General features: G+C 32.4%; 3 protein-coding genes and 2 long non-coding RNA genes across 6 annotated transcripts; 1 reads left to right on the forward strand and 4 right to left on the reverse strand.

The window, feature by feature from the left end:
- Positions 1 to 9,773: 9,773 nt before the first annotated feature.
- On the reverse strand, positions 9,774 to 12,997 carry LOC120082553 (mitogen-activated protein kinase homolog NTF6). Its single transcript, XM_039037775.2, has 6 exons — positions 12,659 to 12,997; positions 12,338 to 12,467; positions 11,534 to 11,671; positions 10,978 to 11,310; positions 10,627 to 10,810; positions 9,774 to 10,524 (listed from the first exon to the last, which is right to left on the reverse strand). The coding sequence occupies exons 1-6, from the start codon at positions 12,817 to 12,819 to the stop codon at positions 10,355 to 10,357; spliced, it is 1,116 nt and encodes a 371-aa protein (XP_038893703.1). The 5' UTR covers positions 12,820 to 12,997; the 3' UTR covers positions 9,774 to 10,354.
- A 7,889-nt stretch (positions 12,998 to 20,886) lies between these two features.
- LOC120083924 (cytochrome b6-f complex iron-sulfur subunit, chloroplastic-like) lies at positions 20,887 to 22,617 on the reverse strand. Its single transcript, XM_090316693.1, has 4 exons — positions 22,574 to 22,617; positions 21,664 to 21,781; positions 21,127 to 21,309; positions 20,887 to 20,988 (listed from the first exon to the last, which is right to left on the reverse strand). Exons 1-4 carry the CDS (start codon positions 22,615 to 22,617, stop codon positions 20,887 to 20,889), a joined length of 447 nt encoding a protein of 148 aa, XP_090172819.1.
- An 8,404-nt stretch (positions 22,618 to 31,021) lies between these two features.
- Positions 31,022 to 36,756, reverse strand: LOC120082471 (DHBP synthase RibB-like alpha/beta domain-containing protein). Of its 2 annotated transcripts, XM_039037654.2 has the most exons (6): positions 36,250 to 36,727; positions 35,931 to 36,162; positions 33,261 to 33,436; positions 32,382 to 32,397; positions 32,095 to 32,289; positions 31,022 to 31,294 (listed from the first exon to the last, which is right to left on the reverse strand). In XM_039037654.2, the coding sequence occupies exons 1-6, from the start codon at positions 36,326 to 36,328 to the stop codon at positions 31,228 to 31,230; spliced, it is 765 nt and encodes a 254-aa protein (XP_038893582.1). In that variant the 5' UTR covers positions 36,329 to 36,727; the 3' UTR covers positions 31,022 to 31,227. The 2 variants fall into 2 exon arrangements, with proteins under 2 accessions (XP_038893582.1, XP_038893581.1); XM_039037653.2 differs by having other exon boundaries at positions 32,095 to 32,386; positions 36,250 to 36,756.
- Positions 36,757 to 39,607: 2,851 nt separating this feature from the next.
- Positions 39,608 to 44,178, forward strand: LOC150034370 (uncharacterized). The gene is made up of 2 exons (XR_016531073.1): positions 39,608 to 39,730; positions 43,799 to 44,178. It is a non-coding gene; the product is annotated as an uncharacterized LOC150034370 (long non-coding RNA).
- Positions 40,814 to 41,864, reverse strand: LOC150034371 (uncharacterized). The gene is made up of 2 exons (XR_016531553.1): positions 41,703 to 41,864; positions 40,814 to 40,986 (listed from the first exon to the last, which is right to left on the reverse strand). It is a non-coding gene; the product is annotated as an uncharacterized LOC150034371 (long non-coding RNA).
- Positions 44,179 to 72,089: the final 27,911 nt, after the last annotated feature.

Here is a 72,089-nt window from a genome sequence, read left to right on the forward strand (position 1 = left end):
TAACGGTTGGGTCAAAAGTTGTTTTATCCCTGAGATTACATCTTGTTCCTTAAGTCCCATTGATCCTCTAATGAACAATTGGTTTGTGATCCAATCACTAAACCGAGTCCCTCTTGGGCCAATGAGAGGGTTGAACCCCTTGTTCAAGACCCAAAGTCAGCACTTAAGGGAACAACCTCTCTACTACCCTAAAAGCGGTAGGAGTGAATTTTGTCTTACACCCTATGTCCCCAACTATCTACCCGGTCTTACCCCCAAAATGGGAGGTTTATTGACTCGAAGTTGTTGAGCCAACCATCACCCATGCAAATCTAAGAATAATCCCGAATAAACAGGAGTTCATAGTTAGCTCAGAATTAAGGTTAAGTTACCTAGGTCATCGTTTTGAAATAGTCAGTCTTAAACATTAAACAACGTTATAAAGTAAGAGTGACTTAATTTTTAGTCTGATCTTATGCAAACTCATTGCATAGGACGTCCCTGCTCCTCATGTCAATACATGAATGAATTAGGATCACTTCGTTTATAGCATTTTATAACAAATTGTAATAACTACAGAGTGGAGAGCATCCAATAGTATTACCAGAATAAGGTACCCAACCTTATTTGTATACTATAGACCGTTTTAGCTATTTACTAAACTTGATCCACACTTATGTCTTCACATAAAGTTTTATGTACTCAAATAATAGACATGGATCTTTAGTTTATTGGATTAAGACTTTATAAGTGCAATTCACATATTCAACAACATTTTTATTGAATAAACACCAATTATCTTCTTTATTGATAATAGAATATGTTTACATTACAAACTGTGAGTTTTAGGACATACAACCCAATATATATATGGTAATTTGAAATTCATTGTATATTTCACATACGAATATAAAAAAATTAGGTCATCAAGTTGAATTCAATTGGACAATAAAATATTGACTATACAATTGTTTAGTCTAACCTATAGGATCGTTTAGTCTAAAAGACGATCGTATACCAATGACTTCCCGATCTAATATATTTAATTCCACGAACCTGAATATTTACCTACATGATCGTTTAGTCATATCTAAACGATTTTTTAGTCTATCCTAAATGATTGTTTACAAATATCCAAACGATCACATATGTACACGATTCGGTTACATGTCATTTATCCTCGATAGACCCGTGCTTGGTGTTATCAATGTTTACCTACATGGTTTTTTATTATGTCCTCTGCCACTGCATCTTATGCACCTATGAATCTGTCGTGGCTCATCTTCAACAGAAGGTATTCGAACGGTCTGACGTCGACCAACACTTATTATCTTCCATGGTGGCAAAATTTTCGAAGATGTTAAAGTCCGACCATCACCTCCATTCTTGCCTATGACCAACTAGGTAAATCGATTCTGTGTATGCAACAAGTACACATTCAACAGTAAACCACTTTGAGCATAGAGTTTGAACATTTATGTTTCGTGGTGTAGCATCAACAATTGCATGCGAACAAGGAATCTCTAAACAGTTGAATTTTATGCAACTACATATACGTGCATGAAGATCCACTAACCCACCCCCCCCCCCCAAAAAAAAAAAAAAAAATTCTATCATCTACATTGATTACATGCATGATCGGGAAAACACAGTACATTCTGGAATTCAATTCTTCAGCCTTCAGAATATCAAATGTATAACCAGAAACTATGTTTGTGCATGCTATTACATTTTTCCAACGAATGTAGAACCAACCTTGTAGTCACTCACATATATGCTCCAACAGTTTTGTGATGGGGAGTTCTCAAGCAACCTTTAGTATTGCATTAAAGCATTCTACTATGTTTTTGGACATCTTGTCATACTTACATTGGACTTGATAAACTCTTGTCCACCATTGTACCCAATTTCTTCAAGATATCTCATCACATCAGGATATTGTTGAAGGTTGGCTCAATAAATTTTAAAATCGGACAAAATCAGACATCTTATATGCTTTGGCCACAAGATAGAAATGTGGGATTATATCATTGTTTTTTAATTGGGTCATCAAGTTATTCCACATGTGATACATGCATAGCGCATGAAATGCCTCAGGAAATACAAATGTGATTGCTTTTCTAAATGAGATATGATGGTCAGATATAATGACTAGTTCCGGAATTTCTCCGATCGCAACCTTTATATTAGTCATGAACCAGCTCCAAGATGCATCATTTTCACTGTCCATGATATTAAATACAATTGGGTAGATGTTGTTATCATTGATGTACATTGCTATTAACAACATACCTTTGTATTTTTTATACAAATGGGTCCCATCAACCACAATAACGGGACAAATGCAGTTCAAGAATCCCCTAATGCACAGTCTTAATGCTATAGAGACATATTTAAAGTATCGATCATCTTCTATTTCAACCTTAAACAAAATACCTAGACTTGCAAGTTTAAGTGCTTCACCGAATGCTTTAACAAAGGCATATGATCCTTCTGGCGATCCCCATGCATATACCAATGCATATTCCCATGCATAGTAAGCCCATGCGTAGCTTATATTCACTTCATAGTCTCTTTGGACGCTTCATTTATATCCCTTGGGCAATATGATCGATCGACTTGTTCGTATTTGGACTTGATTAAATATCTAATAACCCAACTCTTAGCCTGTCGATGATTGTCACTTTTTATTTCATGCGCATGTATGTACACGTGAATACTTCATAACCTTAAAGGTCCTACCAATATTTTTGCACGGACATGCTACTTACATTCCTCCACTAAACACCGCACGATTAATAAGCTCTTTGTTGACTTCTTTACACGGTAGTCAAAATTATTCTTATTATAAACATTGACAATTTAACAGATAAATCATACTTGGAAAAGAAAATATGACCAATCTTTATATCCTCATCATTTAGACAGTCGTGAGGTACTGAGATAAGTGCATCATAAGATGGGCCATAAGATTCTCTAAGTACATCTATGAATGGTTGGATATGAACACTTGGCTGTATTGGATCTGAAGGCATTCGCATTGGCGAGACCAAAGCAGGTGGGGTTGGAACATGAATAAAAGGTGTTGGAACTGGTTATGGACCTAGAGGTTGTCCGTATCCATAGTCAGTATGAGTCTGTAAGGTGCATCTCATTTGGATATTATGACCTATCTAAGTTTCACTTTCATCATCTCTCAAGTTACATGGCTCGACGTTCTCATCTAGTGAAGACATAGTGGGAATGTTATATCTTGATGTAGTTAGAATGTTAAAATTCTGATTAGTTGGAATAGTTGAAATGGTTCGATTGCCCTGATGGTACATTATGAATATCTTGCGGTGTGACTGATACAAACAGAGGCATCTGGAATGCATGCCTTCTAAAAGAAAACTAAGGTCTTCATCATCAACTATATCTTTGGACCAATAAATTGTAACAACATTCGATGTATATATCAAATCTATCCAGATCGATATTTAATCATTGGTGTAGAAGACTCGCTAGTTTACTACACAATATATCGTGTCTAATCTTTAAATCTTTCATGTGACCACCAACATAGTTACTTTCAATCTGGTCCCACTCCCCACCATACCGTACAAAGATGCGAAGTAACGTCATTAATATGCAGTACACCAACTATAATAATCAATCAAACCTTAAATTATAGAAACGAAAATGTGTGTGGTAAATGATCGCCTACAAAAGGGTATATGATCATATAACATGAGGTACACGATCATATATCACCACATATATAATTGTATATACAATGGTATAAGATCTAATATTTAATAATACATGATCATGTATGTTGTGGTACATGATCGTGTACTTCATGATATACAATCGCAAATACAATGGTACACGATCGAAAAAATAATAGTGAACGAACTGCTAAAACTTTCGATAAACACTTACAATACTCGTTTTTGGGTATATAAAATGATATTTTTGAAGAATGTTTGCTGTAGACCCACAAAATAAATTGAATGGAGTTGAAAGCGATCTGTGTTCAACTGAAAGTGATAGTGTTCAAGTGAAGCTGAAAAGTTGAAAATGATATTCCATTACTTGTCCCATGGTTAAGATCCAATAACATTGAAATCTAATGGTATAATATTGGTTGAGAATAAATAGTTGGATTTAATTATTGTGGGTTATTTTATGGTTGGAAGGGAAGATCAAAGGATTAAGAAGAGTAAAAGGAGAGGGAGTAGTATTTAAAATCGGGGGCAAAATCAGTATTTCATGTGTGGAAAAGGTCAATGAAAACAAAGTTTTTAGAAATAGGTCATCCATGAAAAAGTTTTTGGTTTTTGGGTTATTTTGTAAAATTTTTCACATTTTAATTTGGGCAAATATCAATTTATAGTACTGAACTTTGGGAGTTATATCAATTTAAATCCTAAACTAATAGTTGTATCAATTTAAATCGTGAATTTTACATGTAATATCAATTTAAACCCCAAACTAATAATTGTATTGATTTAAATCCTGAACTTTCATAAGTATATCAATTTAAACCCTAAACTTTCATAAGTGTACAAAAAAAAATATAATGAAAGGTTTAAATTGATACATTTATGAAATCTTAAGGTTTAAATTGATACACTTATGAAAGTTCATAGTTTAACTTGATACAATTATTAGTTTGGGATCAACCATCATAAGTTGGCCTAGTACCACCTATCTAGGGTTTAATATCCTACGGATTTCCTTGACACCCAAATCTATTTCTTCGAGGTATGCACTAGATAACTGGTAATGGCTATGATGTTTGGATCCTTAGAATGAGGATCTTATAGGGATCTTTTTCTTCCTCAGGATGCGGTTGATATCCCAATCAGTCTATTGTCCTAAGGTGACGAGATCTTTTGCACTTTTATAAAAGAAGGCATTTTTCCATTAAAAGTGCTTATCACTTGGGGGTTAGGTTGAGTGGATTGTCTAATCCGTCTTCATCTAACTCTATGGAGCTTTTTAAGACTTGGAAGGTTTTGTAGGGATCTAGAAACATTGCTCTTGAAGAATACACTCTATAGGAATTAATGCTAATTCTCAGTGTCCTTTTTACAGTGTCCATGCAAAATCTACTAGTCACATCATGTGGGAATGTGAGTTTTCTCGATCTATTTGGGATTTGTTCATGCCTTCTTATGTTGGGTTGTTTGATGTTGACAGGGGTTAAATGTCCCTTTTAGATTACTAAAACCTATGGAGAGGTTCGAGTTCTAGGAGGAGATCGATCGCATGTTGATTTTCTTGTGGTGTTTGTGGAGCTTTCGAAATGAGATTTGTTTCATGAAATGGCTACCTAATATTGATTCCCTTAAAAGGTTGATTAAGAAGCATTTAGCTGAGTTGGACAAGTTTTATGGCACATTGGCACCCCTTAATGTTCCTGCCCTTACCAGTTCTTATTATCATATTCGCGAGTATCCCTCGACGATTGGTTGTTGGAAACTCAATGTGGATGCGGCTTGGTCGTACTAGGAGGGTATAGGAGGTCTTGGTAATTGGATTGTTCGTGATTATGAAGGTTTTTTGCTCTTGAGTGGTTGCAAATATCGTTGGAGGAGGAGTGATATTATCCTACTGGAAGCTTAGGCCATTTTGGAGGTCTAAAAGTGATCAGTCAGGAATGGAGGGGGTCTAGCCCTTCACTAAAGGTTGACTCTGATTCGTTAGAGGTTATCAATCTCATTATCGGGGTGGATTCTTCTTTGTCTGAAATTCAGGTTTTTGTAAAGGACATCATTTTTTTGTGAAGCTCTATTAATGCTTTGCATTTTTATCATGTTCCCCAAGAGGTAAACAGAGTTGCTCATACTTTTAAGGGCTTTAAGAACCTTTCAGAGTCATTCGTACTTTTCCCATCATTCTTGATGAAGAAGTTAGGTTGTAAGTTCTATTTTATCATTGTTAACAAAAAAAATTCAATCATGTCTCTCAATTTTATGATAGGTTTTTAATTGAAAATATATTTGAATGCATCTCCACATATATCGTCACGTGGCAAACTTTTAGTTTTCTTAAAAAATATATTTTTAATAGTGTTTTTCTTTTGTGGTTAAACAAATGTATAGAGATGAGTGTAGTCCAAGTATTACCTTTTAATTATGTAGGTCTCGTTTGATAACTATTTGGTTTTTTGTTTTTTGTTTTTAAAAATTAAGTCTATAAACACTTCTTGCACCTCCAATTTCTTCCTTTGTTATCTACTTTTTACTAAGGGTTTAAAAAATGAAGCCAAATTTTGAAAACTAAAAAAGTATCTTTTAAAATCTTGTTTTTGTTTTTGGAATCTGAATAAGAATTCAACCATTGTATTTAAGAAAAATGTAAATCATTGTAAGAAATAGAGAGGAAATAGACTTAATTTTACAAAAACAAAAACAAAAAATAAAATGTACCAAACATGGTTGTAGTTGTTTCAAAAGTTTTATTTTAATATTTTCCTTCCCACTAAAATGGAGACAAAATTGTGGTGTGGCAATCAAGGATTAAAATATCAATGTCGATATCAATATCGAGATTTCAATTTTACAAATATATCGATGGATATGTGATAAAATATTGATATCGACGTATATTTATGTAAGTCACAAAAATATAAAATTTGTTTCGATTAATAATTAAGTTGTTTTTACTCCAAAACTAAGTTATGGATATTGTTATTAGTAGCATATTCATAATGGACAAAATAGAAGATATTTTTATATTTTACGAGCATGTATAAAAGATGTTGGAGATGTCCATGGATATTTAATATCAATACTGAACCCTTCAATTTACGAACATATCGGTGGATATATCGACATATTCACAGATATTTTCATCCTTGGTGGCAATTAGTTGAATAATAGAAGTTGCACGTGAGCATATACTTGACCTGACTAGTGAGATTTAAAAAATGTTGAAGGGTTTTAGAAATGGTTTCAGTTAGAGGAGGAAACGAAATTAGAAGATAAAGTATTAGATGACATATTAAAGTAAATAAGGGCCTGTTTGGCAAGCAATCTGAAAACAAAAATTTAAAAATAAGGGGTTCAATAAAAACAAAGTTGTATTTCATGTTTTCAAATATGTGTTTGGTAATAAATTCAGAAATTAAGTTTCAATTTAAACAAAATTTCAAAATTGATTGAAAATATATTTAGTTATTCACTAAATACTAGGTTGAATATAAATCATTATTAATTAATTTATGAACTTGTTTTATGTTAAAGTTTTTGTATAATTATTATTTCGTAATATCATATAATGAATATAATATATTACATATTTTAAATTTAACAAAAATAATTGTGTTTATAACATGAAGTATAATTGTTATTGTTTTTATTATTTTTAATATGATTATTCATCTTTAAATTTCAAATTCAAATCTGGATACACTATAAACATAAAAAGTTGTTTTTTTAGAATTTGTACTGTTTAGATCATATAATCTAGAAATATTTTAAAAAACAAAATCCAAACTACCAATCAAATACATATTCATTCAACTCCGTAAATTTGAAAAACATCAAGCAAAATCTAACATGCCCTAATTAATTTAGGAGAAAAGTCATGAACTCGTGGAAATTAACTTTATTGATTTTGGAAAGTCAATCTCTGAAAAAAAGAAAAAGTCAAGTAAGATATTTATAGGTAAAAATAAATCATTTATGAGTGAGATTAGTAGAAATCATGAATCAATAGAACATAAGATAATAACAAAAGAAACAAATGACTAGCTAATAAAAAAGACAATTTTCATCTTTAAAAGTAATAGATTTATCAAGAAATAAATGGTGTCTAGTGTTTGTTTGTCTTTGGTTTCTTTCTTTGATATCAAAATGTATTAGTAATAGTCTAAATATCTAAATAAAGTAGATAAGTTAATGGGTATATCAATGATATTGCTGATATACTTCATAGTCAGTGTATATGAAAATTAACTTCAAAATAATGTATTCGTCACTTTTTTTGGGATTGTTCTTTAAAAAAATTGAGTTATGAAGTCTAGAGAATTGTGAACTCGTTGTGCCAACAGTGTAAGAAATTAAAATATAAAATTGATATTTTAAGTAGTGGAACCTACAAACTCGTTGAACCAAATAAAGAACGGAGTTTACAATCCCTTACTTTCTCACTTCTACTTCTCAACTCATTGGTCAAACATACCCTAAACATTAGGGCCAACTGGAATAATAGTCAACTCTAAACATCACAACTCAAAAATATAGCTAATCCCACTATTTTTTTATTTTTTATTTTTTGAAAAAAGGACTAAACACACTTTCTAACGGGATAATTGAATTCCATTGGGACGAAAATACATTAAGAAAAGTTCTGCATTTTTCCACATATAAAAAAATAGTACATCCAACGTAGATAAACATAACAACCAGAGAAAAAATCTACAACTTTAAACTTGTTTCCAATTTTTTTTTTAATAAAAAAATAAAAATTTAGTTAAGTAATAATCAAAAATAAAATTATGAATTAACAAAATTAAGCCACTAAAATTACATAGAATAGAATATTTTAAAAAATCACCAAAGATAAGTTGTCATATTTGGAAATACGTCCTGATAAGTAGCGCTAATTAAAACAATGACCTGGGATAAATAATATATAGATCGTATTTGTATATAAAAGTCTAAATAAGTAGTATATATTGGAAAATACACCTAAAAGTCAAAAAATTATTTTAAATTACAAAATTGCTAAAAATATTTACAAATAATAGTAAAATATCACAATTTATCTGTAATAATTTATTATTATTTATAAATATTTTAATTTATTTTTCTATATTTGAAAATAGTCCTACAAAAGTCTAAGTAGTATATCTATAAATTGAAAAATATGTTAAAAGCAGTATATATTGTAAAATACAAAAAAGAAACAGAGAAAAAACGTAAATACTAATGGATTAAAAAATAAGTAAAAAGGGAAATAAAATTAATTACACACATATCATCATTTAGTGAATATTTCACCCCAAACCCTTGATTTCCCCACGTATGCCTTTAGTTTGAAAACCTTACTACAACAAAAAATCGTTTTCGGTAACAAAATTTTTAACAATGATCATTAGTAAAAAAGTAACTTGTAGCGACGAGCTAAAAAAATGTCAGAAATTTCTATTATGAACAACACAAATTAAAAAAATGTCTCTAAAAGATTATACAACACGCCAAAGATGCCACTAACATTAATAACTTTAAGCAACATATGTTATATGCATAGTGTTCACTAAAAGTAAATTCTTTATTTCCATAAAATTAAGCTATTTTTTCTTTATTTCGCTCCCTATCTCGCAACAGTTCCCCATCCTCCAAAAACCCTTGCCGATCTGTGTCACTCGCCATCGTCACTCCTTCGACATCTCTCTTATCCGACCTACGTGCTAAAGGGTCATTAATGCTCAAGCCATGATGGGATGACAAATGAGATGATTGTAGTCAATCAAACAAAGGGGAAAGTAGTGTAATTTATTTCTTCATTGCTTTTTTTTTCCCCTTAATGTTATGGTTTATGTCTTGGTCGATTAACAAGAATTCAAAAAAATAAAAGTTTATGAATCAAAGTTGAGAAGAAAGAAGTTGGAATGAGAGAAGAGGAATAATAATAAAGATAGAGAGGAGAGAGATGTATGGTACAAAATTAATTACTTAACCAAATTTGTATTTTTGCCCCTACCGAATTACATGAGAACACTCAACTTTTCTAATTTGAATGATACTATGCATAAATCAACTGAAAAATCTACTATATTTGTAGTCAAAACAAAGACATACAATAAAAATTTCGTTTCTTATAAACACACTTTCAAGAAATTGAAATTTCTTAAAGCGATTCTTATTGAAGTCCACACTAACAATTACAAAATCACCCTCTGCATGTTGGTAACAGTAATTCCATTGTCAACATGAACTCACAATCTCAAAAACAAAACTGTATGTTTTGGTATTAAACACTAGCAACAATACCAGGAAGAGCAGCAAACCATTACATTGTATATCTGTTTTTTTCTCTTCCTGTAGGAGTCACAAATTTCACTTCCTAGTGTAATAAAAAAAACATAGGCAAAAGAACTCGATCCAAACGGCGAGGAAGATGCGGCACCTTTTTATGTCACACCGGCCTTCACTGGATGCAGGATTCCAGAAGAAGGTGAATATAGAACGCTTTCAACCCCTGATAAATGAACCTTTTCCATGATTATATACAAGAACTATTTGTTTCCAGTTATGTTGCCAACTTGCCAGCCGCTGACACGACATCAATTCACACTACTATACTCGCTTAATCTTCGTAACGAGATCAACTCTTCCATCAAGACCCAATAAACTGAGGAGGAACAAAATGTTTGAAACTAAATGTGATTTGGATTGAACTTAAGAGACTCCCTCCATATAAGTTCTTTTATGTCTTCTTCATCCAAGGATGCCTGTTCGAAATCGAAGTTGAAAGGAGAAGGGCAGGTTGGTTCTTCATTGATTTCATGAAGACTTACTATATATGGGTGATTCATTGCCTCCTCAACTTGGAAACACGATAGAAATACATCTCAGATCATGAAAATGTAGGAGAGGGGGAAAAGAGGTTCTTTAAGTAATGTTATAGATGCAAAGGTAGGTGCATTACCAGTTATTCTCTTGCTTGGATCAAAGAGCAGCATCCTCTCTGCAAGATCAACTGCCAGTGGAGGAAGATCTGGGAACTTTTCGGTCAGCGGTTGTTTTGGGAAATGGGGAAGTTGCTTAACATACTTCCTTGCATTATCACTTCTAAGAAACCCGAGATCTGAATCATCTGGTGAACCTAGCAACTGCTTTTCAGGTAGTGATAAAGAAATAATTCCATTAAAAAACATCACAATTAAGAATTCAGGTTGTTTATGAAAATAATCATTGTAAAAAAACAATGAGATCACCTCAGTGCCACATGCATAATTTTAAACAGCACGAAGAGACTTGGAAGCCAGTGATTAATTACCTCAATTATAAGCCCCAATTGCTGCACATAGTCTTTACCAGGGAACAGGGGCTCCCTCCTAAGAATTTCCATGAGAATACATCCAACGGACCAAATATCTATCGCTGCAGTGTATTCAGAAGTGTTGAGTAGTAGCTCAGGGGCTCGATACCATCGCGTTACAACATATTCTGTCATGAAATCTGTCTCTGATGTTGTTCTTGCTAACCCAAAGTCACAAATCTTGAGGTCACAATTTGCATTAAGAAGCAGGTTGCTTGGTTTTAGATCTCGGTGCAAGACATTTGCAGAGTGTAAATACTTCAAACCTCGCAATAATTGGTATAAGAAATACTGTCCAAACAATAAACAGATACCACTTTAACAGGCTTAACGAGAGACAGGTCCTCTAACCAAACACAAAAATCATTCAAACTGTTTCGGATTGTTGCTCCAACAAATTTATACTCCAAATGAAACTTTGTCATAAAATATTACAGCAGACTTCGCTAATATCTCACTCGAATGTAAGAGTTTCCAAGTAAACATCAGTGATAGCATGATAAGTATCCCTTACCTGACAGTGATCGTCTGTCAAAGCCTGGGAAGAGCGAATGATCTGGTGCAGGTCAGTGTCCATTAATTCATACACAATATACACATCATTGAATTTCTCCTTCTCTGGTGGAGGAATTATATCTTTGATTTTTATAATCTGATAAGAGGGAAAAAGAGATCATTATCCTTCAATGATAAAATAATATGTCCCCCAGTAACACTCTCCCGAGGATTATATCAGCGATAAACTTCACAACCATCCTTTCATCAAACACTAAGGCTCCATTTGAAATCTATTTGGTTTTGGATTTTTAGTTTTTGAAAATCAAACTTATAAACACATTTTATGTATTTTTCTATCAATATTTTAAAAAAACTAGGCCAAGTTCTAAAAACTAAAAAAAATAGTCTTTTAAAAACTTGTTGGCTAAGAATTCAGCTTTTTTACTTAAGAAAATAGGCTTAATTTTAAAAAACTAGAGGGTTACCAAGCTAGGCCTAAAAAAATCTGTTCATGACATAACAAAAAAAAAAAAAAAAAAAAGTACAGCTGAAGTAGAAACAAGGCTTTCAAACTTTAGAATTCAACAATAAGCTTCACAGGATAACAGCAAAAAAGTTTTTCCCCCTTTAAAATTAATAATCCACACGTTTTACCTCATTAGTTCAACTCAAATTCTACACAAATATCCAGCAGTCATTAAGAAATTTAATCATAACAATAAATGGATATTAAGTATTGCAAAATCTACATCGAAATGAAGAAATTTAAACAAAACAAATCAAGGTGAGCATGTAACAGAGAAGCATTTTAGACAAATACATTGTCATGATCCATATGGCATAGGAGTTTAATCTCACGAAGCGTCCTCTTGGCATCAATCCTATTATCAAAAGCATTCCCAATCTTCTTTATCGCTACCTCTTCTTTCGTCTCAGAATTGGTCGTACAACTGAACAAGCAAATCATAAAAATCTTAGCAGATAACAAAGCAAGCATCAAGATAGAGAAAATGGGCATAATTGAAATAACCATTCAACAAGGGAATCTAGACATATTATCAAAAAATCAAAGAAAGCCCAAATCAAAATACTTATAACAAGAACTGAAACCCCAAAAATCAGCAGCAGAACAGATAATTACCAAACAATGCCGTAAGCACCGCGTCCAACAGGTTGAATTGAAGGGGAGTACTTGGCAGAGATCTCAAAGAAGTTGCCGAGAACATTGTAGAGTAAGTATTTGGAGTCGTAAGTGGGAATGCCTTTGATATCCATAGCGGAAGAAGAAGAATCATTCTCCATTTTCTTGTTGTTGGGTCTGAAAAAGGGTGAAGAAGGAAGAAGTGAAGGTTTTCAGTGATAATGGCGAAAGAGAGAAAGAGAGAGAGCGTTAAAAAGAAGGGTTTGGTTTGGAATTGATGGAAGAAGAAGGAGAAAAAGCGTCGCCATCTCATCTGGAATTTTACTTTCCGCGTCTTTCATCTTTTGAAACTTTGAAATTTGAATATTCATTCTTCACTTTTTTAATTTTTAATTTTTAATTTTTTTTTTGAGGTTTTTATTAGTCAAGTGAATAGAACAAAGAAAATAAATTTGTGAATGGTTTTTGTTTTCTACCAATATTGGAAAATTGAATTGATAATATTCAATTTTGATTTTTTTTTTTTTTTTTTTGGAGATATTATGGCTTGAGATTTGTGATTGGGTTTTAAATTTGGAAATGAAGACGAAAATTTGAAAATCAAGGTTATATACATTATTCTCATTTATTTATTTTTAAAGTTTTGTGTCTTCCAAATCTAAGTCAAGTTTTTAAAATTCAAGGCATTGTTGGATAATATTTTTATTTTTTAAAATTTATATTTGTTTCTTTTCAATTTTATTACCATAGTATTCACTTCTTTTTTTTAAAGTATTTGCATAAATAGCAAAACTAGGCAAAATATTTGTAAATATAACAAATTTTATAAAATATTGAAGAAATAGCAAATTGATTTTCTTGTTATATTTAAATTTCTCGTAATCCAATTTTACTTTTATCATAGTCTATCAGTGGTAGATTGATATTCACATGCGATATCTATCTATCACTAATAGACTTTAATATCTACCTAAGGTTTATCGTCAATAGATTGACATCACATGTGAATATCATGTCATTGATAGACTATGATATTTTTCTTGTCATTTTATATAGAAATATCATTTTATCAGTGATTATTTTTATCTTCTTAATAATTGACTTGTCATGTAGATATATCACCGATAGAAATTATCATTGATTTGTCATGTAAATGAATGTGAATGAACTTACCTCCAATTGAGTTATAACAATGTGTTTACGAGAAGGTTAACAAAAAAAAATATTTATTTCTCTTTTCGAATTAAGTTTAGGAAAAAGAAAATAGGTTAACTATAAGTGACACGGAAGATGCATTTGCAAGGATTTGGACTCACCTCAGCCATGAACTAGGTCAAGGCCAAGGCGAAAGATTGGCCAATAGCCCAATTACCTCCTTTCCTAGGGACCCAATTGATCTTGGGTTGAGTTTTTAGGTATGTACACTGTCTTTGTCAAACTCGAATCTATTGAGTTCTCTTTTACTCCAATCTTATCTTCGGTGTTGTTTTCTATTTCTAGGATTATTTCTTTATTCCAAAGTCACTCATAACAACACCAACTCCAAAACATCAATTGTTCAAACATCTACACCTGAACTGATAAAAAAAATAAATCTAAACACATGAGAATGAAAAGAAAGAAACAATAAATTTACACATATAAACTTCAAATAATCATAGTACATTTTATGGATGATGGTTAGTATTCGGAAAGGGAAAAAAATAACTCTTATACAAGCATCTTAATCATACCATAATTTTATTTTTTATTTTTATTGATGTTAGTTTTCCTAATCTAGGTTCATATATGCACCTTTGTCTACACATGGCTAAAATTGAAGTTTTTAAATGGATTTTTTTTTTAAATTCTACTAGAATATTGATTATAAGTCATCTTAATTTGACCATAGACAATTGTTATTATATGTGTTGTTTTGTTCACATATTTATGAACTTGATGGTGAAAGATGAACTAGGAGTGATTGAAGTATTCGATAATGTTATTAAGTCATTATTGATAGCAACACCAAAAAGATTAGAAAAATTTAAGGAAATTGGTTGTTAGTTGAATATTCTTATGGAATATAAAAGTTAGGACTTGGCTATTATACTTGACTAAAATTCTACCTATTTTAATCTAATAATTCGTTGACTTATAAAACTTTTTCTTTTCCTCGATTTAAAACCTCGAAAGGGAAAAATGCGAGAGAAAGATTAGGATTTGTCTGGTAGATAATTTAGATTTTATTACGATTTTAGATTAACTAGAGTTCAGGAAATATACATTTGGGGGTGTGTTTTCTAAACCTATTTTAGAATTTTGTTATTCAAATATTAAAAATTCTAAAAATTACATTTTTTTAATGTTTTCAATTTACCTAGGTTTTGAATTTTAAATTTTAAAATGTAAAATTATATTAAAATACGATGAAAACTTCAATAAAGATAGTATTCCAAGTTATAAATCCAAACATTTTGTTTAGAAGAAATGCATTTATTTCACCACTAAGGGTAAATCAACAAAATCATTTAGGGGTCGTTTGGTTTAAGGTTTTATAAATGTCTCTTAATAAAGGATGTCTAAGAATATGATACCTAGGAATAAGATATCTAGGAATCAAAGTTTGGTTGTGCATGGGTGATAACTTGTAGAAATACAAGTTATTGTATCTCTTTCATGTAAAAAAATAAGAAAAAGGCATGAAGCTTCAACATTATTTACCAAAGAATTTATACAAAAAATGGAGTATGCGGTCACACATTCTCAATATCAAACATATCTAAAGTTCAAATTGAAATTGCTATCTTTGTGCAGAATACCCTTCAGAACAACAAGATGAACGCACGATCGCATAAGCCAAGTACCCATTGACACGATCAAGCAAGAACTAACAGAAGAGCAGATGATCGCATAGCTATAAGAGGCATGACATGACATGGATGGTGGGAGTCAAATCACAGGCTACGTTGGTAACCGACAAGAGAACTTTGATGAAGATTCAATGAACCCCTGACATGTTGTAGACGGCACAACATGATATGGAATTTAATGCGCCCCATCAATGCAATCATGAGAAAGATAATAATAAAAAAAAAAAAAGCATCCTTGAACACCTATAAATACCTATGCAATTTTCATGCAAGTAGTGGGAGACGAGAGAAAATTTTTAGAGGAAACTCTGGTAAAAAACCTTCCTATTTAATGTTCTAAGTGAAGTAGTTAATAAAAGAGCCGTAGGGAGCAAGACATTATAAACCACGGCTTGATTCTATACTCCTTTCTTCCTCTTTGTGTATTTGCATTGTACTTTCTATATTGACAAATTCAAACTTTGCAATATGAATACATGTTCATCTTATCTTTTGTCCATCTTTTCCATCAATATCATGCTTAACTAAATTGTCAAATGGGTTGAGAAGTGTGCAATTGACACTACTAAACAGCAAGAGAATCATGCGATCAACTTGTCTTATGCATGCTTATATGACTTACTTGATTCAATTGAGAGATTGTTCGAAGTAAATTTAATCTAAGTTTGAAAGACCTTAAATTTGAATCTCATAAAACAAGAGAAGATGTTTCTTAAAAATAAGTATATCCACTGCACATTGCACTCATCGCATGCATCTTAGAAATAAGATAATGTGGCTAGATACACTGAGAAGAGCTGAACGTAACATTGAGTGCATCGCTTGATCGCATAATCCACTTAGTTGTTTAGAAAGTATTAGTGATAATTTTTCTCAACCCTATCATTGTATATCTGTCAATAAATTCATATTGTTTCATTTAGACATAATTTCCATCGCATAATACTTAGATTTAAAATAACTCATTCACTCAACCATTTTGAACATTTCAATTTGCACTACGATCATATTTTTAGTTTTACCGCACATTAGCAAACAATCCCTACGTTCGACCCTAGACTCACCAGGACTCTAGTTGAATTTGTACTTGGATTCAACTAGATAAAACTAAGTGTTAAACCGCATAAATCTTATCAATTCATCGCATGTTACTAATACATCAATGGGAAATGCTATTAGAATTTTATGAACAAAAATTATGTTTGTATTTAATTTAAAAAATTAAGCATGGAAATCTTATATAATTTTAATAGATTAATTCATTAAGCAATAAATATCATTCAATATATTGATAAAAATTAATTAATTAAGAATCAATAATAATTTTAATAATAAATATTTAAAAATTAAGTAATTTATAATTAAGATTAACCACTAAGGAATGTCATATTATTTATAATCTAATACTTAATCATTTTTATAATTAATTAAGTTCAACATGAATAGTTTCGAATTTAATTAAATAATCTAAGAAAATGTATTTTAATAAACAATATATTATATAAAAAATAAAAATGAGATAAAAATATGATATATTAATAGAGAATACTTAAAAAAAAATTATAAGTGTGATATGTTGATAATGAAGAAGTAATATAAATTAATCACAGGATTATAAATAATCAATAATGATTATATGTTCGTTCGTAGAGAATGATCAAATTAAAATTAGTCTCAATAAATAATTGATTGATTATTAAAAAATAAAATAATAAAATATTATTATTGAAATATGAATTTTTTAGTAACTAAATTTAACTAATCTTAGTTTACTAATTAAATATATTTAAGATATTGTTAGTTAATTAATTAATATATATATATTTTTTAAAAAAGTAATTGCATTCAAATTTTATTGTAAAAGTAAGTTAAGTAAATATTTTAATAGATTATTGTTGATTTATTGAAATAAATATTCATATTAATTTTGTTAAACTAGTATCAACGAATTAATTATATTCCAAATAAAATTATATATAAAATAAACAGAAAATTCCAGAAAACCCTTATGATTTTACACTTTCCATACAAAGTGTTTGATTTTACATAGGCCTCTCCAAACCTCTGTCATCTAATTATTACTGGGAGTTGCATCAGTAATTTTTGAATTGATAAAAAGTTTTGTATCCACTTGTAATTGAATGGGTGCCTTTCCTGTCATAATGTCAAATGAGTTGATCTTCAATATTAAGTAGGAATGCTTCTCATAATATCAACATCTTCCTTCACAAAAGCTTTATTTAGTAGCAAACACAAAATTTCCCAGTAGATTTTCTTGTGGTTAGGAGTAGAAGCCTACCAAAATCTTGCAAAAAAGCTTGATATAAAATGAGAATATTTGACCAACACTTTTAATCAGAATTTCTTTACCAACAATTGAAAACATCTCTTGCTTCCAGCCTTGAAAAACTTTGCAAACCTTTTCAGAAAACTCTGATGGGAGACCTAAATAAGAACCCAAATTAGCAACATGATTTACACCAAACAACATGCTAAGAAAACCTCCATGGTCTTCATTTATGTTTGTAGTAAACAAAATGGCTAATTTTGAAACATTTATACACTTCACAGAGGCTTGGTCAGATTTCTTAAGTTTAGTAATTCTAACTCATTAGCCTTATAAAAAGAAGGCTATCATCTATGTATAAAATGTGAGATATCGAGGAGATAAACCAGTAAACAAATGGAGGACTTCATTCACTGACTCCTTGATCGCCATTTGAATGATCAAAATAAGGTCACTAGAAGAAATTCGGGCTTTAATGTCAGTTTTAAACCGACATTAAAGATAGTGTTATTAAAGCTCTTTAATGTCGGTTTCGACATTAAAGGGCCTCAATAACACAGCCTTCAAGGTCGGTTGTAACTGACATTGAAGACCTTCAGTGAAATTTCCAACCGACATTAAAGCCTGTGTTTTTTTTTTAATTCCTAACCGACATTGAAGTCCGAATCTGTCCGTTTTTTTTTTAATTTCGTTGTCGAATCCATTTTTTTGGTCAAAAAGTATAACATGACACATCATCATCGAACGTTGTGGCTATGACATATTATTCATGTATGGATTGTAAATATATTACATTTAATCCACAAATTCTGCTATAAAATTATAATTTAAAAGGCCGTACAATAATTCAGGCCTTGAAAACACAAATTACAAGTAATACAAACATTATAATTTTTCAAACACTATGAGTTTACTGTCCCTCTCCACTTGGTAAGTATGGATCCCTTCATAATTCTTCTTGAACAGACAGACCCCTCCAGCTTCAGTAGTGTCTAGTTATAGGCATCTTTGTCTGACCACTGTTGTTCAAAGGATCACAAACAAAAAAGGTTTAAGACAAAGGATTGAAAGTGAAAATATGATAAGAATTTATATTCAACTAACCTTGTTTATTGGGAATGAGCATAAATGGTACATTCAAGGCAAAATTCTTGTAGTGATTGTGTTGGATCTAGAGTTCCCCAAGAAAAAGCATAAAGAGGTTGTGATACCAAATCTTTACTCCTTTGTTGCACCTGCAAAATAAGAAAACTGAATAGTTCAATAAATGAGAGAATCTTCAAAGAAACACACTCCCAAAAATATTTCACAACCACTTGTTCTCAACAGAACTATCAGAATTCCCAAAAAATGAATATTCAAGAACACATACATCAATAAGCAAATTTAGCTCACAACGTACTTTAAATCTCAAAAGTTGTAACAAAAACTACTATAGTGCATGAATAACCCACGAACTACCATAATGCAATCCACAAAATCAAGCACTTTGAATCACATCTAAACTACAAATAATAGTACCCATGAGTCATAAACGGGTGTTACATTCTAATCCAATATGGTCCAAAGAGAAATAAGCACACCATAACTTCTCAAACAGGAATTTCCATATCATTAGTCACTTGAAAATACTTAGAAATTGTGCTTAAAACTGCAAGCATTCAAAAATGCATTTACCATGAACAATTTTTACGTGAATTCCTTGTTGTTGCAAGAAATCCATCTCCTCCCCACCCCTTCCAAACACCTAAAAAATATACAAACAACACCATTAAAAGTATATGGTAGAGGAAGAGATTGAGAGAATACAAATGTGAGGTAACTTCAATCAACATGAAGGCTTGAATTTTTATTGCATGTTATCCATTAGGATCTTTTATTAAAGTTGGCCCCCCTTCCATAAACCGAAATGTAACCATGAGAAAAAAAACTACACCACCAATGAAGAAAATGATATTGCTTCTTCAAATGCCACCAAAAAAGGTTAAAACAGCAAATAGAACAAGCATTGATAGTAAACAACTATCAATGCTTGTTGCTATGGGAATTCCACCCAACATCCGTACGCCTCTTCTATGGGAATGCCACCCTTCAATGATTATTTATGTTAATATGAAGTTGAATCTTTTGACGTCCCAAAATTCAGGTCAAATACTCGTTGACTTATTCTACAACCATAAACGAGTTGATGGTACATTGATAAGAATAATTTAGAGAGGAGATTGTACCACTAACCCAAAATTGGGGTCTAAAATGAAATTTGCCCCACCTTTTAAAATGTTAATTTTTGACCTTTTGCTTGCATCATCGACAGAATTTACCGAAATGAGACCTTATTGTGTTCGCATGTTGGGATCTCAACTCTAGACTCATTCTTTACTCTTGCTACTCATTCCTTTACTTTCAATTTTGTAACTTTGTTATTCACTTTCTTTTAATACAAAGAGTGAAGCAAAAAGCAAGAGCTAAGAAAAAAGAGCAAGAGCAAGAGCAAGAACGAGTTGTAAGAGAAACTAAAGAGAGAGTGAAGTGAGAAAACCTAAACCCTAAGGAATGTGTAGCAAATAGTGAGAGTGAGACCACAATCTGCGTGCACAATGGTTCGTTTTGGTATTTTCGTGGTAATATGATGTAGGCAACAGATCAAGAAAACTTAAGTAAAAGTGGGGCATATTCTATTTTGGGCCCAAATTTTGGGTCAAAAACCCTAATTTAGACACCCACTTAAATGGAAAGAGTATTAAAAGTTAAAACATATATAAGGTAGAAACAAAAAGAAGAGTAATCCTGATACTTGAAGTCTATTAACAATGCATATGAACTATAACACTATTATTTGCAGCAGCTAGCTAATCCACCCTGAATCCAAGTAGTGAATACAAGATGAAGAGAAAGTAGAACAATAGAGAATGGTACTTAATATCAAAGCTTATCAATACAAAGCCTAGGATTCAATTGTCTTATATCTTATATATTTCATCCAACAAAACCAAGATATACAAAGAGGAGAAAACTGAGAGGAGATGGAAGAAAAAAATTGCTTCAAATTAAAGAGATGGATATAAAGAGATGTTACATGAGAAGGAGGCTTAAGCCCACCATGGATTCTTGCCAGTTCTAAAATCTGTTTCGACCCACGGGACGAACACTACTTTCCCGTCGTCTACATCAGCATGAACCAATGCAAAAGACTGTCCCAACAAAGAAAATTTCAACTCTATTTAGTTACCACTAATCAACACATAATCTTACAGTTAGTAGATGAAGCTTGTTGCTTGTTGCTTCAAATGACTTGGAAGCAAAAGGAAAAACGCTTTGAGAAGTATTACCAGAGGTGCAGGTCCTCTGACGACCCTGCCTTGATTATTGTATTGGGATCCATGGCAAGGACAGATGAATTTGTTCTCAGCTGCATTCCATGGCACGACGCATCCGAGGTGAGTGCAAACTGCGTTGATTCCATACGTCGCAAGTGTTTTATCCTTCTCGACTACAAGGTAGGTAAGGTCTCCCTGAAATCCATCATCACCAGTTTGCCTTTAAATACACAATATTATTTGTTCATCTCCAAGTATCACAACACATATAGAAATTAACCTAATACATCTGCAATCACTGCATTTCCATTATATGATAGCAAATCGTGAATTTTTCCATCTAGTTTTCCAATTTGAATACTTTGATTACATTCTTTTCAAAAAGATGCTAATTTCATTGGGAAATGATCAATAATCATGTTTCTACTTTGAAGTTAAATAAAGATGTGAAACAGAGAAACATAAGGTGTTTGAGAAGCAACAAGGGCTGGCAGCAGGGTGCTAGTAGCTGTTTAGAGTATTTAAAGCAAAGTTAGAGAGTTAGAGTACCTTCAAGCCCTGTATGAGGGTTCGGTCTCCAGGGTCGTGTGCTTTCAGCCATTCATCTGCAAGAACATCATTTCCGAGAGCATCCTTGGCAACAACTCCACCACCAGCACCTCCAGTACTGAAATTGTGTACGTAAAAGATTCAAAAGGTTACCAGATGAACAATCAAAATGCAGCTAGTACAGAATCTCAGTTCTTGAAATCAATATTACACAACACAAATAATAATAAATAAACAACTATCAAAGCCAAAAACTAGCATTGATAGCATCAGAAACAAGTGATGTGTGCCCTAAATATTTTAACACCAAAATCTTAGCATCTTCGAATTGATTCAATGGCACAAGGGTTGTGATTGTGAATCATATTCTATGGATGAATTTGTTATGCCCTCTATCCAGAACCTCCTTGTACTCGTGCGAGCGATATCATATGAGAGTGTATGAACAGACAAATATAAGTTGTATTAATATAATCAATTTATAAATAACGAAAGAAATGAACTCAACCCATAAATAACTACCATAGTTGGACAATCGTCATTGTAATGATCCCAAATTTCAATGCTAAACTAAGAACATTACCATATTTTAACCTACAACTAACTTTATAACTCTTATGTTTTAAAATAATTTCGGCAAAAAATGATACCTAAGAAGTTCCACTACCATAAACCACTCAATGGAAGTCATAAACAACTAAGCTTGAAGAGGACAAAAAAAGCTTGCAAGAGAATGGTTTTGTATTACTAAGAGCACAAATAGAGATGAGTGTAGAGTGTAAAATTTAACACCGCTAACTAAGAATTGCTAATCCAGACCAAACTTCACAGGCTAAAATACATCATCAGCATGTGATCTTAAGAAAATTAATAGTTACCTTCCTATTGTTCCTCCAGAACTACTTCATACTTATAAACTGGTTGTGCTGCCCATGCAAAGTATCCATCAGCCATACGAAGTTAAAGATTAAAAATTCCATCTAAAGTAAATATGCTTAAAAACAAAGCTTCACCAGACAAATACTTTAAATAAACAAAGTCTGATGCATAACTGCGGTTGTAAGAATAGAGAATCAGTAAAGGGTGGTTGAAACTAAGAAGTGAAAAATGAGGTGCAATTTTCAAACAGTGTGATGCATAACTGCGGTTGTAAGAACAGAGAGAAAACAAAAATTAAAAGCAGTTTTGGACATGAAATATTTTTCCATAAATATTAAGTTTCATTAAATGACGATCAACAGTGTAAAATAAAAAAAAAAAAGGGGGGGGGGGGGGGGGGGATATAATTATCTTTCTTTTCTTTTGAAATGTTTGCTTGTATTTTCTCTTATAAGAAGTATTGAATATAAATTATGAAAGAATGAACCATAAGTTTCTTCCAGCCTTGTACTTCTACAATCTTCATCGAACAAGTATATCCAATCCTGTTGTCGACTTCAATATTTTAGATCTCCGTGTTCGGTTTGTAAAAGATTGTAAAAACTTATGAGGGACTTTTTATGGGATTGGAAAAATCTGTCTAACCTACAAGAAGCAACACAAATTCACATATTCGACCATGTAAATCTACCCTTATCTAGAGTGAAATCTAAGATGTTGAGATGACGACAAAACATAAAACCATAAAAAGCTTTCACAAATCTATGTAACAAGTATTGTATACATTGAGAAACAAAGAGAATTCGTACTATCATATTCCAATAAATTAATAGGTTAAGTAGAAGAATACATTTAATGACGTCGTGATGGAGTTTACAGTAGAAGACTCTCCAATACCACAACAAAGAATAAAGGTCAATAGAGCTAGAAGAACTGGAGCCAGTACATTAATAGAGAAAACTCCGAACAATTTTTGCCCATTTCTAAGCCAATTTGGAATATTATCTTTGAAAAGGAGAAAGATCTCAAGAAATGAGATAATATAATCAGTTAAGCTTCGTGTTATGGAATATTTGTCATTCAATGAAGGATATGCCACCATAGAGTTTATATAGGTTTCAAAAGAAAATTCTTTCTTCAGACGCATTGTTATGAAAATTATATGGGAAGACAAACAACTGATGACATTAAAACTTTCCATATTTTGTTCCATGGTTATGAAGCGACCTATGATTCAATTAGACTTGGAGTAAGTTTTAAGAAAATGGTTGTGAATGAAGTTTGAAAAATATGTGAGACCAAGCAACTGGGATTCTGTAAAATCCAAATTACTTGAGCAGACACTTCATTCCAAGAATACTACTTTAATTAAAAGATTTTTGTCATTTCTCAAATATATCTAAGATAACGAGTTCAATTCCTTCCTCCTATCCAGGCCCCTAGTAGAAAAGAAATGAGATGCCGATTTAAAAAAAAAAAAATAGTTCTTGTCTGTAACTATAACTCTCACATTATAATTGGGAGAATTGCACTTAAGAAATCGATATAGACACGGTTAATCACAATCACAAAATGAGGACACTCAAACTCACACATAATCGATGTTATAATCTGAATCAGGTGCAATCGAGAAACAAAGAAAACTGAAACCCACATGCCAGAATTCAATCAAATCCTCAGAAGGAAACAAAAAGACCACGAGAAGACAATATTTCATTCAATGAAGGATATGCCACCATAGAGTTTTCAATGATAAAATTAGATCTGTCCAAATCCAAAACATCGAAAGCTCACCAAAATCTGAGTCACTAGGGACAGACGACACTAAGGACGGACGACGGGCGATCATGGATGGACGACAACCATCTAATTCGAACGGCCAAACTTGGACAACGGTAAGAGAGAGCCTTTTGGATGGAGGGTTTGGGGAGAAATGGCACGGCGCGTTCGAACGGGGGGTTGGGGGGGGGGGGGGGAATGAAGCGGGAAATGAAAAAAATCAGGGGGAGAAGAAAATTGATTTTGTGTGTGTGTGTTTTTTTTTTTTTAAAAAAAGCAGTCCTTTAATGTCGGTTTAAAACCGACATTAAAGGTACCCCTACAATGTCAGTTTAAAACCGACATTAAAGATCCATTTTTTTTTTAAAAAAAAAAACCCCGACATTATACATCCAATTTCACTTTTTCCAACCGACATTAAAGGCCAAAATTCTTATAGTGGGTAAAGCTTGAAGATAAGTTTTGTACTCTATTAATTTCTTAGTCCCTTTAGTCGGGTAGGTACCTGCCAGTCTTTCGACCATATCCCTCTAAGAATCGTATGTGCGGGTCTCCTCACAAGCGACTCACACCCACCCAACATTCATTCACAAATCAATCCTACAGTAAAATCAATCCTATAGGTAGCGTCGTCTGTCATACCGTTGACTCGAGATCTATTCATTGAATTTACTTTCTTAGATTTCTTCTATAGGCTCATTCCTTTTTTTCCCCCAAGAATTAATGCATGTCCCTATACTTCATAGGGTCTTTTCTAATAAAACATTCATTAACTGCTTTTTGGATCATAAAAGAGAATCTTTCTGTTATAAAAAAGAACTGGAAATTTAACTGTGAAAATGCACTTCATAATCAAGGCTATCAACTTAGAGTCAAGGCTATCAATTTAGGGTCAAACCCCAACTCAAATATCACTCTTTTTAAAAAGGACCCCTTCATTCTATTGTAGGCGTTGCTTAAATCCAATCTAATGGGTTCAACACCTCTTCTACCCTTAGCTTTCTTCTTAAGAAAATGAAGGTGCTCGTGACCTATAGTAACATTATCTAAGATGGATCTTCCTAGTAGGGTGCACACAGGTTGAATTGGATTGGATTGAGGGTATTTTTTGGACCAAGTCGAAAATTTGGGTTGATTGAGTTGGCAACCCAAAACACCCGAATAAAATCTCCAACCTAACCTAATCCAACTCTTAAATTTCGCGGGTTGGAGTGGATTAGGTTGTTTGGTTATCACTTATTTTTTTTCTTATTATACGTAGATTATTTACAATGCATGACTAATAACTAAAATCTCATACAATTCAAATGTTAAAAACCAAATATCTATGATATTTATTACAAACTTTCATCACAACAATTTAAAAAAAATTAAAATTCATAAATTTATTAACCCAAAGTAGTCAAACTTTAAATAAAGGTAAATATATATATAGGGTTAGGTTGGGTCAACCCGAATTTTTATTTAGCCAACCCGATACCCAATCCAATCTAACGAAAATAGAAAAAGTTCAACCCAACTCAACCCAAGAACAAAACTAACCTAATCCAACCCTTATAGTTTGGGCTGAGTAGTCCAAGATGGTTAAGTTATCATGTTTTTTTAACATCCGTATTTCCTTGAATAAAGGCTAATCTGGAAGCTAAAATAATTTTCTCCAAAAAAAATTTTCAACCGATAAGCAATCACCTTAGACATAATTTTGTAACTAACATTACATAAGTTAATTGGCATGACATTACTACAAATTTGGCATTTCTTGATGGACAAAAAACATAAAAAATATCTACGTTGATGGCCAAAAAACGTCAAGTAAGCCAACATCAAGAAAGTCTGACCATCAAGAAAACTACTTTTCTTGACGGCCAAAAAATATCACCAGATACCCTTTCTTAACGTTTTTAGCCATCAAGAAAGGATACCTTGACGTTTTTTGCCCATCAATTATATGGAGAAAACCGTCAAGATAAAGCTTTTTTTTTTTATATACTTTTTGAACGTCAAAGTAAGATAATATTCATTTTTTGGCTATCAACTATTTGGTAAAAAAAACCTTCAAGAAAAATACTTTTCTCGATACTTTTCAAACGTCAAAGTAAGATAAATATTGAAATTTTTGTCCATCAACTATTTTTTAAAAACTGTCAAGAATGGCCTTTTTATTGACATTTTTTGCTTGTTAAGAAAACTATACCATATATTTTTTATTGACGATTTTTATTGTCAACTGTACACTTTTGTTGATGTTTTTAATCCCTCAACTATACCTTTTTTTTTTTAAAGAAGATTTGGGTCATTAAGACCCCTCATATATGCAACCTGTAATCAACCCCAAACAAGCTTTTAACCTGAAATTTACATTTACACCAAGAAGTAACTCAGTTACCAAACATGTACTTTATACATAAACAACAAAATATGCAAAATCACTTACATACAACACAAACCAACTTCAAACAACTCCTGCAAAATACCAACAATTACAAAACCAGTTAAAAGTAACTACTTAACTCCAACAACTACATAACTTCTTCACACCGATAACTATACAGATCTCTTGCAAGCCACCAACTACACAACCCCAAAATTTCAACAACACATATCTTAATTGATAGCATCAGACTATCTTATTGTAATAAGTATCATATTTAATAAACTTACTATCCAACGAATGAACAAAAAAAGCTTCATTGATTAACAAGTAAAATAACGTTTCTACAAACGATTAGTAACTAAAAATCTGATCATATAAGACCTATCCCTTCCAAAATTGTCATCGTATCACATATTCTAAACCTATACATACTAAACTATTGATGCATTGTTATAACAAATGTGCATCATATGTAGCGTCCTACAAAGTCAAAATACTCAACTCTCACTGCATCTAGTTCCAATTGACTGTAAGGTTTTTGTTTCGTGAACTGCAAATGAACAAAGTAAATGTAATTTATTGACAAAATTGTATTAAATGTAAAAATTATAGTAACAAAAGATAGTGTAAAAAAATGCATATCACATTTGTAATTATTTCCTCCTATGTGTTACTATGTCGCACATGAACTTCATAACATAGTACCTATGTAATACATAGTATCTATGTGTTACTATGTCACATATGAACTTCATAACATAGTACCTATGTAATACCAAAGTCCTCACAAAATTCCTTAGGTTGAGAGATGAACTCAGAATTTAAGCCTTGGAAGGAAAATTTTGGCTAAGTACCTAAACTATGCCTTGAAGGAAGAAAAATTTCTAAGTGTTGGAGGCAAAGTAGATTGGAGTAAAAAATTTGGCTAAGTGACCAAACTATGCAATGAGAATGAGAGTTGGATTCATAGCATAGGAGAGAATGGAGAATCTTGGCTAAGATTAACTCATAGCATAATTTTTGAAGTAGATCATAACATAGGCAAAAAATCATAGCATAGTTGATAGCATAGTTGACTAAGTCATAGCATAGTGGAGTCAAAGCATAACATGGTGAGAATCCTACCATGTTGAGCGCATAGTAGATGCATCCTAAAGGAAACTTTGGATAACTTTGGATGCATGAGAGATATTGGAAACTATGTTATGAGAAAGAAGAGACTACACCCACAAATAGGATTGATCTAAAGAAGTCTACCCTTCAGAGGAACTTTTGTTCTTGAAGAGTTTGTGGTTTATTTTTGTGGGTTTTCTTCAAAGGAGTGATTGATCCTCATTTTGATGATTCAAGTGCTTTATATAGAATCTATATGGTTAGATAATGACCAAAATTCATGCTCAACGAAACCATAGTTGATTTTGAGGTCAAAGAACGACTTGGAAGCGAAAAACCAACAAAACTTGAATTGCAGTAGAAAATCCCATTTTTCTGTATTAGGGCAAGCGATGCGGAGCACATCATTTTGGGCGATGCAGGTGCAACGAAGTCAAATTTCTGCATAAAAGCTCATATGATCAATCCAATCACTAAAAACATACTTTAGCTAGTCAAAAGACTCATACTTAGCCATTTTATCCAATTTAGGGCATCATAAGGTCAAAAAATCACATAAATTATTATTTTACTAAAAAGTAATAAAATAGATGGTAAAAATATACACCTTTTGATATCCATCACATATACAACATTTTTTTTCTTTAATCCCTTATTTTTAAATTTATGTTTTTAAATTACCTACAAATCAAACCCATGAATATTAGCCATAGAGATATGAAATAAATTTGAAACTTTGTGATTGTGTGACTAAAATATTTATAGAACCAAGTACCTTACTGTACATATGTTGTTTATTGGACTACATATGATTTAAACATGGCGATAAACATTTTAACAAATATTGAAAAAAATTAAATATTTGTTGATATTTGTTAAAATGTTTATCGCCGTGTTTAAAGCATATATAATCTAATAAACACAGTGATAAACATTTTAACAAATATTGGAAAAAAAATGTCTTGCTTATTCAAGAAGGTAAAATTGTTGCCAATAAAAACGTAGCTCAACTGGCATACTGTTCATACTATCAACTTCGTGGTTTGTTTACTTTGGTTTGAATTATAATTCAAGATTTATAAAAGTGGTGTATATTTGGACCATTTAATTGTTAATTTGACTCAGTAAAGTTAGATAAACATTACATTAATGCCTTGGAAACACTGTTCATGCTACAATTAAAACTCTTATATTATTGAGAATTTAATTATAATTTTTGGTGTTTCTCAATATTATAATATGAATTAACTATACTATTATTATTTCAAATTTATTTACACTTTTCTAGTCATCCTCTCATTATTATAGTGTCTACTATTTTCTACCTAAACTAAAATAGTCTGCATCTTAAAACTCTAATTATTATGACTACAGACTATAATAACTATCGACTATAATAACCAATTCAATATCCCAATTCAATATCGACTAATAACTTTCATTTTCTTCAATTTAAGCTTCGACTATACCGTCACAATACTACTAATTATTAATGGTGTCGTGACGCTCTCGGCCCTACTATGTAAGCTTTCTTTCCACTTTTAGGTCATCATCAACTAATCTTTTAGTCCCCATTCCTAATTATTGTATCCTTTCCACTATTTTTATGGAATCCTTGGGTGTTTCTATTGTAATTCATATGGAATTAGAGCCAATTTCGATATGATCGGCTAAGGGGAGTTTTCTACTAATTTGGAAGGTGTACTGCAGAATCCAGTTGCTAATTTTGTGTGTAACGATTTAAATTTGTATTTATTTGAATACAAACTTCCTTTAATTCTTCGTTAATTGTATTAACTTGATTTTATCAATTGATTTGACGCATTAATTATGAATTCAGTTTAACTTTACCAAAAAAAAAACGATTTATGATATGTAATTGCTAGAGTGTCAATTGCCGAGTAGCATGATTTGATTTATGCATGCATGTTCATTAATTAGCTATTCCAACAGGCTACAGTTGTTTTCCGTATTTTATGTTGATTTCAACTTAACTCTAAACTTTCAGTTTTATCGATACCATCTATAACGATCCAAATTTAGGGGTACATGAATGGACCGATATCACATCCGAATGAGAGGGATTCTGAGGATATGAAAGTATGGTTAAAAAGAGTCTAGTTACTACCTATACCAACAAGGTGTACATTCCTTTTTAGTGGCTCAATCATAAAAACTTCAAAGTTAAGCGTGTTTAGCTTGGAGCAATCCTATATTGGAAGACCCGTGTTGGTATTTTCACTTCAAGAAACATTCAAGACAATTGAGGATGACGTAGCTAGGTCGTAACCTCAAACTTGGAAAATTATATTAATTTATTGATACGACTAGTCAAGTTTAGGATTAAAAATGAACTTTTTTGAAGAAAAAGAATATTACTATTCCCTATTTTTTTAATCCCATAATACATGTGTAGTTAGAAAAAAGATAGACATTCCATATTTCATAAGAAAAAAACTTATATAATATACATACATTTGTGTTAGAAACGATTCAAATACGTATTTCATAAGACAAATGGATAATTTTCCTTTCAAACATTCATTATCAATTTTAGACTTAATGTTGCTAAAATTCATCGTCATGTTTATGAATGGTGACACATATAAATGCTTTAAGCAGACAGAACATACATACTCTGACCTATAATTTGACGTAAAATGTCATAAAAAAATTCAAAACCATTGATGAAATATTTGTTTCTTATACATGGAATCATACATTCTACAAATGTGAAAGTATGTTGTGAGTTGATCTTATGAAAAAATAATATTTTGTCTAACAAATTTTAAATTAACATCTCAATTGAGGGTTGAAAATCGAGAAAAAAAAAAAATTAAGCAAACAAAAACATGCAAAAAAAAAAAAAACAGACTTCTTTAGATTACAAAAAAAACTGCACTATATATTACTTTAATAATATAACTAAACTCATACAAACTTTTTGACTCAACTTTATACTTCAAACACAAACTATTTAATTCCATAGATAATTAATTCGCGTGTCAAGCACTCATTAATAAATTAAAATATTTATTATTTATATTATATTTACATCAATGATTTATTATTATTCTTTTTACGTTCACTTGATTTTTTTACTATTACAACATCGATGTGAAAATTTGATGAAAATTTAATAGCCCGTCCACCACATTTTGTATGTATTTTTCTTCTCTTTACGTAAATTGAAAGTTCTTCTCGTTCCAAGTATAAGTGAATTCTTCAGTATAGTAATATTTGAGGAAAAATCTAAATCTTACATTGTTAAACAAATAAAAACAAGAACTTCATAAACAAAGGGAAATGTAGTTGTTAATCTAGATTTGATCTACTTTAACTCAGCCTACTAAAAAAGCTTTGCAACCTCTATGATAATGAACAGTATGTTTGGGAACAAGAAGACAAGATTGTGATGCTCAAATGCTAGCTGCTTCTTCTAATAGTGAATATCTTTCAAGTATTGCAACAGTCTGCTCCTTTGCACTGCAAATGTATAATCAAACAAAAATAATCACTTCTAATTTGCTTCATGCTTTTGTTTCCAAAATTTTGATGATGATGATGGTTCAATTTATCTAAACAACTGCAAAGCAGTTCCAGCTACTGAAGTTTGAGCTGTGATTTAATGTAATCTTTGTCATTAGCATTATCAAAACAAACAATGATGATGTGGTATGGTTATTAAACAAACTTTGATATATTTGACACAATAATCAAAAAATAAAATAGATTTTACATTTAGCTTTAAAAGAAAGTACGTTCCACGTTATTTAAACTTGTCGAACTATCTACTTTCTTCTACAATTTATTTATCACATCATGGAAAATCAACCAACATTTATGCAATGGCAATAAATGAACCATGCTAAACACGAAAGGGACACTAAATTTCTAAGCCCTATTTGGTAATCATTTGGTTTTTTAAAATAAGTGTATTTCCTCTCAATTTCTTACTTTTTTATCTTTCATAAGTAAAAGAGTTGAATTTTTAGCCAAATTCCAAAAACAAAAACAAGTTTTTTAAAACTATTTTTTTTAGTTTCAAAACTTGGTTTGGTTTTTTAAAACATTGGTTGAAAGTAGATAACAAAACAAGAAATTTAAAGGTGGTAGGGATGTTTATAGACTCCATTTTCAAAAATTAAAAACAAAAACCAAATGGTTAACAAACGGAACCTAATTGCTCACAACTTCAGTATAATAGGACAAACGACAAAGCCATTGCAAGAGGAGACTATTTTCACTTCTTAAGGTAAATCGAAGAATCACAAGAATAAATGTACCTTCCAGCTCTGAGAATCTTATATGTGCCTCGCTCGGTGAGGTCAATGATCGTCGAGCCTGCGCGTCCAGCAGGAAGAACACCACCATCGTATACATAAGCACAGTGTTGCCATAGGTTTTCAAAGTCATTAACACAAACACTGCTTGGTTGTCCACTTAAATTAGCACTTGTAAGGGCCAATGCCGTCTCTGATCTACGAGAAATAAGCCGAATAAAGTCAGCATCAGGTACCCGGACTCCTATACTATCCAATCCAGGGTTTAAAGACTTCTCAAGAATACTTGCCTCACCTGCAAAATACCTAAATGTAAAAAACTCAGACTACGGGAAGGTTAGAGACTAAAATGTAAATGTACATAATCTCAGATATGCAAGTGCAACATGGGGTAAATATTTACAGTACAATCCATTAGCAAGGGATGTAAAAAATTAATATCCAAAAAGGGCACTTGAAATTGCCTTTTGAAGAAAATAGTTTTCTGCTAATTTCAGAAAAGAGAAAAGTTAATATGCAGGAAGCGGCAGCTCTCTAACATCCCTAGCTGCTTCTCACTTATAGAAATAGTATAGGCCACAAGTCACCAAGAAATGATACGGAATCAGGTGAAAAGAGCAGAATATCTGAAAGATTATCATAACCCACCCAACTGTTGTCAAGTACCCACGTATAGAAATAGTTCACAACTTTTTTCTTGGTTAAAAAACAATTTAAGTCCCTTAGCTTCATGGAAGGTACTTTTTCGTTTGTAACAATTTAGCCTATTTACTTTAAAATTTGTAACAATTTAATCCCTATCATGAAAAATATTGTTAAAGATTTAATGAGATTTCTTATAAATGTAGATTGATAAACGGATTAGATAATGCATGTGTCTAAAAAGACAGACTTCAACTCCTTGAATAAAAAATTGACACTTGATTTTGATAACATTTTTCAGAGTAGAAATTAGATTGTTAAAATCACATGATCTAAATTGTTATATACTAACTAAAGTTTATTGATTAAATTGCTACTTTAGTTTAAGGATTAGAAGTGTTTTTTAACCTATTTACTTTATTTCAACCAAATAATGCTCCTCAAGTTTAATTCTTCGAAATTACTTTCAACCTTAAACACATATTATTTACTATCTCAGCATAAACAAGCAGATTTCTAATACAAACCTCTTTTCAGTACAACAGTTACAGGCCCAGGAAGGAGAGAATCAAGCAAACCAGAAGGCAAATGGTCTGTTACAGCAAAACGAGTTATGTCAGAGACATCACCAACACAAATGGCGAGAGGGCTTGTAAGTTTACGTCCTTTAATTTCATAGATCCTATGGACTGCTTCAGAAGAACTGCAAAATTAATCCCCACAGAAACCACAGTTATATAAATGCAAAGTGCAACGTTATTAAGTTTAGAAATGGTTACTTTGTGCATATAATTTCACAAACAAAAAAAAACCCCTCTTCAATTTTGTCCAACTTTTTGCTTATGTGTTTTGAAAATGGATATTGTGTTACCCATCCTTTCTGGGAAAACACATCTCATGATTTAACAAAATTATAGAATCTTCTTCCTATAATTACATGAAAGAAGAGTGTTTTTAAAAACTTGAAAATTTTGTCCAAAATTGTGCGGTGCCTAATTGATACCCATTTTTAGATCCATAAGGCAAGTGAAATAATACATACTCAATGCAAAAAAATAAATAATAAAAAGGAAAAAGAGCCCACCACAATATTAGCCTAACAAAAAAGTATTTTGGAAAAACAAAAAAAAGAAAGAAAGAAAGGAAAGGCAGACAAACACAAAAACAAAAAGAGCTCTACTTGTTGTGCATAAGAGAGATAAATACAGAAATCCTTAGAAACTAAGGCCCAAACGAGGAACCCAAACCACATCTCTTCCTGGGCTCTTTTTTCACAAGACCTCTGTAATGCCCCAGATCCACGATCTGGGATTCAGATTTGCACCTAATGGCTCTAACATTCCCTTGCATCCCCTGCAACCTGGCCACACTATATACTTGTCTAAAACTGCTTCTAAGAGTGAAAATTGTCCCCACAAACTAACACGAGTCTTTTCAACATGCTTTATTCTCACTCACATGCTTCCTAAGAAACTTTCCAAAGGGTCACCCAACATAGAATTGCTCCAAGCTAAGCATGCTTAACTTTGGAGTTCCTATGACTGAGGCACTAAGCTACCGAAAAGAAAGGTGCACCTTGTTGATATAGGTAGTAGTTATGGATTCTTTTAAGCATTTCTTAACCATGTTTCCATATCCTCGAGATCCCTTCCAATCAGATGTGATCTCGATTCATTTATGTACCCCTCTGAAACTTGGACGTTAGCTCTCTGGCTCTTCCATTGGCTCTAAAGCTCTCTAAACCACTCGCAGTAGTCCCTGCCCAAACAAACCACTGGACCATCACCAAGGAAGAAATGCAAGGAATAGTACTATCATTCACAAATGACAGAAAACCCAAACAAAATGAGCCCATCTCCTCTTCCTACAAGCTCATAAAGAGAAGACATCCTCTCAAAAAGTCACCTGCAACAAAGATCTACCTTTACAAAACAATTATAACAAATGAAAATGAGGGGCCATCTCATCATTCATTTTCACCCATCCACCCAAGAACATTGTTGATCTACCAACTGTAATCCAACTTGCATTCCTTGGGACTAAACCAATCGAGTGTTGCATTATCATAGAACGAACAAACTTCTCACGATCCATTATTAATCAAAGACCAAGAATTAGAAGAGGGCTCGCTCCTCTAGCACCAAACTCGCTCTTTCAACCGCACCCTCCTTCACCGAACACCCTTCCCTTAGCAAAGCAGATTCTTTAACCATCTTCTCAAAACAAAAAGATGTCCAAGTGATGAGAGAATGAAAATGACATCGAAAGGGTGGAGTAAGGTTCAAACTGTACAACAAAGGTATTCCCAGTTTTTTCTTGAATATTCTCCACACATTTTTAATTCAAGACAACTTCTTCGAGAAAAGTTTCAAACTTGGAGTGTGATTAATTGTGTTATAACCGGGAGGAGAACAAACCTATTTATGGGCAAATACAAAACTAACAACTTAAAGATAAGCTACAGCCAGCCCATTAAAGCCTTACAACACAAAAACTGAAAACGGTAACAACACAGTAAAAATAACTAAATGACCCCTACATCAATTTTCCTCTATGCCTGTTGCAATAAAGAGCAAAGATCTTCCCATGAAGATTCTCTTAAGCTACCATGCAACATTTTCCTCTACTATTTGAAACTAGCTACACCCATACCAAAGCCTCTGAAAGACATCTTTTCCTGAAGAAGAGTCCCTTGCTTTGCATTAATCTAAATTCCAACCAAGCGATCTTTCACCCAAATCACCAAGTAACAGAACTAAAAAAGATGACCTCCCCCTATTGTTCCCCATCACCGCCCACCACATTCCTGCCAGATGACTACTTCCCAACCACATGAGACCTACCACCTGCTCTCCTAGGAAGCGAGTGTGAGACACGCACTCCTGGTCAAGACCTCTCACCAAAAACCTTTGTACTAAACAAGATCACAAATATCAATCTCCCCTCTTATGAAAGATCCATGTAACTATTGATAAGTGTGTTCCTCATTGGCAAAACAACAAACAGAAGGTTGTCACCTCAATTTCCGCAACAAAAAGAATAAGAACTCACAAAATAAGATTATATTACTATTGATAAGTGCATTCCTCAGTGGCAAAACAGCAAACAAAAGGTGTCAACTCAGTTTCCGCAACAAAAGGACTAAGAACTCAGAAAACAAGACAATTACACAAAAACCCATAACAGGAATGACATACCAAGCATCACAAGCGAGTCCATAGAGAGTATCAGTAGGGACCGCAATAACCTTCCCAGCTTTAAGAGCATCTGTAGCCTCTTGAGCAAAAGCTTCAGAGGCAGGACGAAGTGCTTGCAAACAATTCTCCACCCGCATACAACATTTTTCCAAACTCCATGTCGTTTTAGGAAAACTCACCCTTGATCCTCTATTTTGTTGCAAGAACGAAACTAACCCATAATTAGGAGAACCTAAAACGTAATAATCTATGTCAATACATGTTTCAATCCCACAATAATCGTATAAAACAGATAAAGCGTTGAAAGATTAAACCGAACCTAGGTGAGAAGAGGGAAAGGTCACAAACGTTCTGATCAGAGAGAGACTCTCAACCATTTTCGCCGGAAGTATGTTCATAGTGGTCTGTAGCAACCCCAAGCGGGGTTTTGAAGAAAGAGAACAACCTGTTTGGAAGGTCGGGATTGCGAAGGATTTGAAATCGAAACAATTGTACTGAGGAATTGAGAGATGGAGAGAGTTGCAAAAGACTTGAGTGTGAACGTCAACAAAAGAATGGTTGCGAGTAGCGGTAGAATACAGGGGCAGCGGCTGCCGCAGTTACCGGAGAGAAGATAGGAAGAGAAGGAAAACAAAGGTGATGGAGGCGTGCGATTGCAGTTATGAACTGCGACAGAGAGAGTCGTGGCGGCGCTCAGTTGCCGTAGAGATTGAGAAGAAGGAAGAGTCAGGTGGGGGAACAGATGAGTTAGGTCAAAGTCAAAGGAGTTACGGTTTTACTATTATTAGTAGGGATGATAGTTGGTTACACTAAGCGATTTTATAATGAATGCTTTCAAGTTGATGTCCAATAAAAATAAAACAAAATTAATGGATTGATTTTTATTTTATTCAGTTTATTATCGATTTAGTTTTCAATTTTTTGCATTTTCTGTTTTTATAGATTGAAATGCAACTTTTTTTTTTCCTTAGCACTTTCCTAAATAAAAAATATTTAGGCTCTATAGTATATGTGATCTTTATTCTAAACAACAAATATATATGCACCATAATTATCAAAATATACCTAATATCAAAGTTTATTTTAAAGGACATACATATAAATTCGGTTTTTTTCGATTTTGATTGATTTTTCCAATAAAAATTTGATCCAAAACCGATCCAAACCAATACTTTTTTATTTTCTCCAAATACAAACCAAGATGTCGAATGTTATACTAAAAATCCAAATCAAATCAATGGATCAGGGATCAATTTGTTTTTTGAGTTTTGAGTTTTTCATTGTACTCTTAATTATTTGGGCAAAATGTACTTTTTGTTGTAAAACAAAGGGAACAAACAAAGTAGGAAAGGGAAAAAGAACACAGAAGAAGAGATAGTAGAAAGTAAATGTATTGTATATTCAATTGTATCATTAGGTTGTGTTCACTGATAGTATAATAGGTACAACAATCAATAAGGATTGATTGTAAAGTTTTTGGCATTTGAAGTTGGTGTTCATAACATTTATATACCAACAAATTCACATTTAAAGTCTTGTCATTATGTTGTTTTGATAGGAATTTGTTTTAAATATCAACAAAAGCTTTTTCAAGAACTATAAACTTTAGTTGATAAAGGAAATTCATAGTATTCCTTGTGTTTAAGGGAATACCACAAGGAATACAACTCCATCATTGCGGATCCATTAAGAAATTTCATACAAAGTTTTAGGACCATGATGCTCATACAAGTGTGAAATTTATGGTATGTCAGTTTAGTAGGAATCTGTGCCTTCTTAAAGTAGACATAAAGTTTAAGTTTTCTATAGAAGAAGATAAATTTTTGTGTTACTCTATAAAACCTTTCTAGTTGTAGTTTAACATAAGGTTAGAAAGAGTAAAGTTCAATCTCTCTTGAATAAAGTTGCACTAGTTGGGTGGTAGCACCCAAAAAGTGCTACTTTGCTCAACTTAACTTAGGATTGTTATGTTATTTAATGTGTTAAATTCTTTATTTTATAGTATCAGGGATCTAAAAAGTAGAGTCGAGCGTTAGGGAGCAAATGAAGTTAAAGTGGATCAATTCGAAACCCCAATGAAACAACCAGATCAAACAGAAAAAGAAAAGACAAATTTGCCCCCAGGTGAGAGCGTCGTAGTGCTGTTGTGTTGCAGCATAGCGCAAAAGGCAAAATAGGAGATTTCAAGGTAGCGTCGTGGCATTGTCTTGTAGGTTGCGTCACTATGAATTTTTCAAGTGAAGAATAGCCCGCGTGCGCGCTAGCGTCGAGGCACTGTCTAAAGCGTCGCAACACTTACCTACTATTATAAAAGCTTAATTTTCCAATTTTAGGTCATTCATCTCCGGGGTTTTCAACCCTCATATGATATTCTCCTTTCCCTTTCTCCTTTTCTCTAGTTTTTTGAATTCTTGTGTGTGTTTTTTTATGATTGTAATCTTATTCGTGGACCAGTTTCGTGGTTAAGGTGAGTATGCTAGCTTAGGGCTAGGAGAAACTCATTGTTTGATTTTGAGGATTTAAGCTTAATACCATATTTCTTATTGAGTTTATGTGGTTCTTGGATGTATTTTATCTTTTATGCTTAGAATGTATGATTGGATTGATCACCCACTATATATTCTTTGTTAGGCTAGAGATTGACACACATCTAATTGAGTGTTAATTGCTAAGTAGTAAATCTCAAGCGTGCTTGTGTGTAATTTTAGGTTATTTAGAACGACTCTTCTACAACACTGTATAATTAGGATAATTCAAGTATGAAATCGATTAGTAAGTTAGACTATCCGCGTTGTTAATTGTCTTAGTGAAATTCTCTAGGGTCATTGTGGATGATTGAATTTTAAGGAAGCTTTTGAACTCAATCAATCGAGCATCTAGGTCAATTAAGCAATTAATTAATGCATTAGAACGCTTGAATCGACATTCCGAGCAAGTAGGTTAAACACACTAAATCATGAAGAATAATTTATAGAAAATCCTATAATCAATCAAATCATTGGGTAGATTCTATTCTCTAATCTAGGTTGGTTTTAGTTTATTGCATTTAATTTACCTATAATTTACATTCCTGCATTTTATTTTCCTCTCGAAATTATATACGCACTTTCCTATGGATCTACGTAGACTTGTCACTTGTACTACTCAGTAGTATAGGTAGTAGCATTTCGTATTATGAATTTTATTTGATTGCTCACTTGCGAGCGACATCAAAAGGCTAGATCATTGGGAATATACATGTTTAGGTCACATTACATGTACTTTTTATGCTATCTTTCACACTTGATCCATATCATTGCATAAAGTGGGGTTGTAGTCATTAAAGGCTCAGTCACGTTTATACATGTGATAAAAGCTGCTTTGGTTCTTCATTAGTATACGAAATGGACCATATTGTGATTTAAAGAATTTTTTTAAAAAAGTAACATTGATTCATGCACTAAACATATAATTGTTAATAAGGAAGTTGTTATCCAAGTGAGAGATTGTTGGAATAATTTAATAATTAATTCATATATGAGTAGTAAATTGTATAACAGCGACATTTGGGCTATTTAATGGACGTATTGTGTGATCTTAATTATGGGCCAATATAAAAGTGTGGCTTGTTGAGTAAAATTCAGTCCATTTGAATGAAGGAATTATGGAACCTGAGGATCACCTTATAAATATAAGATTATGGTCCTAATATACTATGTCTCTTCAGCCTCTTATTTCTTATCTAATAGTGAGGGTTTATCCATTCCGATCTGAGTTGCATAGTTGAGGAACACCACAAATCATTGTGATTTAAGTTTCAGGTAATCTTATTGTCTTGTAAATTTTGGTTTTTCATTCATGTTTAGATCCTAAATACTGATTATTCTGTATAGTTATTTTAGAATAATCATAAATTGAGTTCTATGAATTTTCCAATATCTCTGTGATATATAAATTCTTTAATATTTGAATTATATATTATGGTACCTTTAATCATTCCAGGATAAAATATAACTATTATGAGATTCATCTAAATGCGTTAAGGTTATATCCATAAGATGTATCTTAAAATTTTCATACACAATCATATCATAAATTAGATATCTCAGGATATTGTATCCACCATAGGAAAAAATTCTCATAATCAATATCATCAGTCATTTGCAAGAATTATTGTGGAACCTATCTCACTTTCTATATTTTGACCTTATTCTATTTGTTTTTCTTACAAATACTCACTTGCATTCCACATGTTTGACCTTTTTGGTGTTTGAACTACAATTTCACACGATTTGAAAATTAATTAATTTATATTGGATTACTTCTTTTCACATAAGTCAACTTTCTATCTCGACATTTTTCTATAGATCTAAATATGTAATCCTCGTTTTCATAAAAAATGTCATGAGCAACATTGTATGCAAAAATGTTGTTAACTTATATAAGTATGGTTCCATCCTTTTTCCTATCGTGATACATAATTTATTGAGATCTCATTATTATCTTCATTTATTTTGATATTCTTGTGAGTACTCATATTCAAGATCTCTTCTAGAATATCCACATTTTCAATTAAGTAATTTTTATTATTGACTACTCTTTGATGATTTTTATCTTTGGAAGCCATTGAGATCTATCACGCTTCTGACGTGTTGTTGACTCATTAGTAATGACAATTTGTTGCATTGGGATATCAATTTTTTATGGTGTATTTGCAACTAGTATATATAGCGTAGTCACTTTCTTGCAACTGTAAACGATCTTTAAGTGCATCTGACATTTAATTCGCAATATTTGTAACGTCCCGATCCTTACACATTATGATCCGACCGCTACGACATGCATACTTAGACTTTTCTATCATGAGATGAGTTTTGGTTGAAATTTCAAAGAACATATCTAAATTTTATTAATTAGATAGAAAAACTATATAAAAGTTTATTTATCAAAACATCAGGATTCATAAAACATTAGCGTGGTGGTACAAAATGCATATGCCTATAATAGTGAGTTTGATGGTTGGCCATTTGAGCGACGTCCAATTCTGCCATCTACGTTGTGTCCTTACCTACAAAATCTGTAAAAATATAGGATGAGTATATAATATACCCAGTAAGTAGTTCTCACGTAGGGTAGTGACCAAATGCGCAATCACAAGCAACATGTCATGAAAACATATGATCGGGACCGAAAACGTATAATAATATGTGGTGGTCAGTTATGCTTCCAACATAAATCTCTCCGCCCTGATAGGAATATGAGGACCTAAGCGAAAACTGACCCATTTGATGATTAGCGGGTCATGCAGTCAGTAGAGCCAGAGTCGCATCCAACATCAACCATTAGCATAAACGTAATATTGGACTAGAGAGGTGCAACCATACATATTCTGTTAGTCCCTAGCATAAACATAACGTAAGATTAGGCCTGGAGGGGTGCAACCATACATGCCCCGCCAGCCCTGGAAGCATAAATCTCTCCGCCCTGATAGGAAGATGAGGACTTAAACGGAAACTAACCCATCTAATGATTAGCGGGTCATGTAGTCAGTAGGGCCAGAGTCGCATCCAACATCAACCATTAACATAAATGTAAGATTAGATTGGAAGCATAACTTACACCTAATTAAAACTTGATTTTAACGTAATCGTGATCAAACATAATGCATGGGGTCCCTTAAAGAGAAACGTGTTCTAAACATGTAATGCAATATAACAATTAACATAATCATGCAACATAATAAAGGTACACTACCATAGAACACTTAAAGAGAGGGTGAGATAAACTACTTACCGTGATCTAGTTATTCCTTATTATTCTTTATGATTTGATCAGTAGAGCTTTCTCTTTTTAAACTAGAAGGAAATTTGGGCATCACCTTACCCGAGCTTTTCTCTTTTAACCTCACAAAACTTCCTCACTCACACTTAGTCTTTCACACGATTCTTTGTTACTGAGATTTGTTTGAGAATGGGTTAAATCTTTAGGCAAAGGGTCCTATTTATAGTAGTTTTCAGCTCTTCTCAATGTGACAAATCATCGTACATGTGGCTTCTTTAAAATTACTTAGGGTTTAAGGATTCCTCTCAATAAGATACATAATCTTGGCTAACGTTTGTCCTTACGTCATCATTCTTTGTTTGTATTCAATTTTAGGGTTTTTCTATGTATAATCTATATTATCGTGGCCAAATTCATCGCATAATTCGCGCTTCTGTCCAAATCTCGCTCACTCTGCTCTCAGAATCTCGCTCTCTCCAGTTTTCTCGTTAGAAATTCGCTCTGTCCACTCTCGCTCCGTCCAAATCTCGCTCTCCCTGCTCTCAAAATCTCGCTCTCTCCAGCTTTCTCGCTAGGAATCTCACTCTCTCCAGCTTTCTTGCTAGAAATCTCGCTCTCTCCAGCTTTCTCACTGGGAATCCCGCTCTCTCCATCTTTCTAGCTACAATTCTCGCTCTCTCCAATTTTTCCTTCAATCTCGCTCTCTCCAGGAATCTCGCTCTCTCTACTCTCATCAGCCTCAATCTCGCTAGCCTCGCTCGCTGGGGTTTTTCGCTCTCCAATTCTCTCTTCGATCGCGTAACTTTCTTCTCAGTATCTCGCTCTCTCCAGTTTTCTCGCTGCAATTCTCGCTCTCTCCAATTTTCCTTCAATCTCGCTCTCTCTACTCTCGCTTTCTCCAATTTTCTCTTTCAATCTCGTTCTCTCCAGGAATCTCGTTCTCTCCACTCTCGCTTTCTCCAATTTTCTCTTCAATCTCGCTCTCTCCATCTTTCTCTTTCTCTCTCCAATTTTATTTTATTTACTTATTTATTTATTTATTTATCATTCCATTAGAGTCTCGCTCTCTCCACCTTCGTTCTTTCCCATTTTCTTTTATTTTTATTTTTATTTATTTATTTATTTATTATTATTATTATTATTATTATTATTATTATTATTATTATTTATTTTTTTAATTGTTTTTCTGCTTCCTAAATTAAGGTTAGGATATTTATATTTATCATCCAATAAATTTCAATATTTAATTTCCTATAGTGTATGCGTACAAATCTAGGTTGTTACAATATTTTACAAATGAATTATCTTTTGAACTTATAGTTCATAATGATCTGTATGGTAATCAAACTGAGATAATACTTATGCATCTCATTCAATTTATTTTCCATCTTCTTCTTAATTCCACCCCCTAATGTTAAAAATTTTGTCTCATTAATGACAATTAGCAAACTCTACATAGATACGTCACCCGTCAAGGGTTCAAAATATAACTGATGAGAAATCAATTTCAACGTAGATTGATAACCTCTTATGAGAACCCATCTCAATTGAAATTATTGCACATCTTGCATATGAATTAGACATGGCTTCTAGTCATATGCTAATTATGATAAGTCGTTGGCTTAAAGCGTATAAATGACATTGCATACAAAATAACATGGTTCGATACAGACTTAGAAGCTATGTCATTTGAACATAAGCTACAAGACATTCAACTTTTATTCCTATCAGTGTATAATTATAATTATCAAATGTTTAGGATGTAAACTTACTAGTATTATCAAAACAATATTTTTAATTTCAAAATCATGAAATTGTGCTATTAAATTAATTATTTGAGCAACTAATTTTACAAATGTAAGGTTTTGAAATGATAGTAAACGTATATGTAACCATTGATAAATGTCATATTTGGCATATTTTTTACCTTTAAATTATGATTAATTCATGTGATTCATGAGAAAATTGAGTATAAAGAGTGTCATCAAAACCTTGAGAAGTCCTAAGCTAGTCAAAATAAGTTATTACACGTTTATGAATTATTTTGGGTGATTTAATTGTGAAATGGGCTATCTTGAGATGATTTGAGCAATGTTGTATTATTGTAGGAAAATCCAAAAAAAAGTTGCCCTGATGCGACCATCCACTCCTTGCAAATCATGCATTCAATCATGCATTCATCACGATCAGAATATCGCGATGCAATGACAAAGAGCAGCAAGTCTGGTCATCCCAAAACGAAGCACCGACAACACTACGACACAGTGCCATTGTGCTAGACAATTTCTTTTGGAGCGTCGCGGCGCTAGCAATTAGCTTTTCGAATTTCGTGTTTCTTCCTTTGTTTCGTGTCCTCTTCATAGCAACATCTTGTCACGATTGACATGGATTTATAGGACTCGATTGCAGTACAATTTACCCAAAATAATGGGTCCTTACATTGATCGAATCAAAGTATATTATAAATCTAAATGTCAAAATCCATAAACATCTATTATGCAAAACCTCAATTTTAAATCATAGATCACTTATGTATAGAGAAATTGCTTCCTACCATTCTTTTTCTAATTTTTAATCTAAATCAAAATCACAACATTACCTCTTATACTAATGGAAGGAATCGAATCCTCACCAGAAGCATTTTTTCACTTTTATTTTGGTTTTGGGAAAATGAAAAATGCAGAAAAAAAAATTACACACATCATATGCCATAAATTTGATGGCTAAGCATGAATTAAAATTAGAAGAGAAAAATACCATTGTAGTTTCATCTTCTATTTACTCAAGCTTCTTCTCCAATTCTTTGATCTTCTCTTTCGTTGAGAATGCCTCCAAAATGTCTTCCCACTATGTTTCTTGACAAGAACTCAATTTGTTGGAATCGATTTAAAAGAGAAAAAGGAATTGAGAAGAGAGAAACCTCAAAACATAGAGAACTCTACTGAAAACTTTTAAAAGAGAGAGGGGAGAGGGCAACCGCCCACCTTCCCACTCCCCTTTGATTAAAGAGGAGTTATCAATTAATTAATTAAATAGCTATTTAATAATTAATTTAATTAAATATCTCATATTTAATTTAATAAAGATTTTAATCACATTCAAATACATATTTAATATGAATCTCATTCATATTAATATATAACATGTAGTTCTAATATGAATCTTATTCATATTAATTTAATATTTGAATCACGTTCAAATACATTAATTTTCTTGGATTATCTATAATCTATAATATATTAAAAGGAATGTAGAAAAAAACTTTTTTTTTATACTTTTGTCCCTTCTTCATTTTATTTATTTATGCACTTAAAATAGTTTAATCTTTACTTTTACTATAATTAATATTTGAATATTAAAAGTTCTCGAATTCAAAGAGTTTTTATAACTCTTATCTCCAACTATTATAAAAATAGAATTTTCTTCAATATTTTTCACCACCACATGGAGTTTCATTCTTTCCTTATTTTTGTTCTCTCGATTTTTGAACCATCTTAAGGCGTCGGTGTTATATTGAAGTTGCAAGAGATGTATGTGTCGAATCAAGATCTTGGATTCTAAACTTTTTTTTAGTAAATGAAGTTTAGGCTTTTGTGACCTTTACTTTACAACTCCACTTTGATAAAATTAAATATTAGTGTTTGTCTAGCAAGCGAGTAAATTTATAAAGAATACGTATAGCTAAGGTTGTTTTTTTTTTTTTTTTTCTTTTTCAATGAACATTTTCTCTTTTTATTGCTCGTGTATTAAAATATTTGTTGGAAAAAACAAAAGTTTATCGATCGATTACAAGCTTGTGTTTCTTTTGTTGAGAAAAAAAATCTATATAACGTCCCTATGCCTCACAATTTTTTTTTAATCAATTATCAATAGCATGTTAATCTATTAAATAAATTACTAAAAATTAAAAAGTTGGCATAAAAATTTAAAGTTGGAATATTGCAATAAGATTTGTAAAATAAATTATATTTCATTATATTGTGAAATCAAGTAACTAAACTAATTACATATTTCTCAAAAAGAAAAGTCAATTACATCTTTATTGATCAGTTTGAAAATTTTATTAGATGACAAAGTTAGTTTGATTTTTTTAAAAAATAAGTAATTAAAAAAGGTGATGATGGACCAAAAATAACCTTTAAAAAAACTCCTTCAATATAATATATATAAGAAAAAAACCTATAGTTTTTTTAATTGAATAGTAAAAACTATAAAATGTAAGAGAAATCTACCTCTATACTATATTAAAAGAGGCAAAATGGGGAGAATCTTATCTTTCCATTTTGCTCCTAATTTTTAATTATACTCCTAACATGTCTTTGACTTAAATGGTTAGTTATTTAAAACTCAAATATCAAAACCTCGAGTAACACGTTTTCAACCGACCTCCTTCAACAAACATCCTTTCATTACTTATCAAAACCGGCTTAAGGACATGTTTCCCGCAATATCCTTTCAATAAACATGTATTTAATCAATGTGGAGGGGATTAAAGATTTTAGGAGCAACCATCTCTTTCCAAATATAAAGGTAGTCATCATCATTGGTGCTTTCATGACAAGATCTTCCGGGAAAAAAAAAAAAAAAAGCATTCTCAATAAAATCCTATAAGTGTTTATTTTTGTTATATACATTTTTTTTGCCAAATCAATAAATTCTTCATGTATTAAATTCAACCATTGATGAGAGAATGGAGAGACAACAGGGAAGAGGAATAATTTTAATTACCGACGGTAACATCTTTAGAAAAAAAAAACATTTTCAATACAATACTTATTTTGAAGGAATCCTTCATGTTTACAATATTGAGTTCAACCATTGAAGAGAGGATGGAGACGCAACATGAAAGAAGGAGACATAGAGGGAGAATTTGAGAAAAAGTGGGAAGAAAGAGATACTGATGAATGAGTTTTTATTCGTTTAAAATTTTCTTAATTTTAATAGCACAACCATTCATCTTCTCCATTTTCTAAAATCTTATTGTTCATTTAAGTAACAATCATTATCCTTCCATCTTTCATGTGCGAGGCTTTTTCCTAAATGAGTGAAGGCATAATCGATTGAAAGCAGATAAAGTTGATTGAGGTGAGTGAGAAAAATGTGTGAAGTGAAGAAGATTGGGGGAGATATGAGAGAATATTTGAGAAAATTAAGGAAGATAGAGAGAGTTAAAATATATAATCTTCCTAATTTAAATTTCTAAAATCACAATGTGATTAATTATATTATATTGATTATATAATTATTGATTATTCTTTTATTCTTATTCTCTAATATAAATTTTCTTATATTTATTCTCAATAGAATAAATTTATTGTTAAAATTACAAACACGTTAAAACTATTTTTAACTTTTCTTTAATTAATAAAATCAACTAACTTTATAATTCTCTTCATGTTGTATTATTATTTAAGATAGGGGTATTAATTAATGAAATAGTATTTTGATGGAATGTTTCATAAAAAAATTAAATAGAATCCTTTTTCCTTAATAAGAGATTCATTTAATAATAACAATATGGTTTTTTTTTTTTTTTTTATAGATAATAGATATTAACATAAATATTAAAAATATTAAACTTTTGAGATTGCATGATTTTTAACCTACAGAACTAACAAAATCTTTGAAACGAAAAAAAATAACAATTATACATAAATATCCACTTACTTAGAAGATTCATCCCATCCATAAGATATATATATATATATATATATATATATATATATATAAAAGACCAATACACAATAGGTTAAAGCCATAATTTGGTTTTGAAAATTTTAGAAAGTCGGTATTTATTTATTTGGTTTACAAAAAAAATGTAGTATTCACATAATTTATTAGTTTGCTATATAATTTCAACCATAATTTCTTACCTATACTTTTAAAAAAATTATTTTATATATTTATCTTTCTCTCACCTAATCAAATCTAAGTTCTATTTTACATGAGTTAAAATGCATCATTTTTTCTAAGTATACCATATTCATTTTTTTTTAAATAAAGCTATTTTTCTTATTATTTAAAAATTAATCTATAACAAACAAAATTTATCATACTAAATATTTATTTAGAATTTTAAATTACAAAAAAAAAATCAAAAATTGATTATAAGTCTACTTTAGTTATTATATATAAAATAAGATGTTTTTTGTATGTATTTACCGAACAATTTTTAACCTACTTTTTAAAGTTTAAGCTTAAACTTACCAAACACTATTTTACTTTTTTTCCCTTTCTAAAATCACAATTGTCGGCAATTATTTTAAAAGCCCTAATCGAAACCTAAAACTATATGATTTCAAGTATAGCTCTATAATACAATACTAAAACATTAGCGTATTTATTTTAAAATTTAATTACTAGCACAATTTTTTACTTTGTATTAGATATAATTCTTTTAGTGAAATTAAAAAAGCGATAATATGAAGACACTAAAATAAAATTTATTAGATTACTAACTTTTAAAATAATATAGTAATCATAACAAAACTATGTAATATTTATATGATTTCAAGTATACCTCGATAATACAATACTAAAACATTAGTGTATATATTTTAAAATTTAATTACTAGCACAATTTTTTACTTTGTATTAGATATAATTCTTTTAGTGAAATTAAAAAAACAATAATATGAAGACACAATTTTTTACTGTGCGTGTGTGCGCGCGCGTGTGGGGTATGGGTGTGGGTGTGTGTGCTGTGGGTGTGGATGTGTGCGTGTGCATGTGCGTGTGCGTGTGCATGTGCGTGTGTGTGGGTGGGTGCGTGTGCGTGCGCGTCTATGTGTGTGGGTATGGGTGTGGGTGTGTGCGTGTGGGTGGGGGGGAGGGGGCGTGCGTGCTTGTGTGCATGTGTAAACGTGCAAAATATGTTTCCCTAAATTAATTTGAATATTTCAAATTATTCTTTTAAAACATTGGTCATTGTTTATCTATTGTGAGCTACCGAGTGGACCTAATGGACCTACAGATTATAATCTCCAATGATTCAAAATTAATTAATTGAACTATTTAATTAATTAATCAGCATTCACTAACTATGAGGTAAATGACTATAGACCTATAGTTCCACTCTTATGCACTATAAGATATGTTGCATCCATGAATATATTCATTATACATAAGTCAATCATTCACGAGTTGTTCATAATTATAGTTGGGTCAAATGTCCACTTTACCCTTGTATTCACCTTTATATCCTTAAGTACCACTAATGGCTCAACCATAAATCAAATCCCTCTCAGACGGAACCCATTATTCAAGTCTTAGAGTCAGCACTTAAGAGGATTACTCATCTACTTACTCTATATGGTAAGGAGTGAATTTCATCTTGTGAAATTCCATTCCCAACTCTCTATTCGGTCAAGTCCCCAAAATGGTAGGTATATTGAGCTGACGCTCAAGCAATTCTCAACCATGCAAATCAAAGGACGAGTTCTCGTAGACAAGAGTTCATAACTCACTCAAGATTAAGATCGAGTTATATATAATCATCTTATGAAATATTAATCTCTTCAATTAACATAGCTACAAAGAAATATTAATTATTTCGCGGTTCAGTCTTATACATGTTGGGGTTGATGCCCTAAATCTTGTAGGGTCCAGTAGTTTGTAAACTTTGTTGAACAAACTCATTATGTATTCAATAAAATATTTGATATTTTATTCATTGTCTATAAAATATATGATATTTTAGTTGCATTAACCACAAACCAATAAACTAACGTCCAAGGTTATCTTTGTAACTTAAACATGTATATGGAGACATATAGGTGGATCATGTTTAAGTGATAACCTAAATGGTCTGTATAGATGGATTATGTTGGGTACCTTATCTTGGTGACACTACGAATATGACCCGCTTTGTAGATGTTACAATTGTTGTAAAGTGCTACAAATGATCTGATCCTGATCATTCATGTATAAACATGCGAGCGAGGATATTCTATACAAAAGAGTTTGTATAAGACTGGACCACTAAATGTATAGTCTCATTATATAATGTCATTTATAATAGAGACTTACATTTCACCAAGATAATCATAGGCAACATGACCTGAATCCTAAATGAGTTGTGAACTCCTCCCTATGAGGACGGTCCTTTGATTTGTATGGGTGAGAGTGGCTAGATCGCCGACTCAACAAGCCTACCATTTTTGGGATTCATCTTATTGAGGATCTAGGAACACTTCTACACAAGATGGAATTCACTCCTCCCCCGAGGTAGGGGTAAGTAGATAAATTACTCCCTTAAGAGCTGATTTCGGATCTTGAACAATGTGGCGTCACACCCTCTCCTGGCTCGAGAGGGGTTTAGTCATAATAGGACCATGATCTATTGTTCATTAAAGGGATCAATGGTATTTAAGGAGTTAGATGTAACTACATTGATAAAATGGTAATTTGGCCTAGCTGTACTTATGAGCAATTTGTGAAAGGTCATTGTATTGTTGATTGGCTATATCCAATGGACACAGAAATATATCTGTAGTTCGAAGAGTGCAGCTGTCGATCTTTAGTGGAGTGCTCGACAGTGACAAATAATGTAATTAAAGAGTTTAATTAATTATTCATATACCGTTGGAGCTTCAAACTACAGGTCTATGAGGTCCATTGGTAGCTCAATAGGATTTAGTTGAGAATCAGTTTTTGGATTAATTTGAATTGTTCAAATTAATAGAGGATCTTAATTATATATGATATAAGTTATTTTCATTATATGTGATATAATTGTCATAATATATTTGATACATCATAGTTTAATGGAAAAAAATAAATATTTGAATGAAATTCAAATATATTTTCTATGAATGAGATTCATAGTTGTTAAATTTAATATAAATTAGATTTATATTAAACGCCATATAATAGAGAAAATGAACTATAGTTTATATTGTATGTGATACAATATTAAAACTATAGGTTATATGTTATATTTGATATAACATATAATTATATATATATATATATATATATATATATATAATATGACAAGTCAGTTATCATATTTATATCTATATTATTATTATTTTAATGGGTGGTGCTTATTTCTCTGTGGGTGGTGCTTATTTTTATGGCAAGGAGAATAAAAGGAAAAAATGTTTTTCTTCTTCTACTACGATTGCAAGTTGCTTGAACGATTGAGTTTTTTTACAGAAATGTTATGTGTCTTTTTGAGTTTTGTGTGAAAGTTTTCAATCTTCTTTCTCCACATTAAACTTTTTCATCTTAACAAAAATAGTTAGAGTCCATCACTCCTAGGTTCTTACCCTAAAAATACCAAGGATCCATTGTGGTAATGTCTGATTTTGATTCAAGGTTTATCTTGAAGAAGGTCTTTAAGAAGTTCGTGATCCATTCGGAGGGAAACGTGAAGAAAAATGTCTTTAAATGTGAGGTTTCTTGAAACCCTTTTCTTTTAAAGCATGTTGTAATTTAGACTTAAATGGATATTTTATTGCTTGTTTACTGTAAAAACTTTGTATTCAATAAATTATAGAATTTGATTGATCCGCTTCTGCTCAAGGTTCTCTCATTAGAGTTTTTTCAATACAAACTATTTGTATAGGTTGTATGGGATACCCCTATTCACATGTCTCCACATGAACAATTTTGAGTTACATCATTTGTAATAATTATAAAGTGGGTTGTATCCATAGTATTATCAGGATAAGGTATCCAATCTTATCTATATACTACAGACCCTTTAGGTTATTACTTGAAAATAATCTATTGTATGTCAACTACATATTGTTCGAGTCTCATGTAAATAACCTTAGATTTTGCTTTATTTCAAAGAGTTATGGAAATTTAAGATACAAAATTAAATAGCAAATTATTTTACTAATAATTAGTAAATTGTTTATTTATTTACAAACCACAAGTTTAGGGCATAAAATCCAACACTCCTCTTATCTCTGCATCATCATATTGATTTGATAGTGCTTCAGGATAAGGTTGGTTCAATATATGAAGATGTTACAACATATACATGATTTGAAAACTTTAGATGATTTGATGTTCTCAGATGATCAGTTGACGTCTCAAGATAATGATGACTAATTTGTCAATTTAGAGCACGAGGATTTCCCATAATGTTGTATCTTCGTTTTTGTCAATGCTACAACATCGATTTTTCCTTCAAATCTTTTCATATGGTGATTTCATGTGTTTAGCAACATGTCAAGATAAGGTGTGGTCATATGTCAATTTAAAGAAAGAGAATATTCCACTATACTATTACTCTGAATTTACACAATCATGTAGCATCATTTTTTGGAAGTTTTATTTCTACAACATATTTTGTATACTCTTATGGCATGCTTTTGATCAACACCTTACATTTATTTCTTATAAATTTCTAATGGGATTTAAATGTTTATTTGTCTCAAAACATGCTATAGGACTAATAAAGATTTATGATTTAAAAGCATTAAATATCTTACTTTCGTAAGAAATCAACATGTTAGTTTTATAATTAGGCATGAAATTTAAATGAAATTGGAAGAGTTAATTAGTAAATTTTATCTTCTTGACCAATAGTTATATGCATGGATAAAATTGGGTTCTAAAAAGTTAATCAAACTTGAATCTAATTAATGAAACCAACAACACCCTAAGATATTTTCACCCATATTTGATAGGACCAAAAATATATTATCAAACTCTACTTGATCCGAGACTGTTACTTAGTTTTACATGTTTATTTAGTAATTTTACAGGTATCAGACATCAAATAGGTAGAATCAAGGTCAAAATGAACTAAAATGGACCAAAACGGGCTCAATGCATCAATCGGACAAAATTACCTAAATGTCCCTAAAGGTGTTGGCTTTTTGGCCCTTAATCTCAAATTAATTAATTTTAATTAATTAATTAATCAATATTTTGATGATAACAAACTCAATTTTTAATTACTGAAAATCTTAGTGTTTTAATATGTCCATAACGTAGAGCTCGGAACAACGATTCCAACACCTCTTGTATCACTCAAATCGGAGCTAAAACGAAGACGATATGACCGAAACAAATCTATAGAGAAAATACCGTGGTGGATGACGTGGCATAACCAGACCATTTGCATGTAGACATGTGGCAGCATATTGGTTGAATGGTGGATCATTAAGAGATTAACATATGATGGACTTTTGATTTTTTAATTGATTTTAAATAAAAGAAATTGAAATTAAAAAGAAATTTAAAAGAAAAATAAATTTAATATTATTTTATGTCTGTGTCTAATGGCTAGTTTTTTACACATGGTATATTTTTTATTTTTGGGTTGACTTTAAAGAGAATGAATTTAATATTATTTTATGTTTGTGTCTAACGGCTAGTTTTTTTACACATGGTATGTTTTTTTTTTTTTTTTGATTGACTTTAAAGAAAATGAATTTAAAAAGAAAATGAATTAAAAGGAAAATGAATTTAATATTATTTTATGTTTGTGTCTAACGGCTAGTTTTTTACACATGGTATGTTTTTTTTTTTGATTGACTTTAAAGAGAATGAATTTAAAAAGAAAATGAATTTATTATTATTTTATATTTGTATCTAATGGCTAGTTTTTTACTCATGGTATGTTTTTTTATTTTTCGGATTAATTTTAAAAAGAAAATGAATTTCAAAAGAAAATGAATTTAATATTATATTTTTTGTATCTAACGACTAGTTTAGTTTAAAATCTCCATTGATTTTTCTTTTCCAAAATCCAATGGTCCAAATTAATTTTGATTTCTAAAAGTTTTTCCATCTTTATATAAACCATCTTCCTCTCCAAATTTTAAACAAACAAATTTTACATTTCATAATCTTCTAAAACTCAAAAGTTCCTTTGTTACTCTAAGTTCCCAATTTTTTTTCTTTTCATCTTATTCTTGAGAGAGTGTTATTGTATTGTGAAGATAAACTTGTTGAGTGCTTAAACTTGTAAATCCACTCTAGTGAGAGTTGTATTGTGTTCTTCAAAAATTCCAACATTTGTAACAGTTTGATCCTAAACCGTGGAAAGGATCGGGTTTTCTCTTGAACCTGTAAAAGGAGCAATGGTGTAACGGTTGGGCTCTAATCCGTGGAAAGAGTCAGAAAGATTTTATTCAAATTTCCAAGAGGCGCTTGGGGAGTGAGGCAGGTCGAGTTAGACCGAACCATTATAAAAATTATGGTGTCTTCTTCTCTAACTCTTTTCTTTTTATTTTTGCAATTAATTGAAGCAATTTATTGTATATTTTAGTTTGTTCTTATTTATTTGCTAAAATTTGATAGAATTAAATTATCACATTTTTGTCATCTTATTTGTTGCATAAATTGAATTTTTCTTATTATTTATAAAAAGTATATTAATTAGTTTAATTGGGTTAATTTAGAAAAAACGTTTAATTAAACCCTATTCACCCCCTCTAGGGTTGCCATATCGATCCAACAAAAGGCAGGGTGTCATGTAGCATCGTAGCAATATGCGCGGCACCTAAGGTCAGCATGCGAGGATGGAGCATTGCACCGCTACGACACTTAGGGCAGAAACAGTGATTCAAGGTAGCACTATGTACTTTGACGGGGACATATGTTCGTGCTCAACGACGTTGCAACACAATGCAGTAGTCTGAGTTCTATTTTAGTGAGAGTGTTGCAACATTGAACCCTAGCGTCGCAGTACTATAACGATTTCTATATATATTCTTCAACCGCCAACACTGCTCATCTCCTAATTTCCTAATTTTCCCTCTACGATTTTCATCCCTCTTCTACATCTCACTGTTTTATCTCAATTGGGACTTATACTAATCATCCTTCATTGATTTGAAGAATGATCATCAGCTAAAGTAAGTTGTTCTAGCTTGGGTTAAGTTGTAGGATGTCTTCCGTTTTAGTGCATTTGTGAGATTTATTATTTATCGAAAATAGATTGTAATTCTTGTTCTTTAGATTTTAGCTTAATATAATTGCTTACTTATCATATTATCTTGGATTGTCTGACAAACTATTCATCGATTGTATGATCGAAAACTTTTCAATAGCACATGATACATGACATATAATTGTATGTTAATCATAAAGAAGCAAACAAGTTAGGTTTAGCTTTGTAGGATCAGTATGGCAATCCTAAAGGAGGTGGATAGGGTTTAATCAAACTAATTAAAACTTTTTGTTAATGTGGGTCTAAATAAACAAATTAACAAACTTTTTGCTAATAAATAATTTAAAAAATAAATTCAAGCACATAAATTCAACCCAAAAAACCAAGTAATTAAGTAATTAAAACTAGCACTTTTAAGCACCCAATTTAATTTTAATAAAAAGACTGATATGAGATATATAAAGATCAATTCAACCAACCTAAATAAACATTAAGCAATTAATTTAAGGAAAAAGTACTACAATTAATTTCATGCAATAAAATATAACAATAAGTTAATTGCAAAATTAAAGTAGAAGGGGGATAGAGAAACTAACACCAAAAATTTTATAGTGACAACCAGTTTACATCCATTTCCCAAGCTCTTCTTAGGTACTTCACTAAAAGTTTTTTATTGTTACCACGACTTAGAGTGGAACCGCTACAATGCTCTTTTTTCGGACGCAAGAACAACCCGATCCTTTTCACAACTGAGAATCAAATTGTTACAACAATTCTTTTTTCGGGATTAAGAGCAACCCTTACAAAAGTTTGAAAAAAATTAAAGAACACACTTACAACCTCTCAATAGAGTGGATTTACAAGTTGTAGCACACAACTAATCAATCCCTATAATATAAAATATCTCTCTCAAGAAGAAGATGAAAGAAGAAAATTGAAGTTTGGAGAGAGCAACAATGGGTGTTGAATGAGAAATTTTGGACCAATCACAAGTTGCCACGTCATTTACTAAATTAATGACAAAATTCCAAATCATTAAATTTGAGCTCAATTAGGAGTTGACATTTGTCCTAAATTGAAGTTGAAGATAAATTTTGATGATGCCACGTGGTTTTATCATGACCGTTGAATCAGATAAGATTAATTTGGCCCAATTTGATATTATTATTTGAGTCAAATTTCAACTAAACCCAAAAATAGGTTGAATTTGACACCCAAATGTCAAATCAGGCCTAAATCTGATTAATTGGGCTCAAAGATCAGACCCATGGACCAACCAAGCCCAAGTCTAACTAATTGAGCCCAAAGGCCAGACCCATGGATCAATTAAACCCAAGCCTACCTGTGAACTCTATAAATAGGGAAGCTCTCCTCATTTGGAGAGGTCAGCAATTCTATACTCCAAAGAGCTTATATGAAATTCTCTATAATCAAAAGACTCTTTGACTCCTGAAGCTGACCACACCTGAAGACTGAGGCCCTTAAAGATACAAGCATTCTGAAGACTGAAGTCCTTTGAAGATGCAAGCATTTTGAAGACTGAAGTCCCTTGAAGATACAAGCCTTCTGAAGACTAAAGTCCTTTGAAGATACAAGCAATTCTACATTCAGAGGGCCTAGAGAGAATTCATCAACAAGCAGAAGACTCCTGAAGTTGCACCCCCTAGAAGACAGAAGACCCTTGAAGACACAAACACTCTTCCAAGACTTCTACTTCAAGAACGTCCGGTGCTTTTCTTCTTCAAGTCAAGCACATCCACCCAACCGAGAAAGAATCAGAGGATCAAGTACTAGAGATCGAACCACATCACATCAAACCAACCTCAACATCAACACCAACTCAAGTTCAACTCCACGAAACAAGTTTCTCCGGAAGCCTCGTGCGAACACTGAACATCCAAGAAGATCAACTAGCCCAAAGGTCGATCATCCAAGAAGATCAACAAGCCCGAAGGCCGATCACCTAAGAAGATCAACAAGCCCAAAGGTCGATCACCCAAGAAGATCAACAAGCCCAAAGGCTTATCGTTCAAGAAGATCAACCAACTTAAAGATTATAATTTATTTTGAAAACATCAAAATACTATGTATTAAAGATTGTACTCACTTTTCACAAAATTAATACAAATACAAAGTTTCAATTTCACGAAATAAATTTCACTTGAAATCTCGTACGAACAAATTGGCACGTCTGGTGGGATATCTCTACCTCTCATCTCTTTCTCAACATTCAAGTAAACTAATGGCACCAAAGAAAGCTGCATCCAAAGAAAGATCGACCTTCAGCATTTGCTTTTGATCGTCTCAAGACAACAAGCGATCAACATAAAGGAATGATGAAAATCTTGAAGGCGGCATCATTCCATGAAGAAAACAATGGCAAAAAGATTCACAGTCGTGTCCCTTCACGCATAAAGAGGAAATTTTCTGCTGACATATGTACAGAAGGTTCCTTGATATTGAAGCCAAAACTCATCATATTGACGAATCCTACAAATGAAGAGGATGATCAAAACCATGATGAAATAAGAGCTTCTGAAGTTTAAATGAAGAAGCTCATCATCGCAAGAGCCTAAACTGCATGATGCTCCTGGCCCACATGAGCTTAAAATGTGAACAGTGCCCCAAAAAAATATATATTTGTACGAACTACGTTACAACTTGATCCCTGTCATTATAAAGGATACGTGGGCAACTTAAAGAAATTTAAGTTCAGTCGCGCAAAAAGAAAACAATCTTTACGAACTACGTTACAATTTGATCCCTGTCATTATAAAGGATGCGTAGTCAACTTAAAAAATTTAAGTTTAGTCATGCATAAAAAAAACATTCTTTTTGAACTACATTATGACTTGTTCCCTATCATTAGGAAGGGTGTATAGACAGCTTGAAAGAAACTCCAAGTTCAGTCCAATTAAGAAAAACTTGAACTATGTCATGATTTGATCCCTTTCTTTAAAGGTACGAAGGAAACTTAAAGAAATTTAAGTTTAGTCCATCAGAAAAGGTACCACAACCACCTAAGTATGATACTACAATATTGATGTTGATCATTCCCGTTAAAGAATGACACTCTAGATTGAAGATGTTGATCTCTATTAGGGGCAACACAATGGATTGAAGATGTTCGTCCCTCGTAAGGAGCCAGCACAGTAAATAAAAGGCACCCACTTAGAATGCGTTTCGCTTCCTCTTTAAAATCAAACTTAGATGCTCTTCCATCTTCAAGTTCAGAGGCTTCATCGATGCTCTTCAATCTTCAAGTTCAGAGGCTTCATCGATGCTTCATCTTTATGCTCAAGTCTGGAGGCTTTGCAATGCCATCCTCATGCTCAAAGTCGCGAAGTCGAGCTCAATGTGAAGATTCATCGATGCTTTGTCAAACTCAAGTACGAAGGATTCGCTGATGCTTCAAGCTCAAATGCAGAGGATTCACCGATTCTTCAAGCTCAAGTGCAGAGGATTCGTCGATGCTTCGTCAAACTCAAATACGGAGAATTTGCTAATACTTTGTCAAATGCGAAGGTCTCGTTGATGCTTCTCCATCTTCAAGTTCAAAGGCTCCATCGATGTTGTTCCATCTTCAAGTTCAAGATTGGCATGCATGGCCCCACTTCCATCTTCAAGTTCAAGGTCGATATACATGCTCCGCTCCGTCGTCAAGTTCAAGGTCGGTGTGCATGGCTCCGCTCCATCTTTAAGCTCAAGGTCAGTGTGCATGGCTCCGCTTCATCTTCAAGTTCAAGGTCGATGTGCATGGCTCGGCTCCATCTTCCATGGCTCGGTCTACAAAATCATGACGCAGCTTCGCTTCATCTCCAATCTAATGGCACGACTTCGTTTCATCTCCAAAGTCGTGGTGTGGTTTTGTTTTCTCTCCAAAATGTTGGTGCGATTTCACTTCATCTCCAAACTGATGATGCGGCTTCACTCCATCTCCAAAGTCATGGCGCGGGTTCGTTTCCTCTCCAAAATATTGGTACAACTTCATCCCTTCTCCAAAATGTTGGTGTAGCTTCGCTTCCTCTCCAAAAATGTGGGTGTAGTTCCACCTCCTATGCGAGATCAAGTTTGGTTTGCCTAACTCTACCTCATATGCGAGGACAACTCTGGTCCATTCGACTCTGTCTTATATGCGAGATCGACTCTAGCTAACTTAACTCCACTCAAAAGCTTGATGGCATATTCTTCTCATCTTCAAAGTTTGATGGCATATCCGCCTCATCTTCAATACTCGATGGCATATTTCCCTTATCTTCAAATTTTGATCAAGAAGTAACATAATAAGGCAGATCTATCTGGGATCTTCCCTAGAGTGATCGAATGGGAAAGTTATAAGCCTTTACGGGCCCCTCCTATGACGCTCAGGATGCAAGAACAGGCGAGACAAGGCAGATCTTTCCAGGATCCTCCCTAGGGTGATCGAATGTGAGAGTTATAAGCCTTTGCAGGGCCCCTCCTACGACGATCAGGATGTACGAACGGTGCTACAAGGTAGACCTTTTCGGGATCCTCCCTAGGGTGATCGAATGTGAGAGTTGTAAGCCTTGGCGAGCCCCTCCCATGACGATCAGGATGCACAAACAGCGCCACAAGACATACCTTATCGGGATCCTCCCTAGGGTGATCGAATGGGAGAGTTGTAAGCCTTTGCAGAGCCCCTCCCACAACGATCAGGATGTGCGAACGGTGCTACAAGGTAGACCTTTTTGGGATCCTCCCTAGGGTGATCAAATGGGAGAGTTGTAAGCCTTGGCAGGGTTCCTCCCATGACGATCAGGATGCACGAACTGTGCTACAAGGAAAATCTTATTGGGATCCTCCCTAGGGTGATAGAATGGGAAAGTTGTAAGCCTTTGCGGGGCCCTTCCACGACGAACAGAATATACGAACGGTGCTACAAAGTAGACCTTTTCAGGATCCTCCCTAGGGTGATCGCATGGGAGAGCTGTAAGCCTTGGCGGGGCCCCTCCCATGACGATCAAGATGCACAAACGACGCTGCAAGTAGTCAGCAATCGAATGAAGGGGTCATAAGTCTTTGTGCGATCAGGATGCACGAATGGTGCTACAAGATAGACCTTATCGGGATCCTCCCTAGGGTGATCACATGAGAGAGCTATAAGCCTTGGCAGGGCCCCTCCCATGACGATCGAGATATGCGAACAGTGCTACAAGATAGACCTTTTCGAGATCCTCCCTAGGTGATCGCATGGAAGAGCTGTAAGCCTTGACAGGCTCTCCCATGACGATCAAGATGCACGAACGGTGTTGGTAGTCGGTGATCGAATGAGGGGGTCATAAGCCTTTGCGGGTCCCCCATGACGATCAAGAAGCACGAACACGAGCACAAACAGGGATACAATAGATATACCATGCCAAGGTCGTCCTTATGTGCACCAAAGACGGGTCGGTGAGATTAAAAAAAATTATTTTATTGTGCTCCTTTGGTTGCACTGTAACTCCTACAAAAAAATAGTAAGGGGGCGAGTTAGTAAAAAAAATCTTCTGAAAAAAAACATGTGAAAAAAAAAGTGTTGAAAAAAAAAAGGAAGGAAAAAGAAAGAAAAAGAAACATTGAAAGAATAAGAGGAAAAAGAGAGAAATGAAAGATTAGAAAAAGAATAGGGGATGAGGATAATGGAGGGGTTTAGGGTCCTATTTATAGAGGTTCCTAGGTTCTATAACAAATGAGAAAATCCAAATCAAATAAAGATTTGATTCAAAATATTAGATTTTTTATTAGATTTTCTAATTTGATTCTATCCTAATTTCAAATTAAATTAAACAAATTCCCTATCTAATTTGATTTTATTAGATTTTGTCCTTAAATTTACCTTTGGACATATTCCAAATTTTATTCAAAATCAAATTTAAATTGTGAATAAAATCACAGATTAAAATTTGGCCATATTCCAAATTTTATTCAAAATGAAATTGTTCAACATTGAGATTAAATTGTAAATAAAATCTCAAATTAAAATTTATGCATATTCCAAATTTTATCCCAAAATCCAAATCATGACTTTTATCCTCAAGCCAAATTATTAAGGATAAAATCTCAAATTAAAATTTGGACATATTCCAAATTTTATCTCAAATTCAAGCTAAATTTATGTACTAAATTCATAGTTTGACTGTGAGACAAATTCAAAAACAAATATATTTGGATTTTAATTCCAACTTTATATTTTTCAAGATTTATCCACCCATATATGTGCATAAATCTCAAAAGGGGCATTTGTTGAATGAGAAATTTTGGACCAATCACAAGTTGCCATGTCATTTACGAAATTCCAAATCATTAAATTTAAGCTAAATTAGGAGTTGACATTTATCTTAAATTAAAGTTGAAGACAAATTTTGATGACGCCACATGGTTTTATCATGATTGTTGAATCAGATAAGATTAATTTGATCCAATTTGATATTATTATTTGAGTCAAAGTCTAACTAAGCCCCAAAATAGGTTGAATTTAACCACAAAATGTCAAATCAGGCTAAGTCCAACTAATTGGGCCCAAAGGCCAGACCATAGATCAACCAAGCCCAAGCCCACCGTGAACTCTATAAATATGGAAGCTCTCCTCATTTAGAGAGGTCAGCAATTCTATACTCCAGAGAGCTTATATGGAATTCTCTATAATCAAAAGACTTCTGAAGCTGACTACACCTGAAGACTGAGGTCCTTCAAAGATACAAGCATTATGAAGACTAGCATTTTGAAGACTGAAGTTCTTTGAAGATACAAGAAATTCTACATTCAGAGAGCCCAGAGAGAATTCATCAACAAGCAAAAGGCTCCTGAAGCTGCACTCCTAGAAGACAGAAGACCCTTGAAGACACAAACACTCTTCTAAGACTTCTACTTCAATAATGTTCGGTTCTTTTCTTCTTCCAGTCAAGCACATCCACCCAACCGAGAGAGAATCAGAGGATCAAGTACTAGAAATTGAACCACATCGCATCAAACCAACCTCAACATCAACACCAACTCAAGTTCAACTCCACGAAACAAGTTTCTTCGAACACGTTATCATAGTGTTAAGTTCTTAAACAATGTTGGATTGCGTTGATGAAATATGTTAACTTGCGTCCATTAAGCATCGTTTTTCTGATATTGCGGTCGCATGCATTCAGTACAGTAGAACAGTTGATTTTTGTATTTTTGTGCAGAATATGCGTTAACGTAATGCAAGGATTGCGATCATAGGAATCATTGGTCGAGCGCAACTTCACCGTAAGGCTTTGCATTAATCGTGCTCGCAAACATTCGCCCAAGAAGGATCGTCGCAACTTGGTCAGCACAACATGGTGGGCGCATCTGGGTTAAAGGCCAATTAAGCCTGATGGGACAGAAAGCTAATGACAGTCGAATCCAAATTAAGTTGACAGCCGATAACGGTCACAAAGTACATTCAGCTTTATCGGTGACAATTATTCGGCGCATCAGTCAGGAATTAAAGCGGTCCCATCTATACAACTAGGAGAGAGAAGCCGCCTTTCGTCATGGATGCTTTATAAATACCAAGGGCATTCTTTGGAGAATGGGTTGACCAGTTCACAAGTTTAACAGTTAGAAATTTCATACTTTAGTTCGCACGTCTTTAGTTTTCTTTCATTTTAAGGCAGACACGAGGGAAGAAGTTATGCCGGCAGATCGTTCCGGTAAGCTTGGGAGAGCGTCGGAAGCTTCACGGACAGAAAGAGGGCTGACGCCTGCAGAAGCAGGAACATCTTTAGATCAAAATAGAGACTCTAGTGTAAAAAGCCTCGGTTAGCAAGGAATTGCTACTAGGCTCTCTACCTTTACTTTCCATTGTCATTTTGTACTCAACTCATCTATAAAAATGGAATTTCATTCTCTATATTTGTTTACTCTCTGTTATTTACGCATGAGTAGCTAAATCAGTTGAATGGGTTGAGAAGCATTTAGCTAGCACAACTAGGAAATCTTCATTCTTTGCGATTATCTTGTTTATGTATGTTTCATTCATTCATTAGAGATACTTGGGGGTAATCTAAGGACAGGTTCTAGACTTAGGAAGGTCAAGTTAGAATCTAGACTCGAAAGAGCCAGATTAGAATGCATAAACAAGAGATAGGCGCTTAGGAATGAGCACTATTTGTTATCAATGCATCGCATGCATCCTAAAGATAAGATATGATTGTATGCAGTCACCTTGCTTTTATGCACTTTGCATCATCGCATAGGACAAGAGTAGAGACTTAAGGATGAGCTCTATGGACATTTTGCATTCAACACATGCGTCCTAGATTTAGAAGCATCGCATTTACATTGGAAAATGACTTGTTGTACATGGTTGTTACACAATCGCATAGTCTGATGCATTCCCAAGTAACGCTAGCTAAAGATCTTCTCAACTCGTTCATCGCATACTCATTGCATCTATTAACGCAGTTGTCTTTTCTCAACTCCACCGCATTTGTTTATTTTTTTTCATCAACGCAAACAACAAACCCAACACCTTATTTATTTATCCGGTTACCGCAAAGTTCTTCATAAAAATTACCAATGCAACTGTCTTCACAAGTCCTTGTGTTCGACCCTAGACTTACCAGGAAACTCAGAAGAATTTACACTTGGATTCCGCTGGGGAAACTTAACTGCACAACGCAATTCCATTAACGCATAGCATCCATATTTCCACTTCATAAATACAAGTATCACCGATCATCCAAGAAGATTAACAAGCCCAAAGGTCGATCATCCAAGAAGATCAACAAGCCCAAAGGCCAATCACCCAAGAAAATCAACAAGTCCAAAGGCCGATCGTTCAAAAAGATCAACCAACTTAAAGATTATAGTTTATTTTGAAAGCATCAAAATATTATGTATTAGAGATTATACTCACTTTCCACAAAATTAATACAAATACAGAGTTTCAGTTCCACGAAATAAATTTCGCTTGAAATCTCGTGCGAACAATGGGGACTTTGTGTTTTTGGAGAGGATTGAAAATTATAAAATTTGTTGTGAAATTTTAGAGAAAGAGATGATTTTAAAAAGAGAAGGAAAAAGTGAAAACCAAATTTAATTTGGGCCGTTGGATATTGGTACAAGAAAATTGAATGGTGGAGATTTAAACTTAACTGCCGTTAAATACAAACAAAAAATAATATAATAATATATATCTTTTAAAATCCAAGAAAAAACAAGAGTCCACTATTTGTCAAAAACTAACTGTTAGTCACAAATATAAAATAATATTTAATTCATTTTTTTTAAAGCAATCCAAAAATAAAAAATCCACCATGTGTCATCCTCCATTACTCCAAGTGACTTTTTCTAATTGGTTCAATTTGATGATTTGGCCACCACATCACCATCTCGGGTATTTTTTTCGTTACGCTTCTTTTTGCTATATCTTCGTCCGAACTCCGATTTGGGTGATTCAAAAGTCATAGAAATCGTTGTTCCAAGCTCTACACTACGGACTACTGGAAATATTGAAATTATTAGTAAACAAAATTAGGTTTGTTATCATCAAAACATTAATTAATTAATTTGAGATTAAGGGCCAAAAAGCTAACAATCTCCCATTTTTTATGATGACAAACCATAGAAGAAGAAAAAACTTGAAATGCACATAACCATAGCAACACATATGATTAACAAGTAATTTCAATATCAAGTATACATATCACCACAAAGATCATACTTGAAATTCATTCAAAAGAATTAACTTCTTCCCTTTAATTAATTCTCCCCCTAAATAATACATTCAATAGAAACAATTATTCAACATAATTATGACACATTTTTCTTATACTTTTTCCCCTTTGGAATCATTAAGAAAAAAAACAACAAATATATGCGTACTCCCCCAAAAAGTATGACATATACAAAGATTCCAATTCTCCCCCTATCAAAATGCATTCTATCACTACAAGAAATTATGCTTTTGCCGACGGAAAAGGTCAAAAAAGCGTCGGAAAAGGCTTTCCCGACACTTTTTTTATCGTTGACAAGATCGTCGGGAAAGCCTTATCGGAAAAACCCTATTCCGAAGCAAAAAAGTTCCTTCATCGGAAAAAATTGATCTCGCGACGCTTGAAATTGGGAGGAAATATGCCGACGCTAAAAGGGTCTTGTCGGCAATAGTCACCTTTCCTAACGGCAAGAACGAAATATTTGGCATCGGGAGAAATACACTATGCCGACGCCACTTCTTTGGTGACAGCAAAGGGTTGGATATGTTGGGGAAAAAAACCTTTCCCGAGCCAAATATGAAAAATAAGCATCGAAAGAGAGTGCTTTTCCAAACGCCAACATGATCTAGCGTTGGGAGAGGGTGCTTTTCCTGATGCCAATCTAGTTTGGGTCAAGAAAGACTAAAATTGTGCATATTTTTTTGCTATTTTTCCCTACGTGTTAAAACTTGGCGTCAAGAATGGTTTTTTTTTAATAAAATTTTTCTAATTTACTGAAAATCAAACCTGTAATTTTTTTAAGCAACTTGAATCTTACAAATTTAAGCAAATCAACTAAAATCAACAACTTTTATACTTAATTAGTTTTCTTACGTAACATCCAATTTAGTTTCATAAAGAACTAGTTTTCACACCTTATTCGGGATCAACAGGAATCAAATCCTTAGTATGGGATGGAACATATCTCCACTCTTTAGACATGGATGAAAAAACATCGTCCTTCTTTTCATTGATGCTCACCTGCTGTTAGCATACGTGCTTGGCATGTATTTCATCTCATCATAGTGACTAATTAGTTAATTAGGACAGTTGATCAGGTAATCAACTTGGCTAGGCTTAGAGAAGAAGTTAAAATCAAACTTTGTGTTCAATAATCAAATAGACTAATTAGGAGATACTCCAAAATAAACCCAAGCTAAATTTTTCATTCATAGTATTTCTCTTTGATCTCGTTTTACTTCCATGCACATTTATTTTTATGTAAGTTTACCTTAATTGCATTCAAATGAAACCAAAACTCCCTTTGGTTACTTTGGGACTGTGAGCTTTCTAACTGAGAAACACAAATGTTCGTTGTAGATTTGACCCGTATTTTTTCACTACTACAGTTAAGGAAAGAAAGAAACTTTATTTAATATGCTAGAGAATTGACATCCTCCGATGTGCTGATCAATATTAATTTTAGATTTAATTTAAAACTTAATTCAATCCATCATTTAGATTCTCAAAATAAAGTTAAGTGTCATATTGAACTAGAAATCTAATCTTGAAGACGAAATTGAACACTCACGTCATTGTATTAAAATGACACCCTAAATTTATGGTATTCACTTGTTGAAGCTCAAGAAAATGATTCTCTGCAATATTTCATTAATCAACATAAAGAAACCTAGTTATAAAAAAACATATCCTTATAGGTTTATATGCATAGGGATTTATGGCCAAAGGATTATTGACCCTAATACACTTAACCTCTAAATCTAATTAAAGTTAAACCCTAAACTAACTAGTACAAATAAAGAAGCTTAATTAGCAATGATGAAAGTTTAGATGATGGGTTTATGCCCTTATTTAGAAGTCCTAAGTACATAGAATGGATCGCTCAAGAAGAGCACGAATGTAAGGTCTTTTATTAAATCCTCAACTTAGAATCTCAATATAAATGATAAATAACCATAAAGTGTAAAATATACGCAAATCTTTTATCTTTTGAATTTAAATATTCAAAGTCTCCTCTATAAAGAGTCAATGATTCATAAAGTAGCTATATTAAAGAAACGATGGTCCATAAAGTAGCTACATTAAAGACATGTGGATCTAAATGAAAGATTATTAATTCTAAAAGAACTTAATTTTGAATGAAATTACACAATAAAAACGATATATATTAATTAAGAAAGATTGTTAATTCTAAAACATTAACTACAAAATGGAAAGAGGGTTTTATTTATTTTTTTTTTCTCTTTAATTTAAGTAGATAATAACAAACTTAGCAAGTAAGCAATCTTACCTTTTGAAAACTAAGACCTAATAGCAAAAATAGAGTATCAATGATTCTCTAAAGAAATGGTCAATTTTTATTAAAGTATTCAAATGGACTACTTAAAAAGTAGTGTTGAATTCAATGGAAAATGGCCAACTACAACTGTACTCCACTTCTATTCTGTGTAGGCATTAAATTTGGTAGGATTTTAATTTATTATTTTAATGAAACTATTTTTTTTAATCATTATTTCCTCATTTCATGCACCCTCTCAAAATAATCTGGAAATATATTATATCAAGTCAATAGAATGTTGCATTCTTTTAAATGGAATAAACAACTTTTTTTTCTTTAGACCACTCTTCTTAAATTACACATGAAAATGAAACAATTTGCCTTAGCAAAAAGGAAAATAAAAAGTGAAATCACCTAATCTTTAAAATATTTTGCATTTATATTCATAATTAATACTCAAATATAAAGAACCCTTTTACCATTCTATATTTAATATTCAATTTTTTTAGTTCGATAATCGTAGAGGTAGAGATCAAACCATCAATCTTTGAATTGGTAACGGATGTTTTATCTACTTTATTATGTTTAAATTGGCCAATAAATAATTCACTCACTAGTATCATTATTTACTAATGTAGGCTCCCTTTAAATACCATTTCGGTTTTTATTTTTTATTTTTGAAAATTAAGCTTATAGTCACTACTTCTACCTTCAAATTTCTTCGTTTGTTATCTACCTTTTACCAATGGTTTAAGAAAACAAGCCAGAATTTGAAAACTAAAAAAAATAGCTTTTGAAATTTTTTGTGTTTTTAAAATTTGGCTAAGAATTCAACCTTTGTATTTAGAAAAGATACAAATCGTAACAAATGGGGAGAAAATAAACTTTATTTTTTTTAAGAAAAAAAGAGAGAGATGATTACTAAACGGAGTCATAATCATTAAATTATTGATTTTATAATGCCACTAACCTACTAACTTATATAAAATAGTCGATGAAAATTTAATTTGAACATAAATTTATATTATCAATTTTGAGGTGAGAAAAAAAAATTATATACCAATAGTTTTGCTGGAACGTTTGATGGTTTGACTTTTACCAAAAAAAAAAAAAATTAATGATTAAATTATATTTTAAAAAAAGTTTAATAATTAAAAAGATGACATCAACCTTTAAAATGATAACGAGTGATTTAACTTTATATATCTTTTAAAATAGACATTAATTTAAAAATGGGAGGAGAGTGATATGACACGTAAGCAGCAAGTATGAAATCTTGAAAATGCTTAACTAAAGATGACATAATCTTCCATATATTCTCTAACCTTGTCCATGATTTGTAACCATTAAATACGTAATTAACAAATAGTCATAAGGCCAAAGAAGTTAAATTTAAAAAAAAAACTATTGGTCACTATTTATACATCAACATGTTTAAACTAAGAAAAGGAAAATCTTGACTCAATTATTATTCATGTTTATTATTATCATGTAGAGAGAGATTTTTAAAAATAGAAAAATAAGAGAAATTATCTATACAAAATATCAAAATTTAATCTCCTTTTTTTATAGAGGTCGATAGAAGTTTCTCGATGTTTATCAATGATAAAAACTAATTGAATTTTATATTGATATTATGTGATAGATGATGATAGAAGTCTGTCTGTGTTTAACAGTGTTTTTTTAATTATTATTTCTATAAATAATTTAAATTAATTTTTCTATATGTGAAAATTTCCCATATCTAAACGATGATTAACTAATTTGGTGGTCAAATTTTTATTTTAACACCTATGTCACCTTTTGTACTTTCTATCGTTTATTTTTCTTTTTGAAAATAAAATAAACTTCCGTTATTGCACAAAAAAAAAAAAAAAAAACAATACAAAACAAAACAAAAACACTAAATAGAAAATAGACAATATCAAGACATCAATCTAAATACGGTTTAAGTAGGGGTGTTCAAATTTCGGAAAAATTAAAAGGATATTGTCCTTTTAGAAACTATTTAGGAAAATATTGTTGTTTTCAAACTATTTGTAAAAATATTATTGTTTTTTTTTAAATAAGTCGAGGGTTGAAAATTCAACCTAGATAGGTCGAATTTTAAACCCTCGACCTTCCCATTTCCCTTTACATTTGCACGTCGAACTTTGAACTTTCAACCTTGCCCTAACATTATTATTGAGTCTGTTTAATTATCATTCCGGAGACCTTCCTCATAATTATTTGATGTGAGAACGAAAGAATTCCGGAACCTTCCTCATTCCGGAGACCTTCCTCATAACATCATAATTATTTGATGTGTTAAAAATAATTTTGTATTGGGAGAGAACGAAAGAAGAAGAATAAAAGAGAGAGCGAGATTTTGAGAGAGAGCGAGAAGAGCGAGATTTTGCGAGATTTTGAGCGAGATCGAGATTTTGAGCGAGAGCGAGATATCCGTACAAATTTCCCTTTTTTTCTTTTTTTAATTATTACACATTCCACCTTCTTCTTTCTTTCTTCCTTTCTTTTTTTTTTTTTTTAATTTTCCATTTTATAAAAATAATTTCTAAAAATATTTTTTTTATTATAAAAAAACTCCATCAAAATCTTGGTACCAAATGTACAAAAGGAATCCGAGATCATTATTGTAAAGTCTTTTAAACTATTGACCTCACTACTGTGATTAAAATTTCTGTTCTTTATATCAATAATACAATCTTATTTATAGACTTGCATGTGAAGGTTTTGAGTGTTGATTTGATTTATTATGTCCCCAAATTATTATCTAAAATATGTAAATTTGAATATTGAAGTTTTTTTTTACCTAACTTTTTAGATTTAGACTATTTGATGTTGTTATTTATGTCAATGACATTTAAAAGTCTCTATATCAAAATAATTACTATTCATAATATATAAAAAGAATAAATTAAAAAAATAATATCTCATAAAAATAAAAAAAAATTGTAAATTAAATATCTCATTTATATAAAAATAATTACAAAAATCAATGTGTCTCACAAGGCGGACGTCGTCGATTTCGAGCTGGTTGTCGTCGTTGACTTCGAACTTGAGGTTACTCGAGTTCTTCTTGATGTTACTCTGGTACCTCTGCAGGCGCTTCATAATATAAATATTCATTATACTCTCCATGACCCCAACCATGTCCATGCACGTATGAAGACGAAGGACTAGCCTCTGAGTCATAATGTCATGAACCAAATGCTGGCATCATTACCATCGGATTAACATAATCAGTTTGACTCTGCGTCTGCATCATAGGGGGCAACTCTTCCACATTATGAGCAATCTCATCAAACTCATCCTCTTCCCAAACAGGTCCTTTACGTCTAAGAGTTGGTGGAGGAACAATAGGTATATCGTACATATAATGAATTTCCTCTATATAGCTTTAGTTGTCACTACATATAGCAAGAACCTGGTTCAGATCATTCACAACCTCACGGAGTCTACGATTGTTTGATCTTTGTGAATTATAAAACAATTAGACAATATTTAAAATAAATTTAGATTAAAAATAATTAGATAATATTCATTTACCAGATGACTCACAACTGCTCCCGGACGAGTGACATAGCGCCTTGTGATATTATTATACCAATGAATATATTCTGGAGTGACATCTGTGTCAAACTGTTCAAGAAAAACCCCCACTGCAATAAAACTTGCACGATAGTGCCATCGCACTACCAAATGTGCAACTTTTTCAGACCAATCTCCAGTCCTTAGGTCAATATCATGCAGTACGGGTTCAGTTACAAGGCGTTGGGACATTCTGCTGAAAACCGAATTGTCTCATCACCCTGTCAGGAAGATGCCACTCACCAATGTGAAAATATATCAGAGAACCAATCGTCCCCATATGTTTTGACCATTCGTACAAAAATTAGACAAAGTATGCATAATAATTTTGTACGACTCCCAAATAACCTGAAACACAAAATATTATAGTAGATAATATTAAAGATAAATACAATAAAAATGTGTATAAAATAATCAATTAAGTTCAGTGTAATGTACCTGTTCAGGTTGAAGCAGAACAAACATGTATCTATATTGGCTGACTACATGTGTGGTTGTCCTAGTTACACAAAATTTGTCTCTCCACCTAAAATTTTAAATTGATAATTTAGAATTTAAATTAACTAGATTAGTAATATAAAAATTAAATTGAATTAAAACAACGTACCGAGAACCGTAGGCTCGTCCAACTAACTGAGCGTCATTAACATGTAGTAGCTATGGAGCCATTGTTGGAAATCGCTCCCAAGCCCATAGTTGCAAAAGTATGAGAGGCCCAACTATCTCTCGAACCTCTGGTCTTGTTGCTTTGCATAGTTGTCTATACAACATGCCAAGCATGCTCCACCCCACGAATACCGCCCCGCATCATGGAGGTTAGCTAACAGTGGCAGGAATATCAAGTGAACAAAATGACTTGATTTATCTGAAAACAGACTTCCACCCATCATTTGTAGTATATATGCTCGCGCATATCTTATGACGGTTTCCTCGTTTGTATCATCTGTGAGCTCACGAAATTGTGTTCCTAACCATATCAAACTTAACCTCGATCTTTTAATTTTGTCGACAGGTCGGGTCGCACTGAGGTACAGTTGACAAACTTCTAACCAGTCATCGTATATCACTCCGGTGACCGGCTCACCGTCAACAGGTAACCCCAACAACACTTATATGTCTTGTAGAGTGATAGTGCACTCTCCAACAGACATATGAAATGTATGCGTCTCGGGCCTCCATCTCTCAACCAAAGTTGTGATCAGATGCCAGTCCAACTAAATAAATCATAATCTGGCAACCCATATAATCCAGATGTGCGCAATAGCGGTAGTATTCAAGGGTGGAGCAGAATAGTGCATTGGAGAACTGCCTCTCGATGCCTGCAAGATATTACTCCAGTAGTACGATCTCGCCATACAACACAAATGATCGATGAATGGACTGGTCGTACAAAACATCGGAATCAACAGGTCCCGGGTTTAAAGCCATGATCTAAAAAATATATATTTATTTCTCAATTAAAAAAATATTTGTTTCTCAATTAGAAGAATAATGTACAACTTAATTAGAAGAATAATGTACAACTTAATTAGAAGAATAATGTACAAGTTAATTAAAATAATAATGTACAAGTTAATTAAAATAATAATGTACAAGTTAATTAAAATAATAATGTACAAGTTAATTAAAATAATAATGTACAACTTTTTTGTATCAATCATATTACCATTTATAAACAACAAAAATTCCAAGCATTTGCCTGCCATTTTCTAAATAAAAAAAAAAAGACAAACATCATTTTTTTGTATTATACTTTTTATAAGAAGTATATTAAAAAATATTAAACTTTTTAAGTTTTATGAACATCAACTTTTTAAACATAACAATAAATTAAACTTTTTATAACTATTTTTAAACATAACATTAAATTAAACTTTTTATAACTATTTTTAAAAATAACAACAAATTAAACTTTTCAAATTAAAATAACAACAAATTAAACTCAATCTCGCTCTCACATCTCGCTCTCTCTTACTATCTCGCTCTCAATCTGTCTC

This window comes from Benincasa hispida, chromosome 8, assembly GCF_027475165.1.
Source record: "Benincasa hispida cultivar pf3 chromosome 8, pf3_genome.v1.1, whole genome shotgun sequence".
Classification (NCBI taxonomy): Eukaryota; Viridiplantae; Streptophyta; class Magnoliopsida; order Cucurbitales; family Cucurbitaceae; genus Benincasa; species Benincasa hispida.

Coding starts and splice junctions, on each gene's coding strand:
- LOC120082553 (XM_039037775.2), bottom strand. CDS start 12,819: ATGGAGAATGATTCTTCTTCTTCCGCTATGGATATCAAAGGCATTCCC. Junction 10,811..10,977: donor AATTGGGGCTTATAATTGAG/GTAATTAATCAC, acceptor CCTGAAAAGCAG/TTGCTAGGTTCACCAGATGA. Junction 10,525..10,626: donor TCCAAGCAAGAGAATAACTG/GTAATGCACCTA, acceptor CGTGTTTCCAAG/TTGAGGAGGCAATGAATCAC.
- LOC120083924 (XM_090316693.1), bottom strand. CDS start 22,617: ATGGCTGATGGATACTTTGCATGGGCAGCACAACCAGTTTATAA. Junction 21,782..22,573: donor GCAGCACAACCAGTTTATAA/GTATGAAGTAGT, acceptor ACACAATTTCAG/TACTGGAGGTGCTGGTGGTG. Junction 21,310..21,663: donor CCCTCATACAGGGCTTGAAG/GTACTCTAACTC, acceptor GATGGATTTCAG/GGAGACCTTACCTACCTTGT.
- LOC120082471 (XM_039037653.2), bottom strand. CDS start 36,328: ATGAACATACTTCCGGCGAAAATGGTTGAGAGTCTCTCTCTGATCAGA. Junction 36,163..36,249: donor CTTTCCCTCTTCTCACCTAG/GTTCGGTTTAAT, acceptor ATTACGTTTTAG/GTTCTCCTAATTATGGGTTA. Junction 31,295..32,094: donor AAGATTCTCAGAGCTGGAAG/GTACATTTATTC, acceptor ATACATTTGCAG/TGCAAAGGAGCAGACTGTTG.